Genomic DNA, 72089 nt, shown 5'->3' with positions numbered 1-72089 from the left:
CATACAGGTGAGCTGCATGAAATAGCCAATTACTTCACTCTTCACCTTCCGTAAGTGAAACAGCTTACTGTTCTCCAAACAAACCCAGATGGGCTATTTGAGAAAAAGGGGTGACCAATTATTTGCACCCTATCAAACCATTTGCAACTTAAGGTTCTAACACTTTACAGCCGACAAGCCCTACCTGGCCTCCAGCTTGGTCCAGCATCCCGTCCCCCTGCACTCCTGACCAACAACCATCCTGCTTCTGTTCACAAGTACCACAGGTCCTTTCTGGCTAGGCAGGGCCTTGGGAGAAGCTAGGCGACATTTCTTGGGAGGACCTCTTCAGCTGGTGCACAGAGGCACTGTTTTGTGGCTAGGGGGAAAGAGAGTTTTGTTTCACTTGCTCAGATGACAGTAGACAGTTGACAGAGAAGTGAGGATGACAAGGAGGGACAGGATACTGTATGACCCAGCTCCAACTGCTGGACTTCTCTGAAATCCTATAACCAAGAAGATGAGGGCCAGCAGCTGAGAGAGACAACTTGTTGAGATAGAGACGTCTCTGGCCAAAACTAGTGTTTCTTGGGGATTCAGATGACAAACGGTGGCAGAGAAGTGGGACCATTCTCCATAACTCTCAAGACCCAATAACACACAGGGATGCTGAGTCTCAGGAACTAGGGCACATTGTGATGAAGCTCCCCAGCACTGACATTGCTGTTCTCACAATTAGTATAGCCAGCAGAAGCAGCAACAAGGCTGCCCAAACAGTGTTGAGAGCTGAGGTGTCACCAAGGGGGAAACCACAGTACAAGACATGTGCCTGTACCATATACGTAGGTTATGGGGAATACTTTGGCCCCATAATGCAAAGAGCCAACTCATAAGACCCTGATATTGTGAAAGACTGAAGGCAAAAGGAGAAGGGGTGACAGAGGATGCGATCGTTGGATGGTATCACTGACTCAATGGACGTGATTTTGAGCAAACTTCCGGGAGATAGTGGAGGACAGAGGAACTTGGCATGGTGCAGTCCAGGGGGTCGCAAACAGTGGGACACAACTTTAACAAACAATAACAAAAGCTGTTCCATGGGGATACCTGGAAATGACCCAGGCACCTCTCGGTAATGGAGACAAACTCCTATAATTTGACATGTAGGTGCCTGCAGTGATATTTTGGGGTATTCATATAAATGTGAAATGAAGTAAAAGTGTCAGTCACTCAGTCTTGTCTGACTCTTTACAACCCCATGGACTGTAGCCTACCAGGTTCCTCTGTCCATAGCATTCTTCAGGTAAAATTACTGGGGAGGGTTGCCATTCCCTTCTTCAGGGGATCTTCCTGATCCAAGGATTGAACCCAGGTCTCCTGCACTGCAGGATCCTTTACCATCTGAGCCACTAGGACTTCACTATAATGGTTAAGAGCATGGATTTTGGAGTCAGACTAACTGGATTTGATTCACAGTGTGGCCCTGGGCCAGTTACCAAACCTCTCTGAGCCTATTTTTCCTTATCTGTAAATTGGAGATAATAATACATTATTTCAGAGAGTTACTGTGACTATTCCAGGAATTATGAACGTAAAGTCCTTAGAACAGTGTCTAGCACATAATAACCACCACATAACAGTTGAAAAAGATGTTTCGTTCTCCAAACTTGATGATGAAGCCTGAAACAAACTTATTACATGGGATTAAACTTGCCTCCTCTACTACAGAACCTGTTGCCTGTTTGAAAATTCTAGTTATTACAATTTCTTTCTGGTAAGGCAACTTTCCTCCTTGCAACTTCTCCACATCAGTTTCGGTTTTTCTCTGAGATATTCCAAAATAAACCTTTCTCATGGTAACAGCTCATTGAGATACCTCTCAGGAGCTCCCTGAGTTTTCTCTTCTCCATGCTGAGCAGCCCCAGATGTTTCAGCCATTCCCTGGAAACCCGGCCCCCAGGTCCCTTTTCATTCCAGGTGCATGCCTCTGAATGCACTGCAGATGCTCAGCACTGGGGAGAGATGTGGACTCCAAGCAGACAGCCTGGACACTGTCTCCAGGAGACCTTCCCTCTCACATGAACGCATGCTCCTTACAGCAAAGAATGTCAGATGAACTCCACCGTTTCAAATTAATTTTGTTTGGGAGAGCAAAGGAAAGGGAATTTCCAAACAGGGCCAAGGTCTTTGTCAAAGCTGTTCCTCTAAGATAGAGATGGACAACTGGCTGCCTGGAGGGGGGCCAGCTGGGAAGTGTAACCCTGTCCAGGGACACGAGCCAGCGCTGGCTCCTCCTCTTGGGAGGTGAGAAGGAAAAGCTGATTTCCTCAGTAGAGATAAGCAGAGAGTATGTGCACCAGGAATAAATAAAACTTCTTGTACCTGGCACGGGCCATAACTCCTGCCCTCCACTGGGACAAATGCCTCCCTCCCTCACTTTTCACTATCAGAAGCCTCGGATAGCATTTGTTGGGCCCTCACCTCCAGGACAGGAAGCCGTCAGCACATTTTTGGCTTTTACTAGCTCAGGACTTTCTAAATGGTTTTCTTTTATGGGCCTGAGAGGTAGAAGAACTGGAGGTAGGAGAGAGCATGGAAAACATCACTTTGGCCTCAATCAGACTATTTTCTGAAGAATGACAGTTGAAACTGTCTACGGTTGTTTTGTGTTTAGCAGTATTTAATAAAGATTCTACCCAAGGGCTGTTTTGGAAATAAGAACTCTTCATTTTTTTTAAAGTTACCCTTATTATAAAAGTAAAGCCTGCTCATCGAAAGGGGTAAAAAGCTATCAACCATAGTTCAACAATCCAAAGGCAACCTTCATTAACACTTCAGTGCATCTCTTGGCAGAATGTGTCAGTTTTTTATCTCTTTTCCAAATAATTATACTCATAGTTTACAAAACACAATCTCAAATTATTCACACATTTTATGAACATTTATTCTATTAGTATACACTTCACACAAATGTATTTTTTACAGTTCTATTAAGATGTAATTCATGTACCATATGAATTTAGATTTGCCCATTTAAAGTACACAGTTTGGTGGTTTTTAGCATACAACACAGAATTGTGCAGCTGTCACCATAATCAATTTGAGGGCCTATTATCCTAAGAAGAAGCCTTGTGCCCATTAGCAATCATTCCCCATCTCCAACCCCGCCCCAACCCCAGCCTTAGGCATCCACTCTGTCTCTATAGATTTGTCAATTTGGGACATTTCATATAAATAAAATTATAAAATATATGACCTATTGTGACTGGATTCTCTCACTTAGCATAGTTTTTTAAACACTCATCCATGTCATAGCAAATGTCAATAATTCATCCCTTTATATTGTCAAATAATATTCTATTATACGGATATGCTACATTTATGAGTTTGTCATTTGGTGGACATTTGTGTTGCTCCAACTTTTTAACTATTATAAATAATGCTGCTGTGAACATTTCTGTACAACTATGTTTTTATTTCTCTTAGATATACACCTGGGAGTGGAATGGCTAGATCATAGAGTAACTCTATGTTTAACCTTCTGTGGAACTCACGTATGGGATTCCCTGGTGGCTCAGACCATAAAGCATCTGCTTGCAATGTGGGAGACCCAGGTTCAATCCCTGGGTCGGGAAGATCCCCTAGAGAAGTAAATGGCAACCCACTCCAGTACTCTTGCCTAGAAAATTCCATGGATGGAGGAGCCTGGTGGGCTACAGTCCACTGATGTATTGTTTTGCAAATTGTCTGCATCATTTTACATTCCACCAGCAGCGTATGAGGGTTCTAATTTCTTCACATCCTTGTCAGCACTTGATATTATCTGTCTTTCTTAGTATAGCCATCCTAGTAGGTATAAAATGTATCTCATTATGGTTTTGATTTGCATTTCTCTAATGGCTAATGATGTTACAATGCAATACTGCTGCTGCTGCTGCTGCTAAGTCGCTCAGTCGTGTCCGACTCTGTGAGACCCCATAGACAGCAGCCCACCAGGCTCCCCCATCCCTGGGATTCTCCAGGCAAGAACATTGGAGTGGGTTGCCATTTCCTTCTCCAATGCATGAAAGTGAAAAGTGAAAGTGAAGTCGCTCAGTCATGTCCGACTCTTCGCGACCCCATGGACTGCAACCTGCCAGGCTCCTCCATCCATGGGATTTTCCAGGCAAGAGTACTGGAGTGGGGTGCCATTGCCCTCTCCACAATGCAATACTATTCAGCCATAAAAAGGAACAAAATAAAGCTATTTGCAACAACCTGGATGCAACTAGAGATTATCATAATAAGTGAAGGAAGTCAGAAAGAGAACGACAAACACCATGTGACATCGCTTATATGTGGAATCTAAAATATGGCACAAATGAACCTATCTACAAAACAAACAGACTCACAGACAGAGAACAGACCTGTACTTGCCAAGGGGGAGGGGTGGGAGAAGGAAGGACAGAGAGTTTAGGACTAGCAGATGTAAACTATTATATATAGAATGGATAAATAATGAGGTTCTACTGTATAGCACAGGGAACTATATTCAATATCCTGTGATAAACCATAATGGGAAAGAATATTAAAAAAGAATACCTGTATGTGTATAACTTAGAGTCACTTTGCTGTATTGCAAAGACTGGTGCAGCATTGTATACCAACTATACTTCAATTAAAAGAGAGAAATGCAAATCAAACGTGCAGTGAGGTACCACCTCACACCAGTCAGAATAGCCATCATTAAAAAGTCTACAAATACGAATGCTGGAGAGGGTATAAAAAAAGGGAACCCTCCTCCACTGTTGTCGTGAAGTGAAAGCCTCTCACTCGTGTTCGACTCTTTTGCAACCCCATGGACAATACAGTCCATGGAATTCTCCAGGCCAGAATACTGGAGTGCGTAGCCTTTCCCTTTCCCAGGGGATCTTCCCAACCCAGGGATCGAACCCAGGCCTCCCGCATTGCAAGTGGATTCTTTACCATCTGAGCTATCAAGGAAGCCCCCCACTGTTGTTGGGAACATAAATTTGTGCAGCCACTATGGAAAACAATATGGAAATTCCTCAAAAATTAAAAATAGATTTGCCGTATGATCCAGCAATCCCACTCCTGGGTGTATATCTAGACAAAAGTATAATTTGAAAAGATCCATGCACCCCTCTGTTCACAGCAGCACTATTCACAATAGCAAAGATATAGACGCAACCTAAATATCCTTCGACAGATGAGTGGATAAAGAAGGTGTGGTGTGTATATATACTACAATGGAATACTACTCAGCCATGAAAAGAATGAAATAACTCCATTTGCAGCAACATGGAGGCCTAGAGATGATCATACTCAGTGAAATAAATCAGAAAGAAAAAAACAGATACCATGTTATGTCACTTATATGTGGAATCTAAAATACGACACTGAAGAACTTATCTATGCAAAATAAACAGACTCAAAAGCATAGAAAATAGATATGTTGCCAAGGGGGTTGGGTGGGATGGTTTGGGAACTGGGGATTAGTAGATGCAAATGGTTATATATAGAATGGATAAACAACAAAGGACTACTGTATAGTTCAGGGAACTATATTCAATGAAAGTGAAAGTGTTAGTCACTCAGTCATGCTCGACTCTTTGTGACCCCATGGACAGCAGCCCACCAGGCTCCTTTGTCCATGGATTTTCCAGGCAAGGATACTCGAGTGGTTTGCCATTTCTTTCTCCAGGGGACCTTTCCAACCCAGGAATCAAACCAGGGTCTCCTGCACTATAGGCAGATTCTTTACCAACTGAGCAATAAGCCATAATTGAAAGGAATTTGAAAAAGAATCTATACATATGTATAACTGAATCACTTTTCTGTACAGCAGAAATTAACAAAACATTGTAAATGAGTTATTCTTCAATTAAATAAATTTTTAAAAATAAAACAAAATTTAGGTGTTTTTATTGATTTACATTCTTTTCAGCAGTATACTGTCAGCCCTCGGTATCCACAGATTCAACCAACCTTGGGTCAAAAATATTCAGAAATAAAACTCCAGAAAGTTCTAAAAGGCAAAACTTGATTTGCTGCACAGTGGTAACTATTTAAGTAGCATTTATAGGCATATTTCTTCTTTTTTTTTTTCCAAACATGAACCTCCCTCCCACCTCCCTCCCCATAACATCTCTCTGGGTCATCCCCATGCACCAGCCCCAAGCATGCTGTATCCTGCGTCAGACATAGACTGGCGATTCAATTCTTACATGATATTATACATGTTAGAATGCCATTCTCCCAAATCATCCCACCCTCTCCCTCTCCCTCTGAGTCCAAGGCAGGAAAAAAGACACAGATGTGTATAACGGACTTTCGAACTCAGATAGGCATATTTCTGAGATATTTTTGGTTTCATTCCAGACATCTAAAATAAAGCAAATATCATAATAAAGCAAGTCACATGAATTTTTTTGTTTCCCAGCACATAAAAAAGTGATGCTAATTCTATACCGTAGACTGTTATCTGTACAATAGTAGTGTGTCTAAAAAAGTACATAACTTAAAAGAATTGTTTTAAAAAATGCTATCATCTGAGACTTCAGGAATTTGTGAAATTTTTGCAATAGTAACAAAGATCACTGATCACAGATCACCATAACAAGTATGATCATAATGAAAATATGTAAAATATTGCAACAATTATCAAAATGTGACATAGAGACAGGAAGTGAGTAGATGGTATTTGGAAAATGGCACCAATAGGTTGCTCGGTACAGGGTTGCTACAAACCTTTAATTAGTGCAGTTCAGTTCAGTTCAGTCACTCAGTCATGTCCAGAACCCATGGACTGCAGCACACCAGGCTTCCCTGTCCATCACCAACTCCTGGAGTTTAAACTCATGTCCATTGAGTCAGTGATACCATCCAAACATCTCATCCTCTGTCATCCCCTTCTCCTCCCTCCTTCCAGCTTGATTCCAGTTTGATTCCATCTTTCCTACTATCAGGGTCTTTTCAAATGAGTTAGCTCTTTGCATCAGGTGGCTAAAGTATTGGAGTTTCAGCTTCAGCATCAGTCCTTCCAATGAATATTCAGGACTGATTTCCTTTAGGATGGACTGGTTGGATCTCCTTGCAGTCCAAGGGACTCTCAACAGTCTTCTCCAACACCACACTTCAAAAGCAGTAATTCTTCAGCACACAGTTTATAGTCCAGCTCTCACATCCATACATGGCTACTGGAAAAACAATAGCTTTGACTAGACGGACCTTTGTTGGCAAGGTAATGTCTCTGCTTTTTAATATGCTCTCTAGTCTGGTCATAACTTTTCTTCCAAGGAGCAAGTGTCTTTTAATTTCATGGTTGCAGTCACCATCTGCAGTGATTTTGGAGCTCAAAAAAATAGTCTGTCACTGTTTCCACTGTTTCCCCATCTATTTGCCATGAAGGGATGGGACTAGATGCCATGATCTTAGTTTTCTGAATGTTGAGTTTTGAGCCAACTTTTTCACTCTCCTCTTTCACTTTCATCAAGAGACTCTTTAGTTTTTCTTCACTTTCTGCCATAGGTGTGGTGTCATCTGCATATCTGAGGTTATTGATATTTCTCCTGGCAATCTTGATTCCAGCTTGTGCTTCATCCAGTCCACCATCTCACATGATGTACTCTGCATATAAGTTAAATAAGCAGGGTGACAATATACAGCCTTGACATACTCCTTTCCCAACTTGGAACCAGTCTGTTGCTCCATGTCTAGTTTTAACTGTTGCTTCTTGACCTGCATACAGATTTCTCAGGAGGCAGGTCAGGTGGTCTGGTATTCCCATCTCTTTCAGAATTTTCACAGTTTGTTGTGATCCACACAGTAAAAGGGTTTGGCATAGTCAGTAAAGCAGAAGTAGATGTTTTTCTGGAACTCTCTCGCTTCTTCGATGATCCAGCGGATGTTGGCAATTTGACCTCTGGTTCCTCTGCCTTTTCTAAGTCCAGCTTGAACATCTGGAAGTTCACAGTTCACGTACTGTTGAAGCCTGGTTGGAGAATTTTGACCATTACTTTGCTAGTGAGTGTGGTAGTTTGAGCATTCTTTGGCATTGCCTTTCTTTGGGATTGGAATGAAAACTGACTTTTCCAGTCCTGTGGCCACTGATGAGTATTCCAAATTTGCTGGCATATTAAGTGCAGCACTTTCACAGTATCATCTTTTAGGATTTGAAATAGTTCAACTGGAATTCCATCACCTCTACTAGCTTTTTCCTTAGTGATGCTTCCTAAGGCCCACTTGACTTCTCATTCCAGGATGTATGGCTCTAGGTGAGTGATCACACCCTTGTGATTATCTGGGTCATGAAGATCTTTTTAGTATAGTTCTTCTATTTATTCTTGTCACCTCTTCTTAATATCTTCTCCATCTGTTAGGTCCATACCATTTCTGTCCTTTATTGTACCATCTTTGCATGAAAATTTGCCTTGGTATCTCTAATTTTCTTGAGGAGATCTCTGGTCTTTCCTATTCTATTGTTTTCCTCTATTTCTCTGCATTGATCACTGAGGAAGGCTTTCTTGTCTCTCCTTGCTATTCTTTGGAACTCTGCATTCAGCTCCAGACTTTCCTGGTGGCTCAGACAGTAAAGTGTCTGTCTACAACGCGGGAGACCCGGATTCGATCCCTGGGTCGAGAAGATCCCCTGGAGAAGGAAATGGCAATCCACTCCAGTACTATTGCTTGGAAAATCCTATGGACAGAGGAGCCTGGTAGGCTGCAGTCCATGGGGTCACAAAGAGTTGGACATGACTGAGCGTCTTCACTATCATTTTCTCTTTTTTTCTCAGCTATTTGTAAGGCCTCCTCAGATAACCATTTTGCCTTTTGCATTTCTTTTTCTTGGGAATGGTCTTGATCACTGCCTCCTGTACAATGTCATGAACCTCCATCCATAGTTCTTCAGGCACTCTACCTATCAGATCTAATCCCTTGAATCTATTTGTCACTTCCACTGTATAGTTGTGAGGGGTTTGATTTAGGTCATACCTGAACGCTCTAGTGGTTTTCCCTACTTTCTTCAACTTAAGTCTGAATTTGGCAATAAGGAGTTCATAATCTGAGCCACAGTCAGTTCCCGGTCTTGTTTTGGCTGACTATATAGACCTTCTCCATCTTTGGCTGCTAGGAATATAATCAATCTGATTTCGGTATTGACCATCTGGTGATGTCCATGTGTAGAGTCTTCTCTTGTGTTGTTGGAAGAGAATGTTTGCTATGACCAGTGCATTCTCTTGGCAAAACTCTGTTAGCCTTTGCTCTGCTTCATTCAGTTTGAAAAGAAGCACAATATCTGTGGAATGGGATAAAACAAAACTCAGTAAAATTAGGGGTGTGTTTGTACACTGTATTTACAATAATTTATATACCATTTACATTGTACTGGATATTATAAGTAACCTAGAGATGATTTAAAGTATAGAGGAGGAGGATGCACCTGGGCTATGTGCAAATACTATGCCACTTTATATAAGGGACTCGAGATTTTCATATCTACAGCATTCCTAGAACAAATTCCCCCACAGACACTGAGGAAGGATTGTATAAGAAAGTTCTATTTTTTTTCCATAATTGTCAAGTAATTTATTTTTTTTTAATTTTTGCTAACTTGATCAGCACACATTGTTTCACTAATTTGTCTTCTAGTTGCATTTCTTACTTTGTGTATTTTCTGATCCTGTCCTTTCCCATATCTAAATGTTTTTCTTGTTGCCTTGTTAGAATTCCTTTTATGGCCCATCTAATTGTTTGGCTCCCTATCATTCAGTACCCTGCAGCATACTGATCAAAAATTCTTGCTGGATCACTTGAATCTTCTGCCTCCATAGTCAGAACTTGCAAAGACAGTTTTGTGGGTTTTTTCTTAATGTTTTAGCATCTTTTTATCAGCTGTTTCCACTGTTAGAAGGGCTCATCCTGCAAAACTTCTTATACCTGTACCATAACATTTTTGGTTCTCTGCTTTCTCCTGAAAGCTTTTACCAGTCCAGTGTTCCACCCTTCAAATTTCTTCTGGTTGGCTCATTAATTAACTGTGCAAATAATATAGTTATTCAACATAAAGCATTTTGCATGCATCACCTCACATTGGCTCACATAACATTAAGAAATAATTATCACTATCATTCTTAAGACTGGAAACCTGAAGCACAGAGAGGTTTCATACCTCTTTCAAAGCTGCACAGCTAGTGAGTGGTTGAAGGGGATTTTGACCCCAAGCCCTTAGACTCGAGGGCCACTGGGGTGGCCAGTTATTTCATCTGACCCATGAAATCAAAGTTGAAACGGATGAACAGGGCCTGGTGTTACTACCCCAGGTTAAAATGTACCTTTCAATAGTGTCCATATGCAAAGTCATGGCTAGTTTGGGGCACCATGAAAAGACTGGTAGAGGAGGTGAAACTTCTCTGGTGGTCCAATAGCTAAGACTCTGAGCTCCCAATGCAGAGGGCCTGGGGTTCTATCCCTGGTTAGGGAACTAGATCCCACATGCCACAACTAAAGGTCCCGCATGCCACCGCTAAGACCTGGTGCAGCCAAATAAACAAATATTAAAGGAAAAAAGAAGAAAGGTAGAGGAGCTCTTTTGTGATCAGATGCCTTTGCTTTCCCTTTCTCAAAGCATGCTGCTTTGTTCTATATTGTATCTAAGCTAAATAAGTAAATAAATAATAAAATTAAAAAATAATAAATAATAAAGAAAGCCAAGTGTGAAGAATTGATGCTTTTGAACTGTGGTGTTGGAAAAGACTCTTGAGAGTCCCTTGGACTGCAAGGAGATCCAAACAGTCCATCCTAAAGGAGATCAGTCCTGAATATTCACTGGAAGGACTGATGCTGAAGCTGAAATTTCAATACTTTGGCCACCTGATGCGAAGAACTGACCCATTCAAAAACACCCTGATGCTGTGAAAGACTGAAGGTGGGAGGAGAAGGGGATGACAGAGGATGAGATGGTTGGATGGCATCACCGACTCAATGGAAGGGAGTTTGAATAAACTCCGGGAGTTGGTGATAGGGAGACCTGGCATGCTGCAGTCCATGGGGGTCTCAAAGAGTCAGACATGAGTGAGTGACTGAACTGAACTGAAGCTAAATAAGTACATGCCTGGCACAGAGTAAGTGCTCAAGAAAAGTTGGTTTTCTCTCCCTGTTTCCTTGGCCCCCAAGAGATGCCCTATCACCATCAGGGCAGAACCCTGGTGATGGATCATCAAGCCCACTCTAATAATAAAAGCTGCCCCCTGAGTGCAGTCTACCGGCAGGCACTGGGCTAAGCAGTTCATATACACACCACCTCATAAACTCAGGTCAGTCTCCCTACATGGCTGAGAAGTCACTCTTTAAAAACATAGTCAAATGACATGTTAAAACATCTGGAAAGATGATTCTTTTCCATATATATCAGATCATGTTACTACTCATCTGCTCAAACCCCCAGTGGCCTCCCAACTCATTTAGAGTAAAAGCTAAAGGCTTTACAAGGAATAATGTTCTTTCTTACTTTTCCTCAAACATTCATTCAACGCATATCTTCCACCTTCTGGTCTTTGCATCTGCTGCTCCTCCCCCTCTCACCTGGAATTTTCTTCTCTATACTTAGTTCATGTTTTGTCACCCTCGGAGAGAGGCCTTCTTTGACCACCCTTTCTAAACAGCTTCTCTCCTCATACCCCTCACTCTGCTTTGCTCACTGCACTTGCCACCTGGCATCCATATTTACCTATTGTCTGCTTCACCCAACCAGATTTTTAGGTACGTGAGAAAAGGAACTCCATCTTTGCTCACTTGTGCACTTATTCTTGGAACCATGAGTCACAAATTGCAGGTGCTTAAAAGAAGTATTTGTGGAAGGAAGGAAAGAAAGAACTGCTAATATCCCCACTTTATAGATGAGGACTCAGAGAGGTTAAGTAGTTTGCTCAAGACCACACAGCTGATTAAGTAGCAGGACAGAAATCTAAGACCAACTCTTAGCTTCTACATGGTTCTGTCACTAAGTATCACCTCACACATACACAAGTATTGGAGAGCTTATTGGCAATATTTCATGAGATTTTTTCAAAAAGAGGCCTAAGTAAATGTTATTTATAGATTACTTGCTTTTTTTAAAAAAAAGGAAAAACACAGAAAGAATAAAATATCATCATATACATTCTGGGGGAAAACACAAAATTAGAAGGGCTTGAATATTTTAGTTGGCTTTAGTTTGGTACTTATATTAATTCCTTCTCACAAATCCATTCAAAGGGCATGGAATAATCCTTCTGTCTGTGACACAGGGCAGTCGCTGCAAATACCTGGGCATAGGGCTTATCTAGAAGGCCACAGTCCAAGCATCTTCTCAGAATGCTGACCTATTCTATTTATTTAGCCTGAGGTAACATAATCCTTTAGACATCCAATTTGTAGGTCAGCTATAACAGGGTTGGGAAGTTGGTGACTGGATATTATCTTCTTCACTCCTTTCAGATTTTAGTAAACAAAAAGTGAAATACTATGTCCAAAATACTTAAACCAGAGCACACAAGTGCTAGAAAGCCCTTTAGGGAGCATCTGGTCTACCCTCTTGTTTTCCAGATGAGGAAAATAAGTCCTTTGGAAGTGAATTTCTATATATATTACAATTGTGCTTGACATTTGCTTTCAAATCTAGCATGGCTTTATGCTAAATGAACCCCAAAACTGAGAAATACGGCCAAAAAAGTCCACGTGTTTCCTCAGGAACTCATTGAATCATGACATCAGTTCTCTTCTCAAGTCTCAAAAATCTGAGTCTCACTAAAAATGATCTCATACCTCAACAGGGAATAAATCTGTGGAACTGTTAACCTCAAACTGATCACATATTGGCGTTCTTTGTGTATCCTGGACCACAGCTGATTTAACCCACCAATCTATATTGATTTTCATCTCTGTTCAAGGGTGCTGACCATGTATTACAGATGTGAAAACTTGGTCTTCAGCCAGGCCAGAATTTAAGTCTAAGGATGGTCTATGTGACTACAGTAAGACCCTCTGCAGAGGAAACTTGTTAGCTTTGATGGCTCAAGATAAGTTTGAACAGTTTATTTTCTTTTCTTTTGTTTTCCCTATTTTCTATTGTTTTATTTTCCAGTTTCTTCTTTTCTTCCTTCCTGATAGCAATATAAATGCATGTTTGAAGCAAAACAAAAAAATCTAGAAAGAACAATTAAGTATTGACAACATTATATTTACAATTCCAGACACAGGAATGCTTTCATGTGTAACACTTAAAAGTCCATTAACTGAGAAAACAGGCATTTGTGAGAAATTCAGAACTTAGATTTTACATCAATCAGAACCTCCTGCAAATCTCCCCAGGGCCCATAGTGAGAGAAAATCTTGGTATGGGTAGTTGAGTCATGGTGGGAAACGTTTTTGTAATTGAGACCCTGAAAGCAAACTGCATCAGAAGTTTACCTTGAGACTGAAATGCTGGTGAAGGAGAAACAAAGGTGAACTCTTTATTCCTGTTAGAATCCCATCTCTATTGCTCTAGGCAGGTTACTCAATCCCTCCATATCTCCTCTATAAAAATGGAGATCAAGATCCCATCTCAGTAGGAAAATGGTGAGGGTCTCGTGAGATGGGCCTCTGCACCTTAGTGCAGAGTCAGGCCCACGTGTGTCTTCGCTCAACATGAGCCACTCTTGTATGTGGCTTTCAGTGCAGTGTCATGACAACCAGAACTAAAAGAAGAGTCAGAAAAAAGTTGGCTCCATGCTCTGAATCATTCATATTTTCACAGGGGCTCTGCCAGAAACCTCGTGGTAGGCGGTTTATAGAACCCCAGCTAGGACCAGGCATAGCCTGCCCACTGCTCCAGGCCAGAGGAACCAGGGCAGCAGCCACCAGGGATGCAGAGTGTCTCTTTAGGTTGCCAGAGTCACTCCCTCCTTTACTGCAGCGTGTTGCTCAGCATGAAGTCTGATGAAAATGAGGAGTCTGGACCACCTAAGGAGCAAAAGGAATAGAGGCCCAGAGGGACGATCTGAAGCCTGAGAAGGGGGCAGTGTGCAGTCCGGAAAGTGACTCCCAGGTCCTAGTGATGGGGGCAAGAAAGCAAAATGAAGTCAGTTAGCTGGTTCCTATGACAGGAAAGAGAACTCCCCAAGCTAGACCCCCAGGGAAACCAGCTTAGAAATTAGACAGAGCTTACTTTATTAAACCATAAGGAGGATAAAGATACTAGAAAAGGGGTTTCAGGTACCCAGGGAGAGGGGACGGTGGGTGGGAGAGATTCAGATAAATACATTTCTTCTCTTGTCTGTTTCTCAGTGGAAAGGAAAAACACACACACCCTCTCCTCCTTAATGAGAGGTTTGGTCTGTGCCTTGCTCTGACTTCCTCACAAACAACCACAGGGAGCGGGCAGACTCCTCAGATTACTCTTGACCTTGGAAATTGACCCTTGGAAATGCATTCTACTTCAAGATTTGAAAAAAACACCCCAACAACCTCTTTTGAAAAATGGCTTATTTCTATTGGGGCCCTGTTTCCTTCCTCTCATCCACTGCTGCTCCACAGTTAAGATCAATTTAATAAACACACACACACACACATACCCCAGGTCATTCCTCTTTTAATTAAAGCCCTTCATAGCTTCTTCAAAGCCTTGGAGAAGGCAATGGCACCCCACTCCAGTACTCTTGCCTGGAAAATCCCATTGATGGAGGAGCCTGGTAGGCTGCAGTCCATGGGGTCACAAAGAGTCAGACACAACTGAGCGACTTCACTTTGACTTTTCACTTTCATGCATTGGAGAAGGAAATGGCAACCCACTCCAATATTCTTGCCTGGAGAATCCCAGGGATGGGGGAGCCTGGTGGGCTGCCATCTATGGGGTCGCACAGAGTCGGACATGACTGAAGTGACTTAGCAGCAGCAGCAGCAGCATAGCTTCCCACTATCCTTAGATTAAAATCCAAACAGCAAACTGTGGGACAATAAGCTCTCCCCCTATCAGCCCTTGCCCACCTCTCAGACCTCATCCATACTACTCTCTGTATGTTCATTATTTCCAGCTATGCTGGCCTTGGTCTTCTTCCAGGCTTGTTCCCAATTAGGGCCTTTGCACCAACTGGTCTCTGTATTTGAAATAGTCTTCCCCTGATTTTGTGGCTGACTCCTCCTTGTCTTTCATGTCCCACTCACATGCCACCTTCTCAGGAAGATCTTCCTGAACCACAGACCCCAAATCTAAATCCATATATACACACTCTATCACTTGCCAGCACTTAATCACTTCCTGGCCTCTTTCGTACATTTGCTCCTTGATTGTTGTTGTCACTCCTACAGGGACATAAAACTCATGATCACAAGGCTTTAACTTTCCTGTTCATCACTCTTCAGAGTCTAGAGGTTTCCATGACACACAATCAAGATTAATACCTAATTATAAATGAGAAGAATGAAGCTCATTTTTCCTACACTTCCCGCATTGCCATTTTTGACGACAACATCTGATTTCTTCTCATCTCCCACCCAAATGATCCAGATACCAGAACCTTTTTTTCACCTTCATCATCATACTATGGGGCTCCTGCTCAACCAACAGCAAGTTGGAACCCCTCTAATCCCTTCAGAGCTTCTACATCAGGACTTCCCTGGTAGTCCAGTGGTTAAGAATCTGCTTGCCATTGCAGGGGACACGGGTTCAATCCATAGTCCAGGAATTAAGATCCACATGCCACGGAGCAACTACGCCTCAACAACTGAACCCAAGCATTCTAGAGCCCACGCTCTGCAACAAGAGAAGCTGCTACAATGAGAAGCCACAGCAAAGAGAAGCCTGCAAACAGCAACTAGAGAGTGGCCTCTGCTTGCTGCAACCGGAGAAAACCCATGAGCAGCAATAAAGACCCAGAGCAGCCAAAAATATAATTTTTTAAATTAAAAGAAAAAATAAAACTTCTAAATCTTCCAAGTCTCCTTTACCCCACCTCCACTAAAGCAGGAATTTCAGCTGCTCAACCATTCCCAAATCCTTAAGTCCATTAGCTTCCTTTCAACCTGAGACCTTGCACAGACTTTTGGCATCATGACTAAAAACACAGGGCTGCGGCCGCACCAGTCACCAGGGTTTGAGGTTTATTGTGAGGATTCAGTGAGCTCAGTACAATGCCTGGCACATGCTAAGTATTCAGTCAACGTTAGCTGGTCCCATTACTCTCACTACCATAATAAAAGTTTCTTCTTTGTCTCTGCTTCCTGCTCTTTCTTCTCTCCCAGCCCACTCCTATTTGGTTAGTTTTACTCTTTTTGGTTCATTTATATGGGTTGAAGTTGGGTCCTTGCCAGGTCTTCTTGGTGGCAGCTCATAGTTCTGACTGGAGAGAACTAGCTGGGTGCAGGTTGGAGAAGAGCTAAGAGCTTTCCAGACCCTCAGGAAACTTGCACACCAGACTTTGGGCTTTGGGCTCTAGCGATCTGGTGTCCATGGGTGGGCTTCTAAAACTAATGGAAGTGAGGGGCAGAGGCCCTCTGAGCAGGGTATGTTGCAGTGATGTTCACCTGTGTTTTCTCTTAGGCAAGAGCTTAAGCCAGATTCTACCCTTTGGGGTTATCAACAGAGGGTTTACTACAACCGTTTCAGTTTGTCTTAGCCTTTCTTGTTCAAGATCTCAGTCATGTAGAGAGGCAGTCCTTGGTAATGATGAGCAAATCCTGGCCCAATTCCCTTGTGGGGAGGGGTGGAATTGGCGCAAACAGTGGAAGCTGCCCATGTGCTCTGGGTATAGTTCTAAGACTCAGGTAGACTGAATTTGTGAGACCCTTTCTTTGCTTCACCTCAGATATGCCTCAGGCCCTCACTGTGGGGAAGTTTTCATTTGAGGAAATTCAATTTATTTCAGGATGGTAAAAAGTGATACCTTACCATATTCTCAAATACTTTAGAAGAAGAATGACTGAGTAAGGGAACTCAGACATAGATATGACTAGAGACCTGCTGCTATGACGAACTGGCAAGACTGGAGTAACTAAGATGACCTTGTAAAACTAACTAAATTATTTCCACAAATGCTCTAAGCCCATTGTATGTGCCAGACACTGTGCTAAATACTGGAGATGAGGGCTAGGTAAGGCAGGCCCAGTCTATGCCCTCCTAGAGCTCAAAGTCAGAGTGTCTGTACAGGCAAGAATTACACAGTGTGACTGACGATGCTACTGCCAAAGGGAAGATACAGGGTGGTCTATCTGGACGCACATGGGACAGAACACTTAACCCCAAATGGAAGTACTGGGCTCGGGGAGGGCTTCTTGGAGGACAACACAATGCTGCAGGTGAGGCTTCAAGGATGAATGAGTCAGCCAGATGGCAGATGGGAGGGGAGGTTGAAGGGAAGTGTTTCAGGCAAAGCTGAGAGCCTGTGCAAATGATGAAAGACAAGACAGGGTATGGTGTGCTGCAGAAACCCAGGAGCAGTCGGGTAGGGCTCCACTGCCAGAGGTTCTGGGTTAATTGGTCTTGGATGAAGTCCAGCCTTGGGTATTTTTAAAAGCTTCCCAGGTGACTTTCATGTGTAGCCAGAGTTGAGAACTGCTGGACCAGAACATGGGATGAAAGAGAGGGCGTGGTGAGAGGTGAGGCTGGAGATATGAGCTCAGCCAGATCACGCAGAACCTGGAAAACTGTGTCAAGGAGCTTGAGTTTTCTTCTCTGAGCGCTGGAGACTATTTAAACATTCAAGCAAGGGAACAAACAACTTGATCAGAATTCCAGATTTCAGAGATCCCTGTTGTGGAATTGGGATTAGAAGTGGGCAGGCATCAAAGTAAAAAAACCAACTGAGAGGCTTTTGCAATAATTGAAGCAAAAGATGATCACAACCTGAATTAGGCGAGTGACAGCAAGGTTATATGGAGGCAGATGAATTTCAGAGATATTCGGGAAGCAAAACATCTAAGGCTAGATCAAAGATGGGCTATGGGAGGGAAAGGTCAAGGGCCAGCCCTTTGTTTCAACAGAGTATCATCCCCTGAGACAGGGCTCATCCATCGGAGGGCAAGCACCAGAAAAGGAGAGGCTGGTGTGTGGATGGGTGGGTGAGGATATCAGCCTGGGATCTGTTGAGTTTGAGGCGCCAGTGGGACATCCAAGAGAGATAAGCAGTCAGTAGATAGTAGTTTAACTTTCAAGTAAAGCATCTAGGTTGAAGATAGAAATGTAGAAGTTATCAAAAAAGAAAAATGGTAGGAATGGATGAGACTGCCCAGGGGGAGGGTGAAGAGGAAAATATGTTGACAGAATCTGTCAAGTGGTTTCCTTCCTCAGGGTAGACAGCCCTGAACTCACTAAGGGTAATTTGGCTACACAATGAAGGGGCTTGTCCTAGCTAGTCCTCCTCAAGTGTGTGACCTGGCTTACCCCAGTCAACATGAACCCCTGCTGCTGGCCTATATTTGGGCCCATCACTGTTCGTGCAATTGGATCACGTTGATTGGCAGAGAGGAGCGGCTGGCAGTTGTGTCTTGCACCTATGGAGCTTAGCTGCAGGAGGCAGTTCCAAACTCCATGGCTCTGCTTAGAGGTTTCTAAATGCAGAGGTAGTTATGTGTCAGACATCTGAGGCGTTTAAAAGAAAGTAAGCCTGAATCATCTGAGAATGGGAACATTTGACACCTAACTCAGCAAGGAGGTCCTAGGAAGAATTTGCTATGGAGAATGGAAGAATGGGTGGGCAACAAGCAATGATTTTATTCTCCAATCTGAGCAATTGTGATTTTATTTTACATTTAGTCTGCCTGGATCTAAGTGCCCCCATGTGCCCTCAGATTCCAGAGATTCCAATCTCTGTTGTATTGTAAATAATAACAACAAAGCACTCTGACTTTAAGCAGGGTTTTTTGTTTTAATTTTGTTTTACCCTTAACAAGCTTATAAAATATGACAAGTATTAGCCTTATTTTATTTTAATTTTGTTTTCATGTGGGCCATTTTTTTAAAGTCTTTATTGGGTTTGTTACAATATACTAAGTTGTATCAGATTCTTTGGATCCCATCCACTGGAGCACATCAGGATCCTTTGTCTTCCACTATCTCCTCAAAATCATGGCCATTGAATCAGTGATGTCAGCCAACCATCTCATCCTCTGCCACCTCCTTCTCCTTTTGCCTTAAATCTTTCCCAGCATCAGGATCTTTTCCAATGAGTTTCCTCATCATGTCAGGTAGCCAAAGTACTGGAGCATTGCTTCTGTTTTGTGCTTTAGTTTTTTGGCTACTACGAGGCATGTGGATTTTGGCACCCAAACCAGGGGTCAACAGCCATTGGATCCAATATCCGTTGGATCATTGAAAAAGCAAGAGAGTTCCAGAAAAATATCTACTTCTGTCTTATTGACTATGCCAAAGCCTTTGACTGTGAATCACAACAAACTGCGGAAAATTCTTGAAGAGATGGGAATACCAGGCCACCTGACCTGCCTCTTGAGAAATCTGTGTGTGGTCAAGAAGCAACAGTTAGAACCGGACATGGAACAACAGACTGGTTCCAAATCGAGAAAGGAGTATGTCAAGGCTGTATATTGTCACCCTGCTTATTTAACTTCTATTCAGAGTACATCATGAGAAATGCTGGACTGGATGAAGCACAAGCTGGAATCAAGATTGCCAGGAGAAATATCAATAACCTCAGATATGCAGATGACACCACCCTTATGGCAGAAAGTGAGGGAGAACTAAAGAGCCCCTTGATGAAAGTGAAAGAGGAGAGTGAAAAAGTTGGCTTAAAACTCAACATTCAGAAAATGAAGATCATGGCATCTGGTCCCATCCCTTCATGGCAAATAGTTGGGGAAACAGTTGAAACAGTGACAGACTTTTTTTCTTTGGGCTCCAAAATCACTGCAGATGATGACTGCAGCCATGAAATTAAAAGATGCTTGCTCCTTGGAAGAAAAGTTATGACCAACCTAGACAGCATATTAAAAAGCAGAGACGTTACTTTACCAACAAAGGCCCATCTAGTCAAAGCTATGGTTTTTCCAGTAGTCATGTATGGATGTGAGAGTTGAACTATAAAGAAAGCTGAGTGCTGAAGAATTGATGCTTTTGAAGTGTGGTATTGGAGAAGACTCTTGAGAGTCCCTTGGACTGCAAGGAGATCCAACCAGTTCATCCTAAAGGAAATCAGTCTTGAATATTCATTGGAAGGACTGATGCTGAAGCTGAAACTTCAATACTTTGGCCACCTGATGGGAAGAACTGACCCATCTGAAAAGACCCTGATGCTGGGAAAGCTTGAAGGTGGAAAGAGAAGGGGACGACAGAGGATGAGATAGTTGGATGGCATCACTGACTCAATGGACATGAGTTTGAGTAAGCTCCAGGAGCCAGTGATGGACAGGGAAGCCTGGTGTGCTGCAGTCCATGGGGTCATAAAGAGTCGGACATGACTAAGCAACTGAACTGAACTGAACTGAACAGGGGTTAAACCCACAACCCCCTGCACTGGAAGGTGAAGTCTTAACCACTGGACTGCCAGGTAAGCCCCATGCCCCATTTTAAAGATGAAGTAACATATATACACTAGCCGGTAGCTCAGCAGTAAAGGATTCACCTGCCAATGCAGGAGACATGGGTTTGATTCCTGGGTTGGCAAAATCCCCTAGAGAAGGAAATTGCAACTCACTCCAGCTTTCTGGCCTGGGAAATCCCATGGACAGAGGAGCCTGACTGGTTACAGTCCATGGGGTCTCAGAGTGGGACATGACTTAGCGACTAAACAACAACAACACATATACACTACCACGAGCTAGTGGGACGCTGCTGTATAACACACCTAGGGGGGTGGGATGGGGCAGGGTGGGAGGGAAGCTCAAGAGGGAGGGGATATATGAATACTTATGACTGATTCACATTGTTGTATGTCAGAAACCAAAACAACATTATAAAGCAATTATCCTCCAATTAAGAATAAAAATTTTAAAAAGCGCAGGTAACTAAGATTGAAAGGAAATGGCTACCCACTCCAGTATTCTCGCCTGGAGAATTCCATGGACAGAGGAGCCTGGCGGGCACAGTCCATGGGGTTGCAAAGGGTTGGAACACGACTGTGAAACTAACACACACACTGTAAAACAATTACAAACATAAAACATATTAGGTTGCCGAAAATATAGGTTGGGCTAACAGTTTCTCACTCCAAATGCATTCCAAGTTCATAACTCTAGCTTCCACCTCTTTTAAAAGGGTCTTTTTAACCCACTCTAGAGAAGAGCTACAAGAGAAAATGGGAAGAGGATTTGGAAAGAAACTTAGCAGTTAACTCCTGTGATTGCCATATTTGTGACTTTTTCCTTTGCTCTTTATCTCATGTCAGCATAAATCACACATACCCAATAGCAAAAAGCTTGAAGAAAAATGTCTGGACTGGGCAGAGGAATTGGGGATCCTGATTCCAGGTGAATTCTAGAACCCTGGGACTGGAAGGGACCAATGGGTCATCTACTTTAACAGCTAAATTGACAGGTGGAAGAAAGTGAGAGGAATGTAACTCATGCATGCTCACCTGGCCAGCCATGGCCAAAAGCAGCCCAGAACCTTAGCCTATTGATGTACACCCAAATAACAGCGTGGAAATAACCACAGACTCATGGCACCAAAACAAACACAACACCCCAAATATATAGGGGAATCAAGTGAAGTGAAAGTCGCTCAGTTGTGTGCAACTCTTTGCGACCCAGGCCACGATCCTGGAGTGGGTAGACTTTCCCTTCTCCAGGGGAGCTTCCTGACCCAGGAATTGATCCGGGGTCTCTTGCATTGCAGGCATGTTCTTTACCGACTGAGCTATGCAGGAAGCTTATCGAGAGCTGACCTAAAAGAATCAGTACACACTGCTACTCATTCCTCTTTTCCCCTGGATACATTTTCACTGGGCTCTGATTAAGAACTTTAATTGGGAAAATTTTACGTGGTACTCTGTCTTGTCTTTTACTGAAGTCATAGGGGGAGGTTGGTAGCAGTGCCTTGAAGGTAGAGTGGGTGGAACTGGGAAATTGCTCTGTAAGATTCAGGCTGGTGACAATGGGGTTCTTGATTCCACCAGTTTATTATTCACTAGGCACTAGAATTAGATGTAATAATAGCTTGCATTTGTATAGTGTATTCTAATTTACAAAGGGCTTTTATGACATTATCTCATTTGATCCCACTGACAACCCCTTAAGGTAGACAAGACAGGTATAATTATCCCACTTTATGGATGAGAAAACTGAGACTTGGAGAAAGCAAACGACTTGACCACGCAAACTCAGTTACCAAACTGGAGTCTGGGCTGGAAGGTGGGTGGGTGTTCTTACTTAAGAGACCTTCAACTTTGCAAAGGTCACACAGCTGAGTAGCTTGAATCCCAGTGAGGCTGCCTCCAGAAGTTAAGATTTTGACCACCATGTTCTACTAGTCATTCAACAGACACATGTTGGGTGTCTCTTTTCTTAGTTCCCTACTTACTGTCAATAGAATCCATGTACTCCTGCTAAGACCGGGACTCATTAGTGAAGGCATGCTTGGAAAAGGCTTCCAGAACCCTCTCCATACCTCAGTAAATATAAGCCTGTGTCCTAATCTCAGAATCCCCATTAGCCCTAACTTCAGGGAAGATGAGTTAAGAGAAGTGATGGCTGAAGTCTCCAGGCCCTGGGCTGAGTCCAGCAGGGAGTAAGGAAGCCAGATGAAGCCTCTTCTTCCTAAGAGTCTTCTGTGTTGGCCTCTCCCTTGTCCTCTCAGCGGCTAGCAGCAGCTGCTGGCTAGTCTTAAAAATTGCCCAACCTGCGAAGAACGTGTCACAGAGTACACGGCTTCCTTGGGCCTGCACCCCTGGGACAGGCAGCTCAGCCAAGCAGCCCCATAAATAGCACTGTCTTATGTGAAAGGGGAGGCAGGTCAGGAAAACATGCTGGCTCTCCTCGGTGACTGCAAACCTCCGAGTCAAGTGATGAGCCTGAGGGAAAAAGACAATTCCTATTACGTAGGTTTAACACTGAGGAGCCCCTCTGAGAACTAATTCGTGTTATAAGTTGTTCACGACTTTCTATTCCTCATTCCTTCCCTCCCTTTTCTTTGGTCACTCCCTGACTAACATGCCTTTTCCATCTGGTCTGTCAGATGATATTGTATAAGAATCTAGACTGAGTTTTTCTATTTATAGAAGACAGTTGTGCTGCTTTAGCACAGGAACTAAGGTTTGGTTCCGGGTTACGTTACATGTGAAAGATACAGAAATGTGTTTGTTCTCAAATGTTCTCTTCCATTGCTATTTTATTGCATCAGAGAGGCCTCTTCGAGTAACATATCCCTTTCCCGTGTCCTTTTGAATTACAAAAAAATTTCTTTTCTGATTGCAAAAGCAGTTCATGCCAGCAATAGGTTTCGAGGTCTATATAAATGTATATTTAAAAACATAAAAGTGCCTCTTAGTCTCCAGCCCAGAGATGACCACTGTTAACAGGCGATATCTCTTTTAGCATGAAGGCTTTCACAGTGATACATGGGAAATGTCAAGAATGCTGATAGGAGGTTTTGATAGAAGAGGGGAAAATTTGCAAAGCCGGTTTCAAAAAAGGTTCAAAAGCAAAATGAAGAGGAGGTGGGAAGACAAAAAAAGTGAAGAAAATAAGCCCCAGTTTTTCAGCCTGGGTGACTGGGAAGAAGGTGTTGCTGAGGGAAGGAACAGGAAAGGTGTTTAGTCTGTTAGGCCTGAGGGGCCATTCTGGGTAAATTATTATCTTCATTCTAGGAGCCACTGTCACACATGCTTCAAAGCCTGCACTTAGCTTCCCAGATGTTTATGTGCTGCTTACTATTCCAAATCTAGACCACTTAAGCATCTCAATAGGACTTAAAAACTGAGAGGGAGGGAGAAAATTCAAATACAGAAAAGACAGAGCCACCTATTTGAGGAACTTCAAGTTTTCAATCATCACCTCTAAGCAGTTGCTTGGAACATTTTAGCACTGTCATCCACAGTTTCTATAAACTTACTCATAGCTTTCTCAAAGTTTAAACACTCTCTAATTAATACAAAATCATCTTCAACAAAATGTAATTTGAGCCAAACAGATATCTTAAGGCCAGGGTAAGAGGTACACTGTTCTCCATTAAAAATATGAATTCTGCCAGCCTACTTTGGGGATACAGTTCAATTCATTCACTCAGTCGTGTCAGACTCTTTGCGATCCCATGGACTGCAGCACGCCAGGCCTCCCTGTTCAACACAAACTCCCAAAGTTTACTCAAACTCATGTCCATTGAGTCGGTGATGCTATCTAACCATCTCATCCTCTGTTTTCCCCTTCTTTTCCCACCTTCAAGCTTTCCCAGCTTGAAAGTGGGAAGATCAAAGTCTTTTCAAATTGAGTTTCAGCTTCAGCATCAGTCCTTCCGATGAATATTCAAGACTGATTTCCTTTAGGATGGACTGGTTGGATCTCCTTGCAGTCCAAGGGACTCTCAAGAGTCTTCTCCAACACCACACTTCAAAAGCATCAATTCTTCAGCACTCAGCTTTCTTTATAGTCCAACTCTCACATCCATATATGACTACTGGAAAAACCATAGCTTTGACTAGATGGACCTTTGTTGGTAAAGTAACATCTCTGCTTTTTAATATGCTGTCTAGGTTGATCATAACTTTTCTTCCAAGGAGCAAGCATTTTTTTAATTTCATGGCTGCAGTCACCATCTGCAGTGATTTTGGAGCCCCCAAAAATAAAAGTCTGTCACTGTTTCCATTGTTTCCCCATTTGCCGTGAAGGGATGGGACCAGATGCCATGATCTTTGCTTTCTGAATGTTGAGTTTTAAGCCAACTTTTTCACTCTCCTCTTTCACTTTCATCAAGGGGCTCTTTAGTTCTTCTTCACTTTCTGCCATAAGGGTGGTGTCATCTGTATATCTGAGGTTATTGATATTTCTCCCGGCAATCTTGATTCCAGCTTGTGCTTCATCCAGTCCAGCATTTCTCATGATGTACTCTGAATAGAAGTTAAATAAGCAGGGTGACAATATACAGCCTTGACATACTCCTTTTCCTATTTGGAACCAGTCTGTTGTTCCATGTCCGGTTCTAACTGTTGCTTCTTGACCAGCACACAGATTTCTCAGGAGGCAGGTCAGGTGGCTTGGTATTCCCATCTCTTCAAGAATTTTCCACTTTGTGGGTACATCATCTAATAATTATAGCAGACCAAGAGTCAAGCTTTTGATTCCATCATTCTTGCCACTATTAATGTTTCTGGTACTCATTGCTGTGTGTATAACTAGGTAAGCTCCCATTTTAGGATCTTGACAAACAGGTCCCACTGGTTCTTCCCTTCTTAATCCAGTATCCCCACAGGTAGTGTGTGTTATTAAGTAGGCTGTACTGATGCCAGTTCCTATGCATTTTGAATGAGGCTGGTGAGGATAAAGTCAGAGCTTGGCCCTGCTGACTGGACAGTGGGAGGGTAATTGCTGCTGACTTGCAGCAATCCTCGGAGACTCCTAGATCCTCGGAGACTCCTACTCCCTGGATTGCTCCCCCGGTGAGGTTGTCAGTGGGGCTGATGATTGTGCTTCTCCTACCTTTTAATTATCACAAAAGAAAAATAAGAGTGTATAGATAATACTGTTGCTGTTGCTGGTTATTTAATTTAACTTTACTTTGTTATTTTAGGTTTGTATCATTGGCTTAACTAAACCAAAGCTTAAATTTTCTCAGCATAGCCCCAAGGGATAGAACAAGCATCAAAGAGAAGAAACAGAAAAGGAGGCAAGCACTAGCATTTCTAAAGGCACCAATCAAAGAGTGAAGAAGCAACTTCCTGAAAACAGAGTTCCCTCTCTCTAATAGAAGTCAAGTACTAGCAGAAGGATCTTCTGTTAGGATTTGGTTATCACCTGCATGGAAAGATCTGGGGTAAAGTCAGATGTGACTTGGGCCACAGAGCTAGTTGACTAACTGGAGAGTTTACCAGATGGTGGCATTAATTAAGTATAATCACCAGATTTCCAGGAAGGGTTATACTCTTTAAAAGCTCATAAATTGAATTATAAGAGCACCAAGATATGATTGAAAGCTGAGAGACATATATATGAAAACTAATGTGCCGTATACTCGTTCCCTATGAGGAATGTAGCTGCACAACATATTGGCTATATCAGCCAACTGACTGCATTATCGGTTGTCAGGGTGAAAACACACACATTTAGACACATCTACAGAATTCTGGAAATACACTGTCAAGACTGTATAATTAGGGATTTTATCACACTCAGTTCTCTAGGAATAGAACCAGCCTCATAACACGTAAGACTATTGAGCGATTTTAGCATAGTCACCTTCTGGAACGTGTTTCCAACTTTCAAGAATAGGCCTACCTTTCTGTGTGTAATAGCAACATTTGTTTTGAAAGAGGAGGGTTCACAGTCTCTCTCTTAGGTCATTTCCTCAGTTCCTGAGTTTATGCTTCACATTTTGATTCTCGCTAATGCTCTTCTCAGACAGTTCTGAGTTGAGTCAACTGTGAGAAACACTGGCAGCTCACCCCCTTATCGACTTCAGGGTGTGTGTGCTTGGTCATTCAGCCATGTTCACCTCTGTGTGACCCCATGGACTGTACCCTGCAGGCTCCTCTGTCCATGGGATCCTCCAGGCAAGAATACTGGAGTGGGTTACCATGCCCTCCTCCAGGGGATCTTCCCAACCCAGGGGTAGAACCCAGGTCTCTGCATTGCAGTCGGATTCTTTACAGTTTGAGCCATGAGGGAAGCCCACTGACTATAGGGTAGTACTCAGTTGTTGAATGGGAACCTGTACAAACGATCTCTATGGTCCTTCTCAACCCTGTGGTTTTACAGTTTCATGAACCTATTCATAGGGGAATGGAGGAAGGGATAGGAAAGTTTACAGTTGAGGCAGGGCACTAAGGAGAGGGTTGAATCTGATTTAACTTAAAAAACTGTTTTTACTGAGGGCAGAGATACGGGATTATGTGTGTTGAATTTTCTCTACTTTCATTGCTCACAGGCACTTCCACATATGGCAGCTAAAATCCAAGGAGGGTTTCCTATGGGACAAGGTAGGCAGCAGCTCAAGAACCATGTCTGCGTTTACCCCAGTGTTCATCGCAGCACTGTTTATAATAGCCAGGACATGGAAGCAACCTAGATGTCCATCAGCAGACGAATGGATAAGAAAGCTGTGGTACATATACACTATGGAGTATTACTCAGCCATTAAAAAGAATACATTTGAATCAGTTCTAATGAGGTGGATGAAACTGGAGCCGATTATACAGAGTGAAGTAAGCCAGAAAGAAAAACACCAATACAGTATACTAACACATACATATGGAATTTAGAAAGATGGTAATGATAACCCTATATGTGAGACAGCAAAAGAGAAACAGATGTAAAGAACAGACTTTTGGACTCTGTGGGAGAGGGAGAGGGTGGGATGATTTGGGAGAATGGCATTGAAACATGTATACTATCATGTAAGAAACGAATTGCTAGTCTAGGTTCGATACAGGATGCTTGAGGCTGGTGCATTGGGATGACCCAGAGAGATGATATGGGGAGGGTGGTGGGAGGAGGGGTTCAGGGTTGGGAACTCATGTACACCTGTGGCAGATTCATGTCAATGTATGGCAAAACCAAGACAGTATTGTAAAGAAAAAAAATAAAATTTCAATAATAAATAAATAAATAAATAAATCTGTCTGGTCTGACTCCCAGGGGAAAAAAAAAAAGAACCTTGTCTGTGCAGCAGCCCCACTGTGTACGGGCCCACATACCTTGCACTGAATTATTGTAAACACTCTAATTCCACACGAAAATTGATTTGGCCACAGTTTCACTCAGCTAAGTACCTTGCTCTATCTAGTCATTCCTTTGGTCAAACAACTTTTACTGAGCACTAAGCCAGATGCTGGAAGAGAGCAATAAGCTGGATACTGTCTGCTGCTGCTGCTAAGTCGCTTCAGCCGTGTCCAACTCTGTGCGACCCCATAGATGGCAGCCCACCAGGCTCCCCCATCCCTGGGATTCTCCAGGCAAGAACACTGGAGTGGGTTGCCATTTCCTTCTCCAATGCATGAAAGTGAAAAGTGAAAGTGAAGTCACTCAGTCGTGTCTGACTCTTCATGACCCCATGGACTGCAGCCTACCAGGCTCCTCTGTCCATGGGATTTTCCAAGCAAGAGTACTGGAGTGGGGTGCCATCACCTTCTCCGAGATACTGTCTACCCACAATCTAACGAAGAAGTAAGATATGGAAGGAATGGTTTTAAAATGAAAAAGCTTTGTGTTTTGTTAAAGGAACATGCAAAGTACTGGGGTAAAGGATGGAAGAAATCCCTCCAAGAACTGCTTTAGTTGCATTTCACAACAAAAAGGTTGTATTTTTATTTATTTCAGTGTACTATTTTATTCTTCTTGAGACTTCCTTTTTTAACCCAGGAATTATTTAAGTTGATCTGTTTTAAGTGCTTGGAGTTTTTTCTGTAATCTTTCATTTATTTTTATTTCACTGTGGTTAGAGAATGGACTCTGTATGATTTCAATTTTCTGAATTTTGTTGAGGTTTGTTTTATAGCAAACCTCATAGGTTATGTCTCTCTTGATATATAATCCATGGGAACTCAAACAGCATGTGTATTCTATTGCTGTTAGGTAAGATACCCTATAAATGTTGATTAGATCCTGTTGGTTGATGGTGTTCCTGAGTTCTTTTATATCCTGCCTAATTGTTTGTCTAGGTGTACTATGAATTGTTGAGAGAAGTATATTAAAGTCTCTAACTATAATTGTGAATTTGTCTATTTCTCCTTTCAGTTTTATAGGTTTTGCTTCACATATTTTGTAGCTTGTTGTTTCATGCATACACATTTAGCACTGCTGTGTCTTTTTAGTGCAGTGTCCCTTTTATCATTATTTATTGTCCCTCTCTGTCTTTGCTGATTTTCTTTTTACTGCAGTCTGCTTTTTCTGACGTTAATATGGCCAATAATGCTTTCTTTTGATGAATGTTTACATGACATATCTTTCTCTTTTTGCTTTCAACCTACTTATTTCATTATATTTGAAGTGAGTTTCTAGTAGACAACATATTTGGATCATATTTTTTTAATTCACTCTGCCAGTCTGTCATTTGATTGGTGTATTTAGGCTATTTACATATAATTATTGAAATGTGAGGGCTTAAGTTTGCCATTTTATTTTTATTTTCTATTTATTGTATTCCATTTTTATTTTCTTTTTTATATCTTTCTGTGGATTACTTGAACATTTTTGAGAGTTCTATTTTGACTTATCTATAGTGCTTTGGAGTGTTTTTTGCATAGCTTTTTGGTGATTGCTTAGGTACTACACATACATAAGTTATCTACTGGGAACATCACTTTTGGAGAAGAAAATGGCAACCCACTCCAGTAGTCTTGCCTGGGAAATCCCATGAATGGAGGAGCCTGGCGGACTATAGTCCATGGGGTCACAAAAAAGTCAGATATAAGTTAGCGACTAAAAAACAACATCACTTTACCAGTTTGAACAATAAGAATGATTGAATTGTAAGTGAAAAATTTTCCAAAGTCTGCAGCATTTAAATACAAGATGTCACCTCTAGCACCAGAGAAGGTGTTGATGTCACTGAAGTCCAGACTTCAGACCTTCCTCATGTCTCCAGAAGTGTCTATCTACGAAATCTAGCTTCACCACAGGAGGGAAAATGGGTACACTGACATGTTTAGGAAGCTACCAATTATCCATGTTTATGAAAAAAAGTGGCTCAGATGGTATAGAACCTGCCTGCAATGAGGGAGACCTTGGTTCAGGAAAAGGAAATGGCAACCCACTCCAGTATTCTTGCCTGGAGAATTCCGTAGATGGAGGAGCCTGACAGACTACAGTCCATGGGGTCACAAAGAGTAGGACATGACTGAGAGACTAACACACATGAGAAGAGGGATAGATTAGATACTTAAAATCCAGATAGCGCTTTCAAAATTCCAAATTGTATATGCATACAGCAATCTGATAAACTTTTAAGAGGAAAACTTAAAAACAACAAAATTATATTATTCAAACTCTACCTGCTGATTTTATTCTTTTGCTAGTATTTCATGTAAAGAGGGAAATGGGTCATAAATGACTCACACTGGATCATCAGACTGCAGGTACTTTGAGTAAGGCAACATGAATTGCAGTTTGGCCGTAGGAAAGATGTCTAGACTTGGACGTCAGATAGATGTGGGGTTGATCCCAGCTTTGTCATTTATAAACCACGTGACATGAGACAAATTACTTAACTTTTTGGATACTTAGCTTGTATTTGTAAAGCATGGTCAATAATTTTTTCTGTAAAAGTGAGGATTAAACAATGCATGACATATGTAAAAGGCTTAGCCTACAGAAGGTGATAGACAAAAATGAATTTCCTTGCTATGCTCCTGTTGACTTTCACAGACAGAAACCAAATGTCTGTATTTAAAAGCATATGGATATTTCCAAACTAGTCCCCTCTCATCAACCAAGGCTTGTATTTATGGATACCACCTTAACATATAAGTATGAGGTAGTCATCAGAGAGAAGTGTGATAGATAGTTAATATTTTGGTGGCATTAAAGAAGTCCCTTCTTAAAGAGCTTTTTTTTAAAAAAAAAAAAACATTTACTGATTACTGACTAGGTGGTGAGTATGGGTGGCACTTTGGCCATCTGACATTATAGCTTCCTTTCATTGCACCCACCAAGGCATTTCCTGAGAGATAAAGGCAAAACAGGACCTGACCTGAAAATTAAGTCTTAGATGTAGATCAGAGTTGCCTAGGTAATTGTTTGACCTGGAAGATATTATTTAGCTTCTCTATAACTCAGTTTCCTCATCTGTTAAACAGGACTAGACCTCCTTTGGGGAAGTTTTGAGGGTAAATTAGGTCATGTCCATAAAACAGTTGAGGTCTTTGAAACAAAGGCTTTTACAAACATATAAACAGCATAATTAATGTCATCATCGCCATTATTATTGTTGATGGGGAATAGTTTAGCACACATGGAAACTGCAGAATAGGGAATATTTGTTACAGAGAATATGAATTGGAACACTCTTCTATGGAGTATATCTTACCTCACACTCTTTTTTGCTGGCTTAAAACATCCCACTCTGACAGAAGTTCTTTTGCTCTTAGAAGTGGCATTTTATTTCTAGAGTAAAATGTGTGTGTAAAAAGTTCCATCAGCCATCACCCCTATCTTTCACAATGGTTAACAGTCTCTCAAGAGTGTTTCAGGTGGAACTAGAAAACTTTTTACCTTCCCTGTAATGCAGTATCTTCCTTAATAATCTAAACACCTAAATATTGATATGGACTTCTCTGGTGGCTCAGCGGTAAAGAATCTGCCTGCAGGGCAGGAGACTTGGGTTTGATCCCTGGGTTGGGAAGATGCCCTGGAGGAGGGCCTGGCAACCTACTCCAGTATTGCTGCTTGGAGAATCCTATGGACAGAGGAGACTGATGGACTTACGGTCCATAGGGTCACAAAGAGTTGGACATGACTGAAGCAACTTAGCACACAATATTGATATAGCACCCTGTGTATCCCAGATACTGTGCTAAGATGTTATCAGCATTATTTCATTTAAATCTCACAACAGCCTAGAATATACTTTACTCTGACTTTCTTTAGTCTGTACTCAAACAGCACCTATTTATGGGGGATTTTCAGACCACCCTATAGAAGAGAGTAACAGCTCCCTCACCCCAGTGTTTTTACTTGAGTTTCCCCCCATAGTTATCATCTAATATATTTAAGTTTCTTGGTATATTCTCTGTCTTCCATTAGAATGCAAGATGTATAAGGATGGGATGTTGTTTTGTTAACTATCCTCAACATCTAATACAGTCCCTGGTAGGTGGGTGCTTAAAAAACATTCATGAGCAAATTAATGACCATATGAGTTAGGTAAGATTAAACTATTTTACTGATGATGAAATGGAGGCTTTGAGATTTACCCACAGTCACACAATAAACAGCCAGGCTGGGCCTGAAAAAAAATCTATCTGGTTCTAGATTAATCACCTCCCATTGACCTGATGCTCCACTGGCTTCAGGGAAGATCACAAAGGTGATACTTTATTGCTGTTTTGCTGTGGCATCAGAAGACTCATGAAAGTAATGAAAGTGAGATAAAGGCAAGAGATGTGTCTAACGTGTCAGATGAACTGGGGAAGAGAATTAGATTGTAATAATTGTCCTTTTCTCCCCCTTTCAACACATTTTGTATCTAAAAAAGATACATCAATCAATTTTCTCTTTGAGTCTAGCTAAGAAGACCTGTAAATATGGGGCGCCTTATTTCTGCTTTCCCTTGTCTACCTTCCATAACTTAGTCAGCAGTATGCTGGGGCTACAAGTTCCTACAAGAGACTGGGGTAGACCCACTGGGATTTTCCTACTAGGATATCAGATTGTCTCCTTGCAAACTGATGATAAATGCCAGTTCTTCAGTATAAAGACTACTCAAAACTGCAGGCATTGCAACACCAGAGCAAAATGACAAGATGACTATCTCTGTATTTGGCTAAGATGTGGCCCTTCATTGTCTCTATACTTTGTCCTCAGGTGCTCTTCCAAGTGGGAAAGACCAGAATCTAGGTCTGGGCATCTCTACCCTTAAACCTTCATTCTCTTCAGGGAGGATGCCTATGTCTAAGCAAGAAGATTCCAATTAAAGTAAGGAGTGTGGTAGAGTCAGGTTGGGGAATGCAATGGCAACCCACTCCAGTACTCTTGACTGGAAAATCCCATGGGCAGAGGAGCCTGGTAGGCTGCAGTCCATGGGGCCATGAAGAGTCAGACACGACTGAGCGACTTCACTTTCACTTTTCACTTTCACGCATTGGAGAAGGAAATGGCAACCCACTCCAGTGTTCTTGCCTGGAGAATCCCAGGGACGGTGGAGCCTGGTGGGCTGTCGTCTATGAGGTCGCACAGAGTCGGACATGACTGAAGCGACTTAGCAGCAGCAGCAGAGTCCGGTCAGGAGAAAATGGATCTGATTCAGTAAGACAAAAGGAAGGAGTATTGAGGAAAGGCAGCCCCAAGGAAGGAAAGGTAGCTGGACTCCTGGGATAAGACAAGACTTCAACGTGACCGTTTCTTCTCTCTCTCCTTTCTTCCCATTCCCTCTCCTAATCCCCTCTTCCCCATCCCGGAGACCACCACCTATTCATTTTCTGTTACTCCCTTCTATCCATCACTCTTCCTCCCTATTGTGCATTCTGAAAGGACTCCCTCAGACACAAACAGGCTCTGGGGGAAGTACAAATGCCTAATAAACATTAGAAAAGCTGCCAACCTCTCTGCAAACCTGGGAAATGGAAATAAAACAAAGCTGACAATGCTTGGAAGTTTTTAAGCAGAGGGGTGGTATGGTCAGAATACAAGTATGTTTGTTTAACTTGAAATTTTAATGCAGTGTGTAGTTTTTTGGATACAGCCCCAAAAGCAAATGATTCGATTTCAGGATTTTAAAAAATATACCAACAAATATGCTGGTGTTTTTGTGTTTAAATATAGCATGGTATTTTTGTATATGGAAAACTAGTTTTGCAATTACTAACCTTTATTTTTCCATAGCTGAAGGATTTCTTTCACCTTGGGAACTTATAAGAGAAAAAACAAAAACACAAATGATCAGTGATGAAAAAGCAAGGGGTAAGGCATATCTAATATGCTGAATTTACAGATTGTTAAGTGTTACTGAAACAAAGTTAGGTATACATAAATTACATTTAATATGAAGATATACCTTTGGAGTGGGACTGGGGTTAACTGCATAACACCAACTTGTAGAAACATTCTAAAAGCTGAAAGTTTGTGGTGTTTAGTTTGGTTTGGTTTTGTAACTCATTCCTGGCAAGACATAATCTGATCTGAATTCATTTAGTGGCAAAACCTGAACTAAGCTCATATGTTATGCAGCTATTTATAGTCTTTATTTCCCACTTAGTATGAATATTCATACATTTTTCTGCAGAAATAATGTTTGATTACAATTATGGGTCAGCTGTATTCCCCATTAGAGTGTTACATAATATACTTTATATGCACATATTATGGGCTCAACGGTAAGAGATCCTATAATGCAGGAGCCACAGGAGATGTGGGTTTGATCCTTGGATAGGGAAGATCCCCTGAAGGAGGGCATGGTAACCCACTCCAATATTCTTCCCTGGAGAATCCCATGGACAGAAAAGCCTAAAGGGCTACAGTCCATAGAGTTGCAAAGAGTTGGCCACAACTGAAGTGACTTAGCACGCATGCATGAACCTATTAAAATCTTTCTTAAATCTGAAAAATTCTGAATTCTGAACATCTCTGGCTCCAAAGGTTTTGGATTAGGAATTGAAGACCACCTTTGTCCACTTGGATATTAATAGCTGCATAACATTTTTATGTAAGGGGTTCAATGTTGGACATAGTGATCTCTGAGACATTTTCCTTCATTAAGCACAACACTTCCCCCTTTTCAATGGGTAAAAACCAGTGTCTACAGAGGAAGAGCCTCGAAACACACAAACGCTAACTCATAAAGCTCAGGCCATCATTACCAAATCTTGTCTCTGATTCTGGAGAAATTTGGCCAGGGAGTACCACCTATGCAGTCCTGGCCTGGATCATTCACTTCTACTGTCGTAACTCTGAACTTGGCTTTGGTCCACTTTCTCTCAGAGACTGTGAGAAGCCACAGCCACATGTAGCTTTTGAGAATTTTGGTATATATTTTTTAAAAATGCTAAAATAGAGCTACAAAAATTGTGGTCATGTTTCCATTAAGTGGTGTTTAGTAACAATTTTGTTAATATATGATTAAAAGCTTTGCACAAAATAATTATAGAATTATCTTAATAGGTTTATTAATATTATTAAAAATATTAATTGATAACACATTACACGTGGTATATCCAGTAATGAAACACAAATTTAAAATTGCATAATGAACATAACCCAACTTTAATTCTGTAAATATACCTCCAGGACAATCAAATATATAACCTTATTTGGAAATAACATCTAAAGTCTGCAATAAGACATCCCTGGTGGTCCAATAATTAAGAATCTGCCTGCCAGTGCAGGGGAAATGGGTCTGATCCCTGATCCGGGATGATCCCACATGCAGTGGGGCCATTAAGCCTGTGTGCTGCAGCTACTGAGCCCGCATGCTCTAGAGCCTCTGCTCCACAACAAGAGGAGCCACTGCAAGGAGAAGCCTGCGTACCTCAACTAAAGAGTAGCCCTGGCTCACCACAACTAGAAAGGAGCCAGCATGCAGCAGCAAAGACCCAGCACAGCCAAAAATAAGCAAATAAATAAAAATTCAAAGTCTACACTGGAGGGCTTTGAAAGGGAAGCCCAGGTCCTGTGTTAGGCTTCCTGGACTGTCCCTGGATTGTTTGCTTTTCTGTTTTAATGCTGATCTGCCAACTGCAAAGAAATCTCAGTCTCTGAAGCTGCCCAAAGTTGGGTCTTTCAAGCATGGGGTTTCCCTGCATTATGTATTTCTTTGGCTGAATTTATGTTATTCTTATGTTTTGTTCCATACAGTCGTAGCAATAGAAGAGAGCCACACATATCAGAAGCCACGACTCTCCCTCCAGTCAAAAGGCTCTAGAATGCCAGGGACTTTTTTCAGACCCATGCCTAAAGTCTGTTGAAAAGAAGACTCTTCTGAGCCAAGTGCTGCCCGGAAGACTCTCCTCTTACTCAAAACCCTTTTCCTCTTGGGTTGTTTCCTGCTTCTCACTGTAATTATCTCCCTGACAGAGGAACCACCTGCCCTGCTTCTCTGGGGGCCAACTGACCTGGGGTTTTCTGTTTAACTACTTCATGCCTGTCCCATTTAGGATATTATTCTCTTTCTGCAGGCAAGGAGACTGAGGTTAAGAGAAATTACATAGTTTTCCCAAGTCCTAGAAATTTGCAAATGGCTAAACAATGATGTCAAAATCCATGCTATGCTAGATAGGCCAGGCAGTCTATTCCTTCTTTTACAAAGTGTTTGTAACTGATTGTTTAATCAATTACAAAATCACTTAACTCTACTATCCTGTGGCCCACATTTCTCTCCCTTAAAGAAATTCATGAAATACTTTGCTAAATGCCTTGAATTCCTATGAAATATGTGGTAACTCCAATAAAAAAAAAGAAATAGAATTGGTTCATACAGCAAGTATTTTTTGATGACCCGCTGTGTGTCAAAGCTCTGTGTTTATCATGATTATTCCTAATGAATCAATGTGGGACCCTAGTGATCAGTTCTTCCTCATTTAGTAATTAAGAAACTATTCTTTGAACATGCTCTTCCAGAATCTAGCACAGGATAATCACTGGAGTAACTAAGCTGTAGTTTGCCGAATTCAACTTTTTCCTTTTTTAGAAAATCAAACTATTCATGCATTCCTAGGAAACTTTTTCTTCTCTCTGAGTCTGATGTTGAAGCTGAAACTCCAATACTTTGGACACCTGATGCGAAGAGCTGACTCATTGGAAAAGACCCTGATGCTAGGAAAGATTGAGGGCAGGAGGAGAAGGGGACGACAGAGGATGAGATGGTTGGATGGCATCACCGACTTGATGGACATGGGTCTACAGGGAGTTGATGATGGACAGGGAGGCCTGGCGTGCTGCAGTTCATGGGGTGGCAAAGAGTCAGACACGACTGAGCGACTGAACTGAACTGATACCTTAGAGAGATAACCAAAATGGTTTGGCTCCTCGTTTTAACCTTTTTCCATAGCTGCAATAAATATAATTGCAGAATACAGTTTATTTATATTTTCTTTGACTTTTATTTTTATTATAATTCCATTAAATTCTTTCACCTGTTTCTGAGGCACCTATGCTGCCTGCCTTCTTCTCCCAGTCTGCCCAAAGGAGTAAAACCTCTCTGACCCTGTTGCTGCTGCTGCTAAGTCGCTTCAGTTGTGTCCAACTCGGTGCGATCCCACATACGGCGGCCCATCAGGCTCCCCCATCCCTGGGATTCTCCAGGCAAGAACACTGGAGTGGGTTGCCATTTCCTTCTCCAATGCATGAAAGTGAAAAGTGAAAGTGAAGTCGCTCAGTCGTGTCTGACTCTTCATGGCCCCATGGACTGCAGCCTACCAGGCTCCTCTGCCCATGGGATTTTCCAGGCCAGAGTACTAGAATGGGTTGCCATTGCCTTCTCTGTCTCTGACCCTAGGGAAGCCCTATTCCTGGATCTGAGATTTATGCGTTTTATTGTATAAAATCAACCTTCTGTGTATATTTGAGCAGAGGATCCTTTCACAGACTTGTTGCCTTTAGCACTTTTTGGTTATGGCTACCTGCAGTTGTTCTGTGGGAGTGTTCTCAGGATTCTATTGCTGCATAACAAACCACCTCAAGACTTAGTGAGTTGAAATAACAATCTATCATTGTTCCATGGGTTGACTGGTCTCAGCTGGGAAGTTTTCACTTAGGATCTCTCAGCTGGTTGCCATCAGTCTTCTAGGTCCAAGGTGGGCTTCATGGCTGTGGCCTGTGGAGTCACAGAGAGAGCCATTCCTAGAAGGGCCTCATGCTTGGTTCAATGTCCTGCTGTTGCTATCTTGATTCTTTCAGTATTTCTCGAACAGGGAGTCCAGAATTTTCATTTTGTACAGGGCCTTACAAATTATGGAGCTAGTCCTGGCTGAGGCTGCAGTCATCTAAAGACTTGACTAGGCAGGATGTCCAAGATGCCTCACTCACAAGGCTGCTAGCTGAGGCTGGCTGTCGACTGGGAGTTCCACTGAGCCTGCCACCTGAGACGCCACACATGACTTCTCTGTGTGGCCTGAATTTCTCAGAGACAGTATCTCAAGAGTGAGGGATCCAAGACATCCAAGAAGAAGCTGACATGCTTCTTATGACTCATCCTTGGAAAAACCAGAACATCACTTGCAACACATTCAGTTGGTCAAGTAATTCATGAAGACCAGCCCAGACTCAAGGGCAAAGACTCCACCTCTTGATGGGGAGTTGCAAGATTGCATTGCAGTAGAGAACATGAGATGAGACATTGTTTCATTTATCTCTGGAAAATACACTCTGCCACAGGGCTATCCGGGGCACCCCATTGCTTTGCCTTGAGTGCTTTGCCTCTTTCAGCCTTCTCTGAAAGCTCTGCCTTGTTGGTAGGCATTCATGATCAATTGTGGCTGGACAGGACAGTTTCGGGGTATCAGCCTTGTTTTTGGTGTCTAATATGATTAAAACGGGACTTGCTAAAAACCTCTTCAAACCAAGTATGTGCCTAAGGGATGAGAGGTGTGCTTAAGGGGGTTCTGATCTTGAGGTGGGGTAGAGGCTGCTAGGAGGAACTACTTTTTGAAGTTTTGCCACAGTTCATGTTGAGTAAAAATACTGAGCTTTTCTAGATTGCACAGCTAAATTTTGCAGCTTTCAAATACAAGGTCTTATGGTGGAGATGAAAGAAAAGAAGGTATAGTGTTTGATACTCCTTTGACAGATCCCAGTTCCATCACTTAGTAGGTAGGGAAAACTGACAGCTTCAGTTTCTCTGCAAAGTAACGCTAATGATATTCCCTTGGGCTTCACTGGTGGCTCAGTGGTAAAGAATCCACATGCCAACACAGGAGACATGGGTTCAGTCCCTGGGTTGGGAAGATCTCCTGGAGAAGGAAATGGCACTCCAGTATTCTTGCCTGAAAAATCCCATGGACAGAGGAACCTGGCGGCCTATAGTCCATGGAGTTGCAAAGGAGCTGGAAATGACTTAGCGAATCAACACAACAATGATACTCCCTTAGGGGCTACTGTGATGATGAAGTCGGATAATGTATTAGGTGCTCAAATAGTTACCATTATCATTAAGTGTATCATTTGTCTTTGATTTAGGTTATTACCTTTTAGGTTCCCTTTACCAAATTCATGGTTATTAGACATATCCAGATTCTTTAGGGAAACTTACTGGTATAGACATAATGTGAACACCCTAACAGTGTACAGAGTCCTGCAGCCTCTGTACTAGAAGATGCTGGTTTCCACCTATCAATGTTGAAGGCTGACAAAACTAGTAGTGGTAATTAACATTTAGTGAGCAAGGAATTTAAATGTGTTAGGGGCTTTTGATTTTATTTTCGATCAACCCTCTGACTACTGTTTTATTTCTGATATTACAGGTGAAGAAATAGGTTGGTGAGAGTAAGCAACTTGTGCAAAATCATCAAGAAGGTAAATAAGAGGGCCAGGATCAAAAGAGAAGTCTCTCGTGCCCCAGGGCCTGTGTTTCATCATTATGCTATATGGTCTCCCAGATGGATTAAAATATTCACATATTTGAATCCTTTTTATGTGACCTGAGATCTCAGGCTCTTGTTTACTGAGTGATCTGGGAGCCTAAAACCCTAATATTTTACTATGAAGTCTGGTTGTAAGACCTTGTTGGAGAAGCGTTCCTCAAAGCATCCAATTTTAGGCTGTTGGTATAAATTTCCCTGGAGGATTATCTTGTGGTGGGCCAACCCCTCAGTTTTGTGGCTGGGTAGATTCCAGCAAGGCCTCTCATCTGACATTTGGCATTTTTCCTGGCAGGCAGCCAAGGGGACTGAATATTTCTCTGTTTTATTTTACTTTCTTAACCATTTCCTCTCAAAATAAACAAAAAAAGAACTCATGGATTTTACTAGTGGAAATGCATCTTTAAAAAGCTGTTTGTGAGGGACATTTTGTAGCTGGAGGGGAAAGGGGTAAAAGGCGATTGAGGAAAAGCAGGAAACAGAGCCCTTAAAATTATTAACAGAATCCAGAATTCCCTTGAGCTAGAAATGTTCTAATTTTAAAAGCTGTTTAAATTCCTCAAAAGATATGTATTCTGTAAGTATAAATATATGGTCAGGCAACGCTTAATGAGCTATGGAGAATCCTTAAGGCTATTATTTATTGTGCTGTGTCCCTAGGGCTTTCCAGGTGGCTCAGAGTAAAGAATCAGCTTGCCAATGCAGAACACAGGAGTTGCAGTTTCGATCCCTGGGTTGGGAAGATCTCTTGGAGGAAGAAATGGCAACCCACTCCAGTATTCTTGCCTCCTCCCATGGACAGAGGAACCTAGTTGGCTGCAGTCCATAGGGTCACAAAGAGTGGGACATGACTGAGTAACTGAGCATGCACTCACATTGTGTCCCCAACATTTCCCTTTAGCAAATGTTTTCAATACATTTTCTTTCCTAACATTTAATTTGCAAACTTGATAAAAATGAGCAAAATTAGCTTAAGTTTGAATGCTTTCTCTTCCTTCTTCCTCTCATTTAGAAAAGTGCTAGTCACTATTCACAAATCAATGAAATGATTATTTGGCTTTAGCAACCCGCCCCAAGAAAAAATGTTTTCATCTCTGTTATCCTTTCCTTTTTTTTTTTTTTAATTGGACTTAACTACATGTCTTGGTTTAAGAGTTTAACAAGTATTAGCTTGTTGAATCCTCACAATCCTAAGAGATCTCTAACAATTTGTTGTTGTTGTTCAGGTGCTAAGTCATGTCCAACTCTTTGCGACCCCATGAACTGCAGCACACCAGGCTTCCCTGTCCTTCACTATCTTCCAGAGTTTGCTCAAACTCATGTCCATTTAGTCGGTGATGCCATCCAACCATCTCATCCTCTGTCGCTCCTTTCTTCTCCTGCCCTCAATCTTTTCCAGCATTAGGGTCTTTTCCAATGAGTCAGCTCTTCAAATCAGGTGACCAAAGTATTAGAGTTCCAGCTTCAGCATCAGTCCTTCCAATGAATATTTAGGGTTGATTTCCTTTAGGATTGACTGGTTTGATCTCCTTGCATTCCAAGGAACTCTCAAGAGTCTTCTCCAACACAAGTCAAAATCAATTCTTTGGCACTCAGCCTTCTTTATCATCCAACTCTGACATTCGTTCATAACTATTGGAAAAACCATAGCTTTGACAATACAGATCTTTGTCAGCAAAGCGATGTCTCAGCTTTTTAATTGTCTAGGTTTGTCATATTTTCCTTCCAAGGAACAAGCATTTTTTAATTTCATAGCTGCAGTCACTGTCTGCAGAGATTTTGGAGTCCAAGAAAATAAAATCTGCCACCATTTCCACTTTTTCCCCATCTTTTTGCCATGAAGTGATGGGACAGGATGCTATGATCTTAGTTTTTTGAATGTTGAGTTTTAAACCAGCTTTTTCACTCTTTCTTTCACCTTAATCAAGAGGCTCTTTAGTTCCTCTTTGCTTTCTGCCATTAGAGTGTTATCATCTGCATATCTGAGGTTCTTGATATTTCTCCCAACAATTTTGATTCCAGCTCAGGATTCATCCAGCCTGACATTTCCCATGATGTACTCTGCATAAAGTTAAATAAGCGGGTAACAATATACCACCCTGATATACTTCTTTCCCAATTTTGAACCATTCCATTGGTTCATGTCTTGTTCTAATTGTTGCTTCTTGTTCTGCATATAGGTTTCTCAGGAGACAGGTAAGGTGGTCTGGTCTTCCTATCTCTTTAAGAATTCTCCACAGAAATCTCTAACAATTATACCCCTATTTAACAGATAAGAAACCCGAGGCTTTGAGAGGTTAAGAACCTGCCTCAGGTCCAATGGCTCCTCAGTGGGGTGATGGCTTGATGAGAGGACCTTTCTCCGCACAGTCTCAGGATTAAGACCAGGTTCTGTCACCTCCCAACATGACCGGTCAATCCACAATTGCTTATATTGCCTGTTATATGCCTGAAGTTCTCACAGTATTTTAACCAATCCCAGGGAAATCTGACATTATTTCCATGAGAAATTAAATGCATTCCAGTTCGTATTGGACTTTCTATCTTCCTTCCTTAAATAGGCTAATGGTTCCTAGACTTTTGTTTCTGTAGAGGTTGGAAAGGGTTCTATTTAATCATTTCTCACTTGACAGACACTCACACATAGGCCATACAACATAGAGTAAGAGTGAGGACATTGGAACCATTGGAGTTTAAAAAATATATATATATATTTATTATTTTTGACTGTGCTGGGTCTTCATTGCTCTTGTGGATTTTCTCTGGTTGTGGTGCTCAGGCTTAATTGCTCTAGCATGTGGAATCTTCCCAGACCAGGGATTGAACCCATGTGCCCTGCACTAGCAGGCGGATTCTTAACCACTGGACAACCAGGGAAGTCCTGGAACCACTGGATTTTGTTTGAATTTTGGTTTTGTCATTTACTTGCTCAAGGTCACACAGTTTGTCATTGAATCTTTCTGTGCCTCTTGTGCCTTACATAAATTGGGTTGATGATAACACTGACCTCATAGTTATTAAGAATTTCAAGTGACTTAACCTACATTACCTGCGGAAGGATCATTAACAGTGGAAACAGTGTCAGACTTTATTTTTTGGGGCTCCAAAATCACTGCAGATGGTGACTGCAGCCATGAAATTAAAAGACGCTTACTGCTTGGAAGAAAAGTTATGACCAACCTAGATCGTATATTCAAAAGCAGAGACATTACTTTGCCGACTAAGGTCCATCTAGTCAAGGCTATGGTTTTTCCTGTGGTCATGTATGGATGTGAGAGTTGGACTGTGAAGAAGGCTGAGTGCCGAAGAATTGATGCTTTTGAAGTGTGGTGTTGGAGAAGACTCTTGAGAGTCCCTTGAACTGCAAGGAGATCCAATCAGTCCATTCTGAAGGAGATCAGCCCTGGGATTTCTTTGGAAGGAATGATGCTAAAGCTGAAGCTCCAGTACTTTGGCCACCTCATGCAAAGAGTTGACTCATTGGAAAAGACTCTGATGCTAGGAGGGATTGGGGGCAGGAGGAGAAGGGGACGACCGAGGATGAGATGGCTGGATGGCATCACGGACTCAATGGACCTGAGTCTGAGTGAACTCTGGGAGTTGGTGATGGACAGGGAGGCCTGGTGTGCTGCGATTCATGGGGTTGCAAAGAGTCGGACACGGCTGATCGACTGAACTGAACTGAATCTACATTAAATAACTAGCACTGTGCCTGGTACATAGTAAATGCTCAGTAAGCATGAAGTTTCACTGAACAGCTATTTAGGAAACAGAAGTATGCTAGGCATTGGAAATAAAAGGACTTGAAATCTAGTGGGAAATACTGGGCACATTCCTTCAATAGATCCATTCAAGGGCTAAGCATCAGGCATAACATCTAAACAAAACACTCTTACTACAAATATTTACAAACTATTAGAAGAGGTAAATAGACAACTAATGACAATTCAGTGTAATAAATACTGCAAATAGAGTAGAAATGAGTTATTAGAGCACAAGAGAGGGCAAGGGGGCATGACATTTGAGCACTGCAGGAAACTTCTTACAGGAAGTAAACTCAAGGTGGGACCTGGTGGATGAGAAGGAATTTGCCATATATTACTGGAAAAAGGTGTGAATTGTAAGGAATATAAAGGGCGTGGAGCATGTGCATAGGATAGAAGGAATAGTCTTACATGGCTTAAGGAATACAGTGCATGTGGTGGGAGGCAGGAAGAAGGTAAGGAGGCTGGAAAGAATAGGTTATTAAAGACCTTCAATGTTTTGCTGAGGATTTGGGACTTTATCCTGTAAGTAATACAGAGCCATGAAAAGCTGTCAAGTCTAGGAGGAACAAGACCAGATAATCCAAACCTGATGAGATTGGAAGTCAGGGTCAAGTGATACACCTAGAGAGAAATAAAAGCCTCACTGGAGTGCTGGCCATGGGCATGGAGGAAAAGAGATATTTGAGAATTGTTAGAATGTGATGAGTGATTAGAACAGAATGGAAGGGCAGAATATCCTACAATGCCATCAAAAGAGACAAATGTCTAGATCTGATGGGTACTTAGTTGGACAAATCTGACGAGTACAGGTGGCATAATGGAAAGAATTTAGTCTCTAACATTTGTTGATTTCATGTTTAGTGTAGATAACCTCAAAGTTTGTTATATAATAACATAAGCATGTAAAGCACATAGTACAGTGCCTGACACATAGTAAGCATGATTGTTGTATTCTGGGGTCAGAAAATAGGAAACAGTCAGAGGTTCATGCCAGACAGCAGGGGTCCTTTGTCTTTTGAATGCCTTAGAAACTTTCCATTTAGAAGAAAACTTTATTGGGACTTCCCTGGTGGTCCAGTGCTTAAGAACCCACTTTCCAATGCAGGGGATGCATGTTCGATCCTTGGATGGGGAACTAAGATCCCACATGCCACATGGATCCCACATGGAGCAAATAAGTCCGAGAGCCGCTTCTACTGAGCCTATGCACTCTAGTGCTGGTGTGCCACAACTAGAGAGCCCCCACACCACAGTGAAGATCTGGTGTGTTGAAACTAAGACCCAATGCAATCAAAAATAAATAAACAGATATTTTAAAAAATTGTTATTGAGATACCATCAAGAGTTGTATAACCATCACCACAATCTTAGAACTTTTTTTTGGGCCATGCCAAGTGCCTTGTGACTATGTGGATCACAACAAACTGTGGAAAATTCTTAAGAGATGGGAATACCAGACCACCTTAACTGCCTCCTGAGAAACCTGTATGCAGGTCAAGAGCAACAGTTAGAACCGGACATGGAACAACAGACTGGTTCCAAACTGGGAAAGGAGTATGTCAAGGCTGTATGTTGTCACCCTGCTTATTTAACTTCTATGCAGAGTACATAATGCAAAATGCTGGGTTGGATGAAAGTACAAGCTGTAATCAAGATTGTTGGGAGAAATATCAATAAGCTCAGATATAGGATGACACCACCCTAATGACAGAAAAGGAAGAGGATCTGAAGAACCTCTTGATGAAGGTGAAAGAGGAGAGTGAAAAAACTGGTTTAAAACCCAACATTCAAAAAACTAAGATCATGGCATCCGGTCCCACCACTTCATGGCAAACAGACGGGAAACAATGGAAACAGTGAAAGACTTTTTCTTGGGCTCCAAAATCACTGCAGATGGTGACTTCTGCCATGAAATTAAAAGAAGCTCCTTGGAAGAAAAGCTATGACAAATGTAGACAGTGTATCAAAAAGTAGAGACATCACTTTGTCAACAATGGTCTAATCTAAGCTATGATTTTTCCCAGTAGCCATGTATAGAGTTGGACCATAAGAAGGCTGAATGCCAGAGAATTTATGCTTTTGAACTGTGATCCTGGAGAAGACTCTTGAGAGTCCCTTGGAATACAAGGAGATCAAACCAGTCAATCCTACGGGAAATCAACCCTGAATATTATTGGAAGGACTGATGCTGAAGCTGAAACTCCAATACTCTGGTCACCTTATTTGAAGAGCTGACTCATTGGAAAAGACCCTGATGCTGGAAAAGATTGAGGGCAGAAGAGGGTGACAGAGGATGAGATGGTTGAATGGCATCACTGGCTCAACCGACAGGAGTTTGAGCAAACTCTGGGAGACAGTGAAGAACAGAGACGCCTGGTGTGCTGCAGTCCATGGAGCTGCACAGTCAGACATGACCGAGTGGCTGAACTAAACTGAAGTGACTTGTGGGATCTCAACTGCCTGAGCAGGGATTGAACCCAGGGCCATGGCAGTGAAAACAGTGAATCCTAACCACTAGACCACCAGGGAACTCCCAAATTTAGAATGTTTCAATTACCCCTAAGACAAACTCCATACCCATTAGTAGTCACTGCCCATTTGTACTGAAGCCCCTCCACAGGTGAAGGTTGCCACTAATCTGCTTTCTGTTTCTGCAGATTTGCTCTTAAATTCTTCAGAAGATCTGGTAAAACCAATGTCTATTCTGGGAATAAGCAAAATTTTGGATGCAATTTCTAGAGAAGCAGAGGCCTCAGTTTAAATTCAAAAGGAATATGCTTAATAAACTCAGACCCAATCTCTACCAAGTTGGCACTAGAGGAAGAAACTCCCTGTGGTGATGGTTGATGGTAAGGTCTTGTAGCTCTCACTCCTGTGTCTCTGCCTAACCTGAAATCTCTGCACATATACAATTTGCTCCAAAAATTTTACACATAATCTCCACATGTGAATGTCAGCCATGAGGCTCCATTTCCTTCATCCTTACCATTTGTTTCTTCTGGGAGCAGCAGAAACCTAAAAGATTCCAGTCAGCAATCAAGAGTGGTGTCTCTGAAGATCCGTTTAAGGTATTGTGATTGTTGTTTTCCAGTTCCTAAGTCCTCTTTGTGACCCCATGAACTGCAGCACACCAGGCTTCCCTGTCCTTCACTATCTCCCAGTTTGCTCAAACTCATGTCCATTGAGTCAGATAAAGGCTCCTATTCATTGTTTATTATACCTGAGCATTGCACTTATGTCTTCTAATTTTTCAGTTTTATGGATACCACCTGCACATGTATTGTTTGTTTTTGGTAGCTCCTGGTAAATGTATCACCACGAAGAAACCTTCTGCCAATAATCTTTGTTCAATATTGTTACCTCTGACCTACTTCACAGAAGCCAAGGAGCACCGAGGGGGAACTTTTAGTGAAAAAGACCAATGTTTGAGCTCCTATTGGATCAGTAAGAATGGCTTTGTTCTCTCAATGCCTAAAGTATCAGGTTAAAATTTCAAGATGTTTTATATGGCTTATTTTAGAATAACAAATAAGACTTTGATTACAATATATTTTAATTTTTAAGCTTTATTACCATGTTCAGGGAATTCTTGGCAGAGAAAACTGGAAGCACTTGAAAGCACACACAGACAAAATTACCTTTGTATTCACTGTAAGATCTGTCTTCCAATTCACCATGCCAATCTCATGCTCATTTACCACAGACACTCAGAGACTCTATTTTAATGTATTTATTTTTAATTGAAGGATAATTGTTTTATAGTATTGAGTTGGTTTCTGCCATACATCAAAATGAATCAGCCATAGGTATAAGAAATTGTTCTTGCTTTTGTGTTTTGTCTTGGAATCCACAAGCTCCTGCCTACTTCATATTTTCATACTTCAGTTTCTTTGGCTACTGTAAATCTTTGTGAAGCTGGTTTATTCTCATTGTTTAGGCTTTAGCTTAGAAGGCTTTCTGACCACATATACAAAAAAGTTGTCCCTCCCTCACATTATGCTCTCAAAGTATATATTGCTCTCTGAAAATGATGTCAGTGATGTATTTATTTACTTGTTTATTCATTGCTTCTTTCCATCAGTGTGTAAACTCCATGAAGACCAAGGCCTTGACAGTTTTGTTCATCACAGAATCCTCAGGGTTCAGAACAGTGCTTGACACACAGGCAGATGTTCAGTAAGTAGTTTTTGATTTAAATGTTTATTTTCAGAATGAATAAATAGTGATAAGGTTGAAATATATTTTCGGTTTCCAAAGAGGTTTACATACATGCACTTGGAACTCCACTGAATGTTTTTAAACCTAAAAACTTGCTACTTATTGTAATGTCCAAAATAAAATGTTTTTAAAAGAGTGAAATGAAAAATAACAATCTTTTTTTTTCTCCTAAAGTTTTTCTCTTGGTTTGATATATTCAAAATTAATTTAAATTAAAAGGAAGGGGAATACATTAAATAAAATTAATTTAAGTGGATTATACTACTAAATGTAAAATCCAATACTACTTTAAAAATCTATAAAACTTATAAAACACAGGAGTAAATCTTTGGGATTCTGGGTTAGGCAAAGGCTTCTTAGATGTGACAACAAATGCACAAGTGACAAAAGAAAAACAGATAAACTGGACTTGATCACAAAAGACCACATCAGATTAAAAAGCTTTTATGCTACAAAGCTTTTCTCCACCAAGAAAGTGGAGAGTCAGCCCACAGAATCAGGACAAAATATGCAAATTATATAACTGATAAGGCCCTTCATCTAGAATATAGAAGAATTCTTATAACTCTATAATTAAAAAATAAATACAACCAGCCAGAAAATAGCTAGGATCTAAATAGACATTCTCCAAAGCAGATATACAAATGGCCACCAAGCACGTTAAGGATGCTCTCTAATAACATTAGCTATTGAGAAATACAAATCAAAACTACAGTGAGATACCACTTCACACCCATCAGGATGGCTTACAATCAAAAGACAAATACCAGACGTGGAGAATCTGGAACGCTCATAATTGTTACTGGGATTGTAAAATGGTGCACCCACTTTGGAAAACAGTCTGGCTCCTCAAAATGCTAAACATAGAGTTACCACATGACGGAGCAATTCCATTCCTAGACATATATCCCAGAGAAATGAAAGCATATGTCCACAAAAGTCCTGTAAATATTCACAGAATTATTCATAAGACCTAAAAAGCAGAAGTAGTGCAAATGTCTATCAACTGGTTAATGTATAAATAAAATACAATGGAATAGTATTCATCCATAAAAAGGAATGAAGTACTGATACATGTGACAACATGGAGTTAGAAAACACTGTGCTAAGGGAAATAAGCGAATCACAAAAGATCATATGATTCCATGCATATGAAATGTCCAGAATAGGCAAATCTACATATAGTCAAAGCTATGGTTTTTCCACCAGTTATTTATGGATGTAAGTTGGACCACAAGGGAAGCTAAGCTCCAAAGAATTGATGCTTTTGAACTGTGGTGTTGGAGAAGACTCTTGAGAGTCCCTTGGAATGAAAGGAGACTAAACCAGTCGATCCTAAAGGAAATCAGTTCTGAATATTCATTGAAAGGACTGATGCTGAAACTGCAGCTCTAATACTTTGGCCACCTGATGCAAAGAATTGACTCACTGGAAGAGACCCTGATGCTGGGAAAGATTGAAGGCAGGAAGAGAAGGGGATGACAGAGGATGAGATGGTTGGAGGGCATCACCGACTCCATGGACCTAAGTTTGAGCAACCTCCGGGAGTTGGTGATGGACAGGGAAGCCTGGCATGCTGCGGTCCATGGGTTTGCAAAGAGCTGGACACAACTGAGTGACGGAACTGATGAGACAGAAAGTAGATTAGTGGTTGCCCAGGGCTGGGGGTTGAGAGAACAAGGAGTGACAGTTAATGAGTTTCTTAAAAATGTTCTAAAATTCAGTTCAGTTGCTCAGTCATGTCCGACTCTTTCCAACCCCATGAATTGCCACACAATTGGATAATGGTAATAGCTGCACCACTCTGTGAAAATACTAAAAAGAAAATCTTTGAATAGCACTCTTTAGATAGCTGAATTATACAGTATGAGATTAATTTTCAGTCAAGTTGTGTGTTTTTTTGAGTACAATGTAGCAGGAAAAAAGGGAAGTTTAAAATCAATGTATCAATCTTCAAATAAAGTTTGAGGTAGCAAAATATAGAGAGTGTAATACTTCTATTTTTAGCTTTGATAGCCTAAGTTTAGCAATAGCCAACACTTGCAAGATTATATTTATCATTCCATCTTCAGACAGAGGATTTGACATGTTTTTTCATAAGAGCCACCTTTATTGCTTTTGTTTTAAAAATGCATTATATACTCAGAGTATACTAAAAATTAGATTCTCTTAACATTTATATGATACCTGTATCCAGTGTCCCCAATGTAGTAGAATAATAGTTTTCTTTTGCTATAGGTGGTAGCCATGTAAGGATGAAAGACTGATTCCTCTATCTTGTTACTCACAAGTATAACAGGTCAGTGCTCAGGCTGTGAGATCAGACTGTTTGGACTCTTCTAGGCAATATGAATTTGGGAGAGGCACTTAACCATAATTTCCTCAAGTATAAGAGGGGAGTAGTAATATTTACTCCAAAGTGTTGTTCTGAGAATTTAAGGAAATGACTCATGTAAGGTATTCAGCACAGTGTAAAGTGCATAGCAAATGCTCAAACTGTAGTCCTTGTTAGTAATTATTATTAGAATATAGCAACAGTTAACAGTGGGTTGAGATCATTTAGAAATTGGTAAAAACAAGTTGTAATGTGGTTGATAACATCCTAAAAACAAGTGAGTGCTGGAAGGAGGTATACTATTCCCTTTATCAGTGTCATTAACATTAAGCAACTATATTGTATATTCAATCAAGACACTTGGCTAGTTTCCAGCATTTATTGCTAGAGAACTCTAGAGAGCTTGCTATAGATAAGGTTGTGAAGTTGCACGGGTATTTTTCAGAGAACAATATGTGATTGCTACAGAGAGCTGATATTTTAGGATATATTTCTAATCAGTGATATCTTATAACTTGACAGTTTACAACTCCCACCTTTCATTTGAATAACAGGTCTGCCAAGAAATCTCCTTTTCCTTCTCGAGGTTTATTTGGCCAATATTTTTTCTATTAACAGTAGTAGGAACTTTTAAATATTCATAAAGAAACTAACTTCTCAGAAGGAAACATTGCAAAAATAATTACATATAAAATAAAATCGATTGTGAGATGTAAAAGAATTGAAATTTTGATCTTTACTTGTATACTTTTAAAACTTCTCTGGAGTAACCAAAATTCTAGGAGAGACAAAAGGGAGAGAAGGAAGTTGAAAAGTGCTAAGAAAATTCATAGCCATACAATTTTGCTACATATAGCTTATTTTTAAGTATTCTTCTTGTAAGAATGCTTGCTGGTCATAAAGATCTGTTTGAAGAAACCAGAAACCTGTACCTAGGATAAAAATGACTAAGGACAGGCCTGCCCCACTCCCCAGACTGTGGTGGTAGTGGTGGTGGTGTTTAGTTGCTAAGTCCTGTCCTGACTCTTCTGGGAACCCATGGTAGCAAGCAAGTCTCCTCTGTCCATGGGATTTCTCAAGCAAGAATACTGGAATGGTTGCCATTCCCTTCTCCAGGAGATCTTCCCGACCCAAGGATCGAACCTACATCTCCTGCACTGGCAGGTGGACTCGTTACCACTGAGCCACTAGGGAAGCCCTTCCAGACTGTAATGAGTGGGTAAGTTATTTAGTCTCTTTGTGCTTCTTCTCATCTTAAAAAAGCAATAATACCTTTTCCACAGAGTTAATGTAAGGATTAAATGAGATTACATAAAGTGCACCAAGTATATAATAAAACATCAAGTTTTAGTTTTTGATATTGCTGTGGCAGAGGCCAGAAAGTGGTAAGAAGACGAGCTGTAGCAAATATCTCAAAAATGCAGATATTAACAGACCCTGCGAAAGAGAAAGAGTTTGTTAAAGCATGGTGATCTTCTGAGCTATTTTCAAAGGGGCATGAAGAGTATGATCAAAAACTCCTTGTCCTTTGTCTTGGTAAAAATCGTAAGAGCCAGAGCTTACGGAAGGAGGTAGGGTCGTGTGTGAGATGGGGGAGTGGGTGTGGCAGGGGCTGAGGCCACAGAGAAATACCTGACATCGAGGAATAGGGGCTGTATTTAGAAACCCACTAGGCTTGCTGCCACATGACTGTAATATGACTTTTATTTTCCCTGTTAAGGAAGTGAAGTGAAAGTCTTTCAGTTGTGTCCGACTCTTTGCGACCCCATGGACTATATAGTAAATGGAATTCTCCAGGCCAGAATACTGGAGTGGGTAGCCTATCCCTTCTCCAACAGATCTTCCTGACCCAGGAATCGAACCGGGGTCTCCTGCATTGCAGGAGGATTCTTTACCAACTGAGCTATGAGGGAAGCCCTCCTGTTAAGGATTTGATTTCAATTCTGCTCAGAAATCGATAAGATTACGTTCAGCCATGTTACATACCCTGCCTGACATACAACAACATTTCAGTTCAGTTCAGTCACTCAGTCGTGCCCTATTCTTTGCGACTCCATGAATCGCAGCACGCCAGGCCTCCTTGTCCATCACCAACTCCTGGAGTTTACTCAAATTCATGTCCATCGAGTCAGTGATGCCATCCAGCCATCTCATCCTCAGTCGTCCCCTTCTCCTCCTGCCCTCAATCCCTCTCAGCATCAGAGTCTTTTCCAATGAGTCAACTCTTTGCATGAGGTGGCCAAAGTACTGGAGTTTCAGCTTTAGCATCAGTTCTTCCAATGAACACCCAGGACTGATCTCCTTTAGAATGGACTGGTTGGATGTCCTTGCAGTCCAAGGGACTCTCAAGAGTCTTCTCCAACACCACACTTCAAAAGCATCAATTCTTCAGCGCTCAGCTTTCTTCACAGTCCAACCCTCACATCCATACATGATCACTGGAAAAACCATAGCCTTGACTAGATGGACCTTTGTTGGCAAAGTAATGTCTCTGCTTTTGAATATGCTATCTAGGTTGGTTATAACTTTCCTTCCAAGGAGTAAGCATCTTTTAATTTCATGGCTGCAATCACCATCTGCAGTGATTTTGGAGCCCACAAAATAAAGTCAGCCACTGTTTTCCCATCTATTTCCCATGAAGTGATGGGACCAGATGCCATGATCTTCGTTTTCTAAATGTTGAGCTTTAAGCCAAATTTTCACTCTCCTCTTTCACTTTCATCAAGAGGCTTTTTAGTTCCTCTTCACTTTCTGCCATAAGAGTGGTGTCATCTGCATATCTGAGGTTATTGATATTTCTCCTGCAATCTTGATTCCAGCTTGTACTTCTTCCAGCCCAGCGTTTCTCATGATGTACTCTGCATAGAAGTTAAATAAGCAGGGTGACAATATACAGCCTTGAAGTACTCCTTTTCCTATTTGGAACCAGTCTGTTGTTCCATGTCCAGTTCTAACTGTTGCTTCCTGACCTGCATACAGATTTCTCAAGAGGCAGGTCAGGTGGTCTGGTATTCCCATCTCTTTCAGAATTTTCCACAGTGTATTGTGATCCACATAGTCAAAGGCTTTGGCACAGTCAATAAAGCAGAAACAGATGTTTTTATGGAACTCTATTGCTTTTTCCATGATCCAGCAGATGGTAGCAATTTGATCTCTGGTTCTTCTGCCTTTTCTAAAACCAGCTTGAACATCTTGAAGTTCACGGTTCACGTATTGCTGAAGCCTGGCTTGGAGAATTTTGAGCGTTACTTTACTAGCATGTGAGATGAGTGCAATTGTGCAGTAGTTTGAGCATTCTTTAGCATTGCCTTTCTTTGGGATTGGAATGAAAACTGACCTTTTCCAGTCCTGTGGCCACTGCTGAGTTTTCCAAATTTGCTGGCATATTGAGTGCAGCACTTTCACAGCATCATCTTTCAGGATTTGAAACAGCTCAACTGGAATTCCATCATCTCCACTAGCTTTGTTCATAGTGATGCTTCCTAAGGCCCACTTGACTTCGCATTCCAGGATGTCTGGCTCTAGGTGAGTGATCACACCATCGTGATTATCTGGGTTGTGAAGATCTTTTTTTGTACAGTTCTTCTCTGTATTCTTGCCACTTCTTAATATCTTCTGCTTCTGTTAGGTCCATACCATTTCTGTCCTTTATCGAGCCCATTTTTTGCATGAAATGTTCCCTTGGTATCTCTAATTTTCTTGAAGAGATCTCTAGTCTTTCCCATTCTGTTGTTTTCCTTTATTTCTTTGCATTGATTGCTGAAGAAGGCTTTCTTATCTCTTCTTGCTATTCTTTGGAACTCTGCATTCAGATGCTTATATCTTTCCTTTTCTCCTTTGCTTTTCACTTCTCTTCAACAACATTTAAGTCTTATTAAATATTGGAAATTAATTTATAGATTCATTTCTATCAGAAGGCAGAGTCTGGATTAAAAAATTGATGTCAGGTGTCTCACAGTGGAGTTAGAAGACTGGAGTTAACTCCTGGCACTTAAACTGTTACAGACATGAACTTGATTAAGTTATTTCAAATAGGAAATGGTTTCACCTGTGAAAAGGGAAAATTATTTACCTAATAAGTTGTTGTCGTCATTAAGGTTATTCATAGTACCTGGAACATAGAGATGCATTTTCTATATTCTGGTTAATAGGAAAAGGTTTAAAAATTATGATAATACATTCACCCTCACCGTGTTACCAAATATGCTTGAATATGCATGACACCCTTTTAATGGACTTTAATATTCTCAGCTAATACCAATGAGAATTAAAGACAATTCTCTGACATATTTCTCTCCCCTCACTGCACCTCTTAGCACATCACACATTCAGATGCTCTTCAGATAACATTTTAATGTTATTTCTTGAGTACCTTTTACTAACACCCAATCCTTGACTTGCCTGGCACTAATGTCAGCCTAGGCTCCATAAAGTGTTTCTACAAACAATGCCTTTTGGAGGCTTTCCCAGTGTCTGGCTAGTGCTACACTGCCAGGAGTTAACAATTAAAGCACCGGTCGCAAGACGGCACGTCTCATCCAAGAAAAGCGCGCAACACTCACTTTGCTAGTTCAACTTTCTTTTGGATTAATTCTGCTGCTAGAGTTCAAGTGGCCGCGAGAAGAAGCGTATTCCGCCTCACATTAAACAGAGACGCTTCGATTCATTATTAGGGCTGCAGGAGGGCAACTCCAGCAACTGGGCAACTAGGGATTTGGAAGAGAGCGGGTTCCACTTCCGCGAGGCCAGTGCAATCTGCCAGCCCTGGAAGTTTGTGAGTCTCCACTTGTAAGACTGATAGTCACCTTGACCCTCCCGGAGAGGTGGGGAAAGTTAGTCCTGGGCCGGAGACGGGGAGTAAAACCGAAGACTGAGAACTTTCGCGAGCAAAACACGCCGTCACGTTTTCCTGTTTTCAGCGCAGCAGGAGACGCCAAGAGTTTAAGGGCGGCGATAGCAGGTGGCAGGACTCCGCCTACCACCGCGCTTCTCCCTCAGCTTGCACACCCCTCTCCCTCGGTGAGGACTCGCCTCTGAGGCGCGCGCGAAGAGTTGTTCAGCCGTGTATTCTGGGAGTTGTAGTCCTGGTGCCGGGAGCCGCCTCAGGAAAAGCGACTCTGGCCTACAGACCCCGTGGTACCGTGCGGCGCTGGCCGCTCCCGGATGTGTGCCTAGCGCCGGAAGAGAAGACAGCCCCCCTCTCTCGGCCCGGCCATCTTGTGGGAAGAGCTGAAGCAGGCGCTCTTGGCTCGGCGCGGCCCGCTGCAATCCGTGGAGGAACGCGCCGCCGAGCCACCATCATGCCTGGGCACTTACAGGAAGGCTTCGGCTGCGTGGTCACCAACCGATTCGACCAGTTATTTGACGACGAATCGGATCCCTTCGAGGTGTTGAAGGCAGCAGAGAACAAGAAAAAAGAAGCCGGCGGGGGCGGCGTTGGGGGCCCTGGGGCCAAGAGCGCAGCTCAGGCCGCAGCTCAGACCAACTCCAATGCGGCGGGCAAACAGCTGCGTAAAGAGTCCCAGAAAGACCGCAAGAACCCGCTGCCCCCCAGCGTCGGCGTGGTTGACAAGAAGGAGGAGACGCAGCCGCCTGTGGCGCTTAAGAAAGAAGGTAAAGCAGTGGTAGAAGGTGGGAGACACCCGGGATGGAGGGAAGGAGCGAGGAGACTTGCGGCTAACACTCGCTTCTGGGGCTCCGAGGGTTCGCGGGAGACTTGGCCACCGATATCCCGGCGTTTCCCTCAACGCGACAAAAGCCAGGTCCTGCGAAGGTGTTGGGAGCGTGTTAAGCCCAAGTTCAAACCGCCACCTGCAAGGATACTGGAACCACCCCTTCCCGCCTCAGGTCTGAGCCGAGAAGCGTGGTCGGGATCCTGGGAGGCTGTTGCCTTCCCGCCGGATTCCTTGGCGGGCGAGCGCATGGACCGAGGCTCGGTGAAGGGAGCCACTCCTCGGAGCACTTGTAGTGAAGCGGACAGCGGGGGCTCCGCGGCTTCTTCCTGCTCAGAGCTGCCCCCTCAGTCTGCTGCTCTGAGGTGAGGTTGTCTCCTTCAGGCTACTCTCTTGCCATCTTGTCCCAGGATGGCGCGGGGTACGCCCGAAAAAGAGGGTCGAGTTTTCTGCCTGCGCGCACACCTCTCCGCAGGCATGTTCGAACCGCTCGGATATTGTGGAAAAAGCTGCCCTTTTAGGTGCACACGTGCTTTATTGTCCACCCCTCGCCCCCTCAACTATTACAAACTTAATAACTTGCTGGAGTGACTCAAGCTGTTGGGAGAGGAATTTAGCCCCTCGGGATTGACCAGAAGCGGGAATTCTGAATGAAAACGTGTTGGCAGGAAATCCTGAAACTCGTTCTCGAGTCAAGATCTTTTTATCTACCCCATCGAACCCCCGCGGACCCACCTCCCCACTGCACGCAGTGTTTCGTGTGGTGTGCCCCTGGCGCGAGCCTCGTGGCTGTCACAGCGGTAGCCACCGCTGAGTCCTTTTGAGTCTATGGCTTTTTCTCCCCATGTGCGTGAAGCGTGGTCGGGATTTCATTGGCGGGTAGTAGCTGCTTCCAGGTCATTGTAAACTTCGCGGGATTGCCTTGAACTTGGTGTTTGCACTCTCCTTCATTGCTGGTTTCTCTTTGGTGGTGGGTGAAAAAGCATAGCAGTGAGGAGTAAGGAAAAATCTTAAAGATCCGAAGTAAGTAGGTGTAGGACCTAAGTTCTGAATCGTAGAGATTACCTCTGTGTTGAAAGTTGAAATTTTGCCACGTGCTTCAGAAAGGCGTTCTGAGCTTTAGTTGAATTTGATAGCTAGCGTTCAGCTAATTTGAAAATGAAAACAATTGTGTTAGGTTTTGGTTTAGAATTTTTAAGAAATAGAACGTTTTGAGGCTTGGGATGAAGAACCTAGGTGGTAAATAAAACAATTATATTAAAATTACAGGTTGGAGAGGGAAGCACACGTTGGAGTATTAGCATGCATCTTTGAGGCTAAATACTCGGCTGATCTTTATAGCAGGCTCTATAGGCTGTGGCACAATGTAATCGTTTAATTTCTATGTTAAGGAACACTGACTTGTGTAGTCATTTAAACTGTGCTCAAGTTTACCTCCTTTATCGCTAATTCAAAGAAGGTACATGAAAAAATGGAATCTGAAATGTGTTCACTCGTTTTGAATGTTCAAAACATGAGGTGTGCTTTAAACCCCTCAGTTTGATCATAAAGTCCGTTTATGAAATAAACTTTTACCTGGAACCTAGTATTTTAAATTATAAAGTTATTTCATAAATTTATGAGCAGGATTACGTTTACCATTCAGTAGTCAAATTCAATAATTTCCATTATTAGCTATCAACATTTTTCTTAGGTCAGCATTTCAGAGGACACTTAGGCTTAAATTGCATAAAACACAGGTTATAAAAATGTTGAATGAAAAAAGTTCATTTTGAGAGCCTACTATGTAGCAATCATTTCTGGGCATTGGGGAAGTATAGACCTGTAAACAAAGTCCTGGACTCTTGTAGTAGGAGGGATTGTTAACCTGATCATGTGTTCTGTGCCTTTGAATAGGGGTCCTGGCACAATCAGATATGCTTTAGGTAGGTATTTACTGTTTATATTCTATGAATTTTGTAGTTTGTCTTTTGCCCACTTGAGGAATTTGAGAACAGACACCACTGAACATCGCTAAGGTCTATTCTTGTTTGTTTTTTAATGTTGAAAGCCTGGAATATAGTGAAAAATCTAGAGACACATTTTTAAATGTCAGTTGCTGCGTGGATTTATTTGTGTTTTAGATTCTGTAAGCCTGATAACTGAATATTGGAGTGTGGAAGCAAGCCATTGTTCATCTGGGTGTGTGAGGCTTGGATATTATAAGAACTGGTTCTGTAGCTCCACCCCATACACTACCTCTGAAGAAATTTTTTTAAATGCCTCGGTGTAAGGTCTAACGTTTGTGTCCTGTCCTGAGAGTTTATGTGGAACGGACCTTAAAATTTCAGAGTTTGACATTTACCATTTGACTGCAAGCAGCTGAACAGTTGGGTGCATCTTGGTGGCGGTACACTTTCTTAGAAGCAGAGTGAACCAACTTAATATCTTGTGAAATCAATTCCTCAGGTGACTGTCAGAAATTGTGGTTTGGGAATTAGAGCATACCTAAAATTTTACAGTCATAAATTTAACCATCAGTCTACTTATTATCCTTAAGGCCACCATGGGGCCTTTCGGCCTTTGACACAAACAGAAAAAAGGTAAGGAAGAGGGAAATCAGTAAATGCTTCAGCCATCATTTAGTGTCACAAGTTTCTGTTTCTTACATCTTGCTTAATTTGTGTATGTGGTTTTTAAAGATTTTTTGAAAACACAATTGTAAGGGCAAACCAAAAAAAAATTTCTCCATAATAATTGCTTCTGGTTGCATAACAATGTGTTTTAAAATTAGGTGTAGTATGTATGTATGTTTATATATATACATATATATATAAACTGCAGTAGTAGGAAGAGGGTTAAGTAGCTATTTTCAACTATGGAGATGTAATCTTTTTAAAATTTTTTCGTTGAAGTGTAGTTCATTTACAAAATGTGTTACTTGCTGCTGTACGCTGAAGTGATTCAGTTATACATGTGTGTATATATAATCTTTTTTAATATAGTCCCTTATGGTTTGTCACAGGATATTGAATATAGTTTTCTATATTATACAGTAGGACCTTATTAGTCATTGGATATAATCTTAAATGGCATTTGCTTTCCCTTCAGTTTTGTAATTTTGTAAAATCATCAGTCTTTTTACTCTCTTTTCCTCTTCAGATGATGTAAAATAAAATAATGCCTTCACTGTTGGTGTGTTTTTTTTTGTTTGTTTTTAAGGGTCCTTATCTGGTGATTGTGTTGGTTTGCTTGACTATTATTTGTAAATGGCTACTGTATTAATTGTTTTTATTATATCATTTGCTTAAGATTTCTTGAATTTAGAATTTTAAATTAAGAGGTAGGCATCTTGAAAAGTGAGAGAAATAACTAAATGACTTCCAGGTCAATTACAGAGAGTGCTTTAGAGGGGGTAATGGTTTGGCAAACCAAATGGAATTTTGAAACAAGTTTATTTAAATAGGAATTTTTCTGAAGTACTTTGTTAAACTTCAGAGGTGCCCAGTGTTAGCCTTTTTCAACAGAAAATGCTAGTAGTGGACTTAAAGAGTAGTATTTTTTTTTTCTAACAGTCTAGGCCTAAATGTTTTGTGTTGCAAAAATGATTTGCTTATATGGGTCTTGTTTTGTTTTTGTTTTTTTTTAATCATTTTAGGAATAAGACGTGTTGGAAGAAGACCTGATCAACAACTTCAGGGTGAAGGGAAGATAATTGATAGGAGACCAGAAAGGCGACCACCTCGTGAAAGAAGATTCGAAAAGCCACTTGAAGAAAAGGGTGAAGGAGGAGAATTTTCCGTTGATAGGCAAGATTGTTTCTTAATCTCTTCATGTATTGTCAGTTTATAGACATACATCTTAACGCATATAAATTGAGCATAATTGCCAGGAAGCAGTGTGGCTGGTTAATTTTATCACTTTTTTCAGCAGACCATGTGAGTATGAGTATCTATGTTATTAATGACATTTTGGTAACAGTTTTTGGTATTCAGACTTAGATTTCTTGTAGTGAAACACTTCAATTATGCAGGTTAGATGTGTTTATTTTAATTTTTAAGTATATGAGTGAATAGCAGTTTTATTAGATTATAATGTGAAATGAGTAATAGTGGAAGAGTATATATATTAGTAGTAAAAGAGAATGTCAAAATAATTTTTTTACTTTGGAGAATTTCCTAGTTCTGATTCCCTTTAACTGTTTAGAAATAGACTATTTTGAATTTCTAAAACATTTAACAGTTGGGCTGTGAGCCAGTAAATATGTTCCTGTACTTTTGAGTCTTTGACTTTCTCTCATTCTTTTTTCCAGAAACCTTAGAAGTATGTAATATTTTTCATTTGTTGTAGACCGATTATTGACCGGCCTATCCGAGGCCGTGGTGGTCTTGGAAGAGGTCGAGGAGGTCGTGGACGTGGAATGGGCCGGGGAGATGGCTTTGATTCTCGTGGCAAACGTGAATTTGATAGGCATAGTGGAAGTGATAGATCGTAAGTCTTATATTGGTTTTTATTATACTTTAATATTTGAATCTACTTCTTTAATAAAACAAAATTTGAATTTCTAGAAGTAAAGAGTATTATGTTAACTCAGTTTTGTTAGTTCTTTTTCACATTACAGTGGCCTGAAGCATGAGGACAAACGTGGAGGGAGCGGATCTCACAACTGGGGAACTGTCAAAGATGAATTAACGTTGGTATTTCGGTTTCTTAATAAATAATTTTAATAAAATTGTATAGTTTACGTTTGAGATTTGCCCTTAGTTCTGTTAAATATTTACTTGTCCTAGGGACAAGAATGGATGCTGTCATCTCAGCTACTTCCTTACAAGATGATGGGTGATTTTTTGGATATGTTAGGGTTATAATGTGTCAAATGACCAATTTTCCTCTGTTTCAAACGTGTGACACTTTTCATATAGGTGTATCACTTTTACTGAAATCTTATATTGAAGTTAGTTGAGTATTCTGCTATTGTGTGTTTCTTATTTTATAATTCTTATTCTAGCTATTAACCTTTTGGTGATTATAAAAACTTGAAAAGCTGGTGGGTCTTTATTTTAGAAGTGCTGCCTTTCTACTTTTTGAGTAGTGTGCTTGAGCTGTAACTTGGATCAGTGTATATTTTTAAATTATTTTCTTGTAATGTTCTACAGGGGAGTAAATTCAGTAGGAAAAAACTGGGAATGTGAGAATTTTAAAATACTTTTGTATACTCTTTTAACTACATGTAAATGGACCTAGATGCCTTTTTTTCTTTCTTTCCTTAGAGAGTCCCCCAAATACATTCAGAAACAAATATCTTATAATTGCAGTGACTTGGAACAATCAAATGTGACTGAGGAAACACCTGAAGGTGAAGAACATCCAGTTGCGGACACTGAAAATAAGTAAGTGATTTTGTATGTGGTGGTAATGGTTGAGCATTGCAATGTTCGGGGTTTACCAAAAAAAATCTGTAGACTTAATGTTGCTAAATATTTTCTTTTTAATAGGAAAGACTTTATTGTACTCCATTCCTTCAAATAGTAGAGGAGTACTTTACACATGTATATGTTGGGCTGTTTGAATTTACCATTGGCATCTTAAAAAGATAAGGAAAATAGATATTTTAGTAAATCCTGTTAGCCCTGAGCACAAAAACTAGTTGTTTTAACCTGAGAATTATTTGCAACTCATAGTTCACAGTACTTTGGACTCTATAGCTGTACACATTTTATACTGAGACAGTTTAAAATGAGAAAATGTGACTATTAAAATTAGTTCCTCCATCTCTTTGAAGGTTTTTTCCGTTGACATAGAATGTGGAATACAGCATTATTGGCTTGTTTTAAAATGTGTGAGGAGAGCAAGGGCCAGAATATGTTATCCTTTAACGAGCTTTTCTTATTTTCTGAGTTTTTAGGTACAAGACAGTTTTGAAATTAAATTGTTCAAGGATTGGAGAGTTTTAAAGACTCAAGTTATGCTGGTAGAAATAGCTTTATGCCTTCCTCTGTCTTCCATCAATACAAGCAGAAGTTATATGTCAGTCATTTCTTTCAGTATGTAGTTTAAAGTCTTGCATTGCAGATTATTTAGGTCAGTAATTCTTAACCAAGGCATAATCAAATCATTTAGGGAGGGGATGCTTTTCTAAACTCTTCTCCAGAATTGTTCTTAGAATGAAGCACTATTAATGATTAGAAAGTCATATTTGGTGGATTTGCTTAAATAAGGAATAATTGATTTATTATTAGAGAAAATTACTATTGTTTTTAGTTATTACTAAAAGTATAAATATTTTTAGTTACACTATTAGTTATTTTAGCTATTATTACTATTAGATTAAAAATACATGGTGTTGAGTTGAACTTTGTTTTATTTTATATGAAACTATGAATATTTTGTGTGGTAAACAATGGAATAGGTAAGTTAAATGAACCTTATACAACACTTAATTACTTTACAAAGCTCAACACAAATATTGTTCTCTTAATGAAGAACCGTCATTTATTTAAATGAATAAATATTTAATTTGTTTAAATATTTGAACATTTATATCACCTTAAGAGTAATCTGCCAGGATTATAACTGTTTATACATACAGTTATGTAAGAGATATATTGGTATTGATAGGGTATTGGAAGCAAATTTTAGCTCAGTTCCCAGGACTGAAATTGGGGTTCTAGGTATTGAGCCTAAAGACCATGATGATGACATTAGCTTACATATGCAAGTGTAAACTTAAGAAACACAGTTTAGGCTGAATTTGATTGGTTCCTTTAAGTATAGTTCTTGAGTTTCTGTTTTGTTTCATTTGATTCTTAGAACCCTTGAAGGTAGATGTCATGGTTTCATGATGTGATAAATGTATGCTGAGTTCTGTTCTTGGCTACGTTACAACTTATGAGTAACTGGGACCTTTTTTCTTTCTTTAGTTTTCTGATCTGCAAACTGACAGGGTTGGACTTGATACTTAAAATTGCATCAATTCAGTATGAACTTGGTCTGGGGAGTTTAAGATGAGATTTGTCGAACAGTAAAGAATAGCATGTATGGGAGTAACTTGAGCTCTGAGGCTAACTGAATCACCTACTATCTTTGGAAAGAAGCAGTGCTCCCAAAATAGCAAACTTGTTTGGTGATAATTGAAAATTGAGATTAAATAGTGAATTCCTAGGTGCATGCTTTGTTTGTGTAAAAAGGAAACAGGATACTATATAATAGTTATAGTCTGAGAATTATATTAGAAATAACACAATTTGGTATTAAGTATTGAAAACCAGTATTTTATAAAAAGTTCCGTTACTAGTGAAACTTTAGTTTCCTATTCATGTATACACTGGTTTGAAAGTTGGAGTATATATAAAGATTGGATTTGTAGAAATTAGAGATTTGCTTTAAATGTTATAAAAATGGATCAGGGAACAGTTCTCTTATATTCTTAAATATAAAACTTGGTTGTCATGGGCAGCCTAAATGATTACCTTCATGTGTGTTATGAATTATGTATTATGGAAATTAAAAATGTGTTTTAGCAGAAGCTAAATCGGATTTCAATCACATACTGTAAGTTTTAAAAACAGTAGTGTGGTTTTAAAAAAATGTGTTCTAGGTTTAAGAAACTGTGTTATTGATAGATGATCGTTTAAGAGTTTATGAAGATGAATTGTATGTTCCTTCGTTATCCACATTTTCACTGATTTAACAAACAGTAAATTCCTGGTCTCTACCAAGTCACATGTTAGCCATTGGGTTACAAAGAAAACTGATTCTCCTGTCCTTGGATAATCTAGATGATTACCAACCAGCTAAGGTTGGTACTTCCTCCCTTACACTTATAAGTTCTGTGATTTTATGAGCCCCCTACCAGGTGTAATACTGAAACATCTTCACACAGGGAAAATGAAGTTGAAGAAGTAAAGGAAGAGGGTCCAAAAGAAATGACTTTGGATGAGTGGAAGGCTATTCAAAATAAGGACCGGGCAAAAGTAGAATTTAATATCCGAAAACCAAATGAAGGTGCTGATGGGCAGTGGAAGAAGGGATTTGTTCTTCATAAGTCAAAAAGTGAAGAGGTAAAGTGAAGTTTTGTGGTGTTTGAAAATGTTCAGATTTGTCTTGAATTGCATGTACAATTTTTGTTTTAAAATTTCACATGGGTAATCTGTTTATAAAATAAAGTTTTACATAGGATTATTTGAGACATATATTGCCCCCAAAGGAAAATAAACTATATTATACTGTTAAGAAATTATTCTTTTTAAGTTTTAATCTTTTTTAAAATCTTACTTAACTGGGAGTCATTAAGATTTGTATTAGGTTGAAAGGTTGGCATTTTTTACGTGGTGTAACTTTAAACTGTCTGCCTATGCCATATATAAATAATATCTGGGAATCTTTAGGTAATCATTACTGAAGAGTAATAGCTTGTGAAGACCAGAGAATTTATGAGTTTCCTTTCCTTAGGAAACAAGGAAACTAATGAAAATACTCCAGAAAGACGAGTGACTTTTGATTTGGTAGCTTTTATTTAAGTCTTGGGACGCATTCTTAGGGGACTATCCCACTGCTATATCTTTTTAGGGTTTATGTAAGTATGAGCTTTTAGTCTCAGTTAAACTGAAATGTTATGAAGGCAATCTGATAATTTAAAAAATACAGTAAAATCTTTCTACATTATAATTTTCTAAGCAAAAAAATAATTGTGAAACAAGCTTGGAAATATTCTGCACTAAAATAAAAATTCAGAGATGATTTTTTAAACATGGGCATCATGAAAGTAGTATAAATGAGACAGTCTTGTGTCATTTCCTATCGGTAAAGAAAAAATATTTTGCTTCATTAGAATGCTTTGGGTTTTGTAGTTCTTGCTGATAAAGTTGTTTCGTGTATCTGTAAAATCCAAAGAGAATCTTGATTTAAAGAACCATAGAAGTTCACTTTAGGGAGATTATTCATTTGAACTAATTATTAAAACTGCTTGCTGCTGCTGCTAAGTCACTTCAGTCGTGTCCGACTCTGCGTGACCCCATAGACGGCAGCCCACCAGGCTCCCCCGTCCCTGGGATTCTCCAGGCAAGAACACTGGAGTGGGTTGCCATTTCCTTCTCCAGTGCATGAAAGTGAAAAGTGAAAGTGAAGTCGCTCAGTAAAGTACTTTGGTACCTTTGAGACAATTATAAGTTTTTGTGGTCCCAACAGAACTTTTCTTCAGAACAGAACACAGACATGAAATACTTCGGTATAATTTTAGATTATATCATTACCATTAATGCCCTGCAACCTCTTGATACATTTTATAGACATCTGGTTAAGTATCCCAGCTTTAAGTATTTTATATTGAGCTTTTGAGAAATAATTATTACACAAGGTGATATATAAATAGAATTTTCTGAAAATTATAAAATGTGAAATTGGTTATGAATAACCTTGAAACTAGGACATTTTCTTTATCAACCACTTACAAATGCTTGGACCCTCATAGTTAGGCTACTTTTGTGATGTTGTACTTGGAATCTGGCCTTATTGGCATATATGGCCTTATCACTTGAATACAGATTGTCTCTGATGTAGAACTTTTGGTTTTTGTTTTATTGCTTTTCACTTTCAATACTACATTTAATAAATTAACATGAGATATTTAACACATTATAATAAAGGCTTTGTGGATTTGTTTTAGATGATTTTGCTCTGCCGTTGGGTAATGTAGATGTCCTAAGCACATTGAAGGTAGGCTAGGCCAAGCTATGATGTGTTTGGTAGGTTAGGTATATTAAATGTATTTTGGACTTAGAGATAATCTGGGGTTTATCAGGATGCAACCTCATTGTAACTTTATAACAGATCTTTAAGTTTGTTGTATACAGTGCTTTGAGTACTCTTTTTTCTTTTATTATACTTACCTTCATCTTCATAATAAAAATGAAGTAGTTAGGGAAAGGAAAATACTTTTTTGAGAAATGGAGAACTAAATTATTGACAGCTGAGACCAAGCTCTATTTCCTTAATTATTGCACAGTGCTATAGAAAAAAAAAACAACCCTATAAATTGATCCTGGTAGTTTACTTGAAGATTGGGGTTGTAACCTGAATATCCAGGCTTCCTCTTAATTACTATAGTAATACCTTCAGGATTGTTTTCAGTAATATATCACCTAAAACTTCTTTGCTTCTTGCTCTAGAAATTTATAAATGGTTTTAACTAATAAATTGATATTGTTGTTTTGCAATAGCTAACATTTAAAATCAGACACTTCACATATTTAATTGACTTATTTGCTAGTGATTTTGTATTTTAGGCTCTGTTAAAGTTAATATTTTTTAAATGTTAAAATTAATATTTTTTTAAATTTAAAAAATTTGAAAATATTTTTAAAGACCTTTCTTTTTTAAAGAAAGACACAAAAGGGATGTAATTTAGTTTGGGTATTAGATGATTAAAGGAATGAAAATCTGTTTACAGATAAAGAATTTGTACTTGAAAAGGTAATTATTAACAGTTGTAATATTACAAGATATTTAGAATGAAATACCCTTCAGAAAAGAGGATTATACATGTATTTAGAAAAATTAAAACATACTTTAGTATAGGAAGTTTCCAACTAGAAGATTAAAACCCATTTTCCCAATGTACAAAAGAAAATCAGGCATTAAGCAGTGTGAGATTGCTTGGCATTTTTGCAGTCTGTCAGGTGGCTTGGGATCTGAATTTCACAAACATGATGACTTCATTTTAATGAAGGTTCCTTTGGTAAATTTAAGGCATGGTTTTATTTGTACAAGTTTTAGAAGGTTGTTTATGTAACTTGTTTCACTTCAATCTGTAGTTCTCCAATTTATATGGCAGACCATGTTTAAATATAAACAGAAAAGCATTTTGAGAAGTCTGTACACAGTTTCTTCCCCAAGTCATAGCTGGTATAGAGCAAAAGTTCTCTCTAAAACTTAATGAAGAGATTCAGTAATGTCTCTAACAGAAATATATACTACCTATCTAAAAGTCTTCATCAGAGGTTCAGATTGGAATCCTAATCTGAAGGGCATATTTTAAACATACTTATTCATCCCTGATGGCTCAGAGAGTAAAGAATCTGCCTGAAGTGCAGGAGACCAAGCTTCTATCCCTGGATCGGAAAGATCCCCTGGAGAAGGAAATGGCTACCCATTCAAGTATTCTTGCCTGGAGAATCCCATGGACGGAGGAGCTTGATAGGCTACAGTCCATAGGGTTGCAGAGTCAGACACGACTGAGCAACTAACACTATTCTTACTTCACTGCTAAAGATTATAATTCAGTAGGTTTGAGATGGGGCCCAGCCACTTGAGTAGTTGTGATAATACCTGTAATCAAGACTTGCTAGAATCACCTATAACTAAAGGGACTATGAAGTGGAGAAAAGTGAAAGGAATTCTTCCTGCTAGATGACTGTAGGTCATCCCAAAGCTTACTTATTACCTGTTGTTACATTTTTTCACACAAAGGACAGGTTGTAGAAAGCTCATTTAGAAATATACAACATTGCTTTCCTATTAATCAAATCACCCAGTGGCCTTCATTTGAAATTTTAGGCTCATGCTGAAGACTCAGTTATGGATCATCATTTCCGGAAGCCAGCAAATGATATAACATCTCAGCTGGAGATCAATTTTGGAGACCTTGGCCGCCCAGGACGTGGTGGCAGGGGAGGACGAGGTGGGCGTGGGCGTGGCGGACGTCCAAACCGTGGCATCAGGACTGACAAGGTAATTTTAAGACATAGTCTACCGTTGTAAGTAACTTGAGGGACCTCTTTTGATGGATGACTGACCTAACTCCTTTTGCAGACATAAGTAGAAGAAAAAGGTTGGCATGCCTTTAAGAAATTACATTTTAGGTTATATTTTTGTTTAAAGCACTTAAATGACTGTGCTGGCAGTGGTTAAGTTTATCACCCTTTATTGAACAATTAATTTAGTGCTTGTCATGGTACTGTGCTTTTTAAAAAAATTGCCATTTTATAGAAGATGAAATTCAGGTGCAAGGAACCAAGGTAATTTTTTGGTCTTTGTCTACCTGAAGTGCCAAATATCAATAATTGTCTTGACAAATCTTCACCGCTTTTTAGAGGTCAGCTTAATAAAACCTTTGTGTCCAATATATAATAGTGTGACATTGATTGGTTGTTGATTCCTATTTTGTTCAGGAGAGCTGTTCTCTTAATTAGAGTTGGGATTCATTTTTGTCCTATTTTTTGTGATTTCCATTGCCTTGCACTGTGTGTGACACAAATTTTTCTGAAACATTTTGCTAGAAGCCCTAGTAATTGGTAGTTTTGAATTTTGATCTGCTTGGTCCCAAAGTTCATGGTTTATTGATGAGATATTAATATTCACGTAGCTTCCCCACCAGTTAGATATCCATGCTTCATGGGAATAAACATACCAACAAAAGAAGAGCTTATTGCCAATAAACCAGAATTGGGGCATATTTCAGATTATCTAGGAGCAAACAGTGTTGTGTATCTGTCAGTAGAAGGACTGGTTTCATCTGTACAAGAAGGAATAACACTGAAAAAACAGAGTGAAAAAGCAAGACATTATGGTTCAAGAAAATGGGAATGGTTTGGAATGTTTTGAAAACAATGGTCATTGTACAAAGGAAGATATTATGATTCAAGAAAGTGAGAATGGTCTGGAATGTTTTGAAAAGAATGATCATTGTACAGCTTGTCTGACTAGAAAATACCCTGTGGAATTGGAATGGTAGCTGCCAGGGGCAGACATCATGTTTCAGGACACAAAAGTTGGTGGAGAAGTTGTAGTGGTTATACCTTCATTTACTGTTACTCAGTTGGTACAGTGTGAAATGCCACATGATTGTAAGTTCTGAGATTTTTTTTTTCTGAAAAGGACACCAAATTGCTATGATTTATTCAGTAATCCTGGATAAATACTTTGGTACTGTGTAGGAACTTGGATGATCCTTTCAGTTTTATTCAGTACTGTTAGTTTTTAGAGATCATATACATTTCAGATCATCAGCAGTAATGTAGCAGATAGGTGAATTTCTGTTTTAGAGAGGATTGCCAGGTATTATACTCTCACAGGTTCTTAGGAAATTTTGTGGAATGTTTAAGAGTTACTGAAATTCATTTATGGAATATTTTCATGGAGAAGGAAATGGCAATGCACTCTAGTGTTCTTGCCTGGAGAATCCCAGGGACGGGGGAGCCTGGTGGGCTGCCGTCTGTGGGGTTGCACAGAGTCGGACACGACTGAAGTGGCTTAGCTTAGCTTAGTGATAATTTGAGTTAGTTCATTGTGTCTTAGTCTATTCAGAACCAACCATAATGTCCTGAATTCTCAACATCTGATAAATTGGCACCCCATCTGCTTGATTGAGTCTGACAATGTTTAATTATAGTAGTAACTTAATATTCTAGATTTTATGGTCACCCATAACAGTGTAGTGATATTTTGTTTGTTTTTTTCCTCTGTAACATGGGTTCTTTTTAAAGGACAGCATTGTGTATATGGATCTTTTTAATACTTTTTTGTTTTGTAATTTGTATTTTGACTATAAATAGCCATTGAGTTCCTTCCTATCAGTTATGAATGTGCTGCTTAAATAATTGGTTTCTTAGCTTGCTTTCATTGCCATTCTTATTATTAGCAGGTGGGAAAAATAAAAGAATAGTGAGCAACAGTGAATCCACATACGTACCTTGTGTGAATCTACTAGTGTGATTTGTTAGAAAAACAAATAACCCATGGTATTACTAGGAGTTTTCTCAGATCTTGATAGAAAATTCAGGACAGGGCTCATTGCAAATATTTGTAATCTTTTTTTTTTTTTTAATTTTAGTGGATCAGTTATATATACACACATATTCACTTGTTTTTTAGATTCTTTTTATATATAGGTTGTTACGATACAGTCAGTCCTTATTAGTTACCTATTTTATATATAGCACTGTGTATATGTCGATCTCAGTCTCCCAATTTATTCCCCTCAAGTCCTATTCTGATCCATAATTTTACCTTTTGAAAGTAAAAGCTTTGGCATATTTTACTTATTGTAATAAAACTTTTTTTTTGTTTTTAAGAATCTGTCTAAATGTAGATGCTGGAAATATAAGATTTTGAGAATCATTAATTTTGCTTGTTTCTTTTTCTTTTTCAGTCAAGTGCTTCTGCTCCTGATGTGGATGACCCAGAGGCATTCCCAGCTCTGGCTTAACTGGATGCCATAAGACCACCCTGGTTCCTTTGTGGACCCTCCTCTTTGAGGCTTGCATGCTTAAGGATCCCAAACGACTAAGAAATTTAAAAAAAAACAAAAAAAAACAAAAAAAAAGACTGTCATTCATACCATTCACACCTAAAGACTGAATTTTATCTGTTTTGAAAATGAACTTCTCCTGCTACACAGAAGTAACAATATGGTAGTCAGTTTTGTATTTAGAAATGTATTGGTAGCAGGGATGTTTTCATAATTTTCAGAGATTATGCATTCTTCATGAATACTTTTGTATTGCTGCTTGCAAATATGCATTTCCAAACTTGAAATATAGGTGTGAACAGTGTGTACCAGTTTAAAGCTTTCACTTCATTTGTGTTTTTTAATTAAGGATTTAGATGTTCCCCCTATTACAAACTGGTTTTAAATATTGGACATAATATCAGTTTTAATACCTGCTTTGCATTTTCACACATGGTCAACTGGGACATGTAAACTTTGTCAAATTTTATGCTGTGTGGAATACTAACTACTTTATGTATTTTAACTTAGTTTTAATATTTTCATTTCTGGGGATAAGGTGTTTTTCACTTCTCATGATAGCTGTTATATATGCTAAATCTTTATATACAGAAATACCAGTACTTGAAAAATTCAAAGCACATTGGTTTATTAACCCTGCTCCTGCATGGTTCATTAGGTTCAAATTATAATTGATTCAATTTCAATTATATTTACTTTTAAAATATCACTTGCCCATTTTAAAAATCAGTCTAGACACCTTACTGCTAAAAGTTGTTTAAGCTACTTATTGTTGGTAGACACATACTGTCAAGTGAAGTAGTTTTATGGGTGTTGGATTTTTCCTCCTCCAATAGGGTGGGTGGAACAAGTTAATTTGGCTAATGTGTTAACATTTAAACTGCTCTGTAAAGTAAGTGGCCGCTCAGTATGATTTGTATGTGTGAAAGGTCCCAAAATCAAAATTGTACATCCATAATCAACCCTTTAACTCTCCCTTGTTCTAAAGAAACCAAAGGGCACTGGTTAGTATGGTAAGGTTGGAGGTTGTTAATTTCTGGGATTATAAGGTTGGAACAGCAGCACCATCCATGAAATGAAAACCAAAAATTTTACTGTTTCCAAATTTCCTATATTGCTATTAATTTTTGTCTTGATAGATTCTGTAGAAGGTAACAAGTATCTTTTTACCTCTTCCTCTGTTACAAAATTAGGTTAATAATGGATTCTTTGATCAAGAGCATCACCACTTACTAAAACATACATGGAGAGAATAATAAACAGCCTTTCTAGGATTTTTTTTAAAGTCTTCTGCAACATTGATTAACAGGAAAGGGGCTTTATTTACAGGTTTAAAGATCTTTTTGTCACTATTAGTAATTTTCTATCTATGTGGTAATGTCCAATTTAAAAAATACTTGATATAAGACATTAAGTCATAAAATGTCTGTTTAGCTCATTAGTTTTCCCCGATACTTCTAAAGGAGAAACCATACAGTACAAGAGTTTCGCATTGGGATTGGATTAATTAATTAAGTGACCTGCTAGTTTGACATTTTAGGAAGGAGGTAATTGGTTTTTTTAAATGGTGGATAAACTTGTGCTGGTGTTTTGGATCTTATGATGCTGAGCATGTTCTGCACTGGTGCTAATGTTAAACATAATTTTATATTTACAAACATATCTGCTACCCAGAGGCAAGTATTAATTTAGTCCATATGGACTATTGACCCCTCTTGAGATTGCAACATACACATTCCTAAACATACCCATACATAGTGTGTTTAAAGTATCTTAACTCATTTTTGGACACGAACATGTAACAAACCTGATTTCTAGCAACATATAGAAAACACCTATTAAAAAAATAAGTTCTACTCATTGTCAGCCATTGCTGGCATTCTGTCACTAGAGAATACACAGCAATATCTGGTATGTTGCAAGCTTTCAAGATAGCCTGGATTTTAAAGTCAGTCCATTAGTTGTATCTGATGGATGTAAATTTGCCTCCTAGTTCACTTTGTGTCACGAGCTAAAACTGTGAACCTAACTTTCTCTTATTGGTGGGTAATAACTGAAAATAAAGATTTTATTTTCATGCTCACTTCTTAAAAGTCATAAAAGCAATCAAATAGGAGCCCATTTATCGTCATGTGTCTTCTGACCTATGTGTGTACCACCAAAGGTAATGTTCATGTTTCACTTTTTCACAAACAGGCGTGTGTGTATGGAGTGTTTGTTAACCTAGTCTGTCAAATAGCAATTGGGAGAGTACATATTTTAATTATAAAATTTAATTCTTGCAAAATGAATTTCAAGGACCGACATGACAATTGACATTTCTTGTAGGAAACTCCATGTTTGAGTGAATGTCAGGGGTTTGTCTTTTCACAAATAAGGTAATAATGGCTGATAGAATGTTCTAATGCACTTCTGTCTTGATGCTTTTAAAGTGAAATAATAGTAGTTTATATTTTTTATTAAGATATTTTCAGTTTACATTGAGATGATGGAGATAAGGTCTCTTATAGTTAAATATTTTGAGACCTTTGTGCAGTTATGAAAGATTTTTAAATG

At 40.1% G+C, this 72089-nt stretch overlaps 1 protein-coding gene and 1 long non-coding RNA gene across 5 annotated transcripts; one reads left to right on the top strand and one right to left on the bottom strand.

Annotated features, from left to right (window-relative positions):
* Positions 1-53375: 53375 nt before the first annotated feature.
* LOC138442647 (uncharacterized) lies at positions 53376-54655 on the bottom strand. Its single transcript, XR_011257803.1, has 2 exons — positions 54443-54655; positions 53376-53685 (listed from the first exon to the last, which is right to left on the bottom strand). It is a non-coding gene; the product is annotated as an uncharacterized lncRNA (long non-coding RNA).
* On the top strand, positions 54123-71635 carry SERBP1 (SERPINE1 mRNA binding protein 1). Of its 4 annotated transcripts, none has more exons than XM_069594383.1 (8): positions 54123-55250; positions 58947-59097; positions 59639-59779; positions 59910-59981; positions 60604-60678; positions 63171-63348; positions 66842-67015; positions 69435-71635. In XM_069594383.1, exons 1-8 carry the CDS (start codon positions 54938-54940, stop codon positions 69489-69491), a joined length of 1161 nt encoding a protein of 386 aa, XP_069450484.1. In that variant the 5' UTR covers positions 54123-54937; the 3' UTR covers positions 69492-71635. The 4 variants fall into 4 exon arrangements, with proteins under 4 accessions (XP_069450484.1, XP_069450457.1, XP_069450475.1 ...); XM_069594356.1 differs by having other exon boundaries at positions 54125-55250; positions 59892-59981; positions 60559-60678; XM_069594374.1 differs by having other exon boundaries at positions 54141-55250; positions 59892-59981.
* The last annotated feature ends 454 nt before the right edge of the window (positions 71636-72089 follow it).

Source organism: Ovis canadensis, chromosome 1 (assembly GCF_042477335.2).
Source record: "Ovis canadensis isolate MfBH-ARS-UI-01 breed Bighorn chromosome 1, ARS-UI_OviCan_v2, whole genome shotgun sequence".
Taxonomy (NCBI): Eukaryota; Metazoa; Chordata; class Mammalia; order Artiodactyla; family Bovidae; genus Ovis; species Ovis canadensis.
Note: the sequence above shows the minus strand (reverse complement) of the source record. Positions and strands in the feature narration are given on the sequence as shown.

Excerpts from the sequence above, each read along its gene's own strand:
- SERBP1 (XM_069594356.1), top strand. The coding sequence starts at position 54,938 with ATGCCTGGGCACTTACAGGAAGGCTTCGGCTGCGTGGTCACCAACCGA. Across the intron at positions 59,780-59,891 it reads CATAGTGGAAGTGATAGATC|TTCTTTTTCACATTACAGTG; the intron begins GTAAGTCTTATA and ends CAGTTTTGTTAG. Across the intron at positions 60,679-63,170 it reads GTTGCGGACACTGAAAATAA|GGAAAATGAAGTTGAAGAAG; the intron begins GTAAGTGATTTT and ends ATCTTCACACAG.